Source organism: Apodemus sylvaticus, chromosome 5 (genome assembly GCF_947179515.1).
Source record: "Apodemus sylvaticus chromosome 5, mApoSyl1.1, whole genome shotgun sequence".
Lineage (NCBI taxonomy): Eukaryota > Metazoa > Chordata > Mammalia > Rodentia > Muridae > Apodemus > Apodemus sylvaticus.
This window is the reverse complement of record NC_067476.1, coordinates 158,039,685-158,093,170: the sequence shown is the minus strand read 5'-3', so window position 1 is coordinate 158,093,170 and position 53,486 is coordinate 158,039,685. Positions and strand designations below refer to the sequence as shown.

General features: G+C 48.9%; 1 protein-coding gene across 2 annotated transcripts; it reads right to left on the bottom strand.

Moving 5' to 3' along the window:
* Positions 1-7,125: 7,125 nt before the first annotated feature.
* Cass4 (Cas scaffold protein family member 4) lies at positions 7,126-47,388 on the bottom strand. Of its 2 annotated transcripts, XM_052184427.1 has the most exons (7): positions 47,038-47,388; positions 25,655-26,086; positions 18,225-18,326; positions 17,241-17,315; positions 13,588-14,844; positions 11,341-11,418; positions 7,126-8,733 (listed from the first exon to the last, which is right to left on the bottom strand). In XM_052184427.1, exons 1-7 carry the CDS (start codon positions 47,071-47,073, stop codon positions 8,323-8,325), a joined length of 2,391 nt encoding a protein of 796 aa, XP_052040387.1. In that variant the 5' UTR covers positions 47,074-47,388; the 3' UTR covers positions 7,126-8,322. The 2 variants fall into 2 exon arrangements, with proteins under 2 accessions (XP_052040387.1, XP_052040388.1); XM_052184428.1 differs by lacking the exon at positions 17,241-17,315.
* Between the last annotated feature and the right edge of the window lie 6,098 nt (positions 47,389-53,486).

Below are 53,486 nucleotides of genomic sequence, written 5' to 3'. Positions count from 1 at the left end.
GGGGTTCTGGAAATCCAACCTGTGATCGCTCAAAGAACAGCAGGCACTCTTAGCCACTGAACACATCTCCACCCTGTATCCAGACTTTTTAGGGCAAAAGCTAGGGCTCCCGTGTAGCAGTCCTGGTCTAGGTGTGGTCACATTCATTTCTGTGTACGCACCAGTCTTGCAAGGCAACCAGTCTGAAGCCCCCACTGTTAAAGTGACCAGAGAGTCTCAGAAGACCATCTTTTCTGCGTGCTCACCCACTTAGGGGAGTGCTGTGTCTCCGGGGCTCTGCTGCTCCTGGGATCCTAGGTGGTTGCAGGCCTAGAAAAATGACTTACATCTGTGCCTGCAGCATTATGAGTTATGTTGAGTTCAAGGCTAGGCTGAGCCTACATGGCATGTACTAGAGGGAGCATAGGCAACAGGATGACACCTTGTTTAAAAAAGGGGGGCATGGATATGTTCCAGTGATAAGTCATGTTTTTCTAGCATGTTATAAATGCGCATACTATACATACAGGAAATAAAAAGGAGGATAAACTAAACACCCTCGACTTGGGGATGGTTCTTTCCAAGGGAAAGAGTCACACTTAGGTGTCTTAACACTAGTTATATATCTGATTTTGTGGCTTCTGAAGTTACATAGCTCAAAGGATGCAACTTGCCACAAAATGCAGAGATCAAGCAAAGGTTAAAAATTAAATACAAAATTATGAGCTGGCTCGGTTGGTTTCCCGCCACGGGTGTGCCACCTGGGTTTAGGGGAGACGAGTGTGGTGGTCCAGGGAAACTTAAAGACTCACATGTATTCTGTCCTTAGGGAAACACAGTCTGGTGGCGGTGGTGGTTCGAGGAAAAGTGGAACTCCTTGAGTAGCCAAGGGTGATCTTGAACTTCTGATCCTCCTGCCTCCTCTTCAATGCTGGGATCACAGGTGTGTACCCACTACGCCCAGTTATGCAGTGCAGGGGGTGGCATCCAAGGCTTTGTATGTAAAAGGCAGACACCATCTCCAGTGAGGTAGAGCCCCAGCACATACATTGTTCTAACAGCCCTGGTGTTTTTGTTTGAGAGACAGTCTTACTATGTAGCCTTGGCTGGCCTGGAATTCACTATGTAGACCAGGCTGGCCCTGGAACTCATGGAGATATGGCCGCCTCTACCTCTTGAGTTCTGGGATTTAAGGGATGTACCACCATGCCTGGCTTAATGTAGTTATTTAATGTCTCTCTTTTAAAAGAAATATAGTAGCCGGGCGGTGGTGGCACACACCTGTAATCCCAGCACTCTGGGAGGCTGAGGCAGGTGGGTTTCTGAGTTCAAGGCCAGCCTGGTCTACAGAGTGAGTTCCAGGATAGCCAGGGCTACACAGAGAAACCCTGTCTCAAGAAAACCAAATCCAAAAAAACCAAAAAAAAAAAAATAGTTTCTGGGCAATCATCTTCCTCTTCTTTTTCTTCCTCTTCTTCCTTTTGCTTTTCTTTTTCCTCCTCCTCCTCCTTCCTCCCCTCCTCTGTCTCCTCCTGCTCTTCTTGAGACAGGGCTTACTGTGTATCCCTGACTGGCCTTGAACCCACAGAGAGCTATCTGCAAGCAAAAATCATCTGGTCAGTTATGATGCATTCTCTCTGTGAAAAATTCTAACTAACCCTTGGTAGGAGTTTCCCTGCTTTTTATGTCCCTTAAACATTTCCTTTCTATCTATCCTGTCTCAAAAACTGTATGTTAGAATTTCCAAAAGTCTTTAAAGTTTATTTTTATTTTATGTGTATGAATGGTCTGTCAGCATGTGTGTGTGTAGACTGCAGCTTATGTCTGGGGGTGAGAGAACAGTTTACAGGAGATGGTTCTGTCTTTCCACCATACAGATCCTGTGGATCTGCAAGCACCTTTATCCACTGATCTGTCACCCTCGGGCCCACGAAGTTTTATAAATATTATTTGTTTGGGGAGTGGTACGTGCCTAAAATCCTAGCACATGGGATGATGGTGCTTTTGAAGCTAGCCTGGGCTACACAACAAGACCCTCTCTTTAAAAAAAAAAATGTTTGCGCCAAAACGGGTACACGATACCCAGTGCCTGTCACACTGGAAGCTCACTCAGCGGGTTATCACCGTTTCCATCCTCGGAGTAAACACAATCGAGGCCAGGTTGCTGTCACCACCACCCACCGTTTCCTCTTTCTTCTTGTAGAGGAAATGGTACAGAATGTTGGATATTAGAAAAAAACATATTCAACAAGAAGTCTGCAAAAGCTGAGAAAATGCATTCGATTCTAAAGCCCCGGGGAAATCTTCTGAAACAAGTCTTGGCAGGCTCACTGCCATCTTTGCAAAAGTGGGAAGGAAGCATCTGCAGGCAAGAGCAGTGTTTTTCATGATTTTGTACAGAATGGGTTTGCAATTTGATGACAAGGGGTTTTCTTTGCTTGTTTTGTAGGGTCTCAATCCTGATTGCCCCGCCCCCATCTATGAGGTGCTAAGAGATGGAAGTCAGGGCTTCCTTCATACATGCTAAGCACACACGGTAGCAATTTACCTGAATCTCTTGGGTTGAACACAACTCAAAAGTTTAAAATTATGAAAAGCAGCACCTAGCACAGGTTGCTAGGCTGCGTGTCACTGGGGAAAGGCAGGGTCCAAGTTGATGAGGCATTAGGACAGCGAGGAGCCAAAGAACCAATGTAAATAGATGCTGGTATTGTTGAGTGATAGACTGTGCCCTTTGATCTCCTACGGCAGTCCTGCTTCCAGCGCCATCCCATCTCTGCTTCTAGCTGCCCCTCCAACCTTGCAATAGGTGTCTCCCATTTCTGCATATCCATGGTTCGAGCAGACCATGTGGTATTTTGTTCTGAGTTATCTCCTCAAGGGTGATGCGGCTGACAACCTTAAAAGGTAGTTTCTTCCTCAAGAATGCAGGACAGATTTTATTTTTGCTAAAGAAAAGATTCATCCATCCATCCATCACCTACTGATAGATATCTATTATTTTTTGCCAGAGGATCACTGTATAGCCCTGGGTGGCCTGTAACTTGCTATGCATATCAGGCTGACCTCAAATTCACACATATATCTACAGATAGTTGTGTCTGTAGCTATAGATATCTATGTAACTAGATGTAGGTGTAATCTTTTGGGGGGCTTCAAGAGACCGTTTCTTGGTGTAGTCCTGGCTGTCTTGGAACTTCCTCTTTAGATCAGGCTGGCTTCAAACTCACGAGAGATACACCTGCCTCTGCCTCTAGAGTTCTTCGATTAAAGGCACGTGCTGCCACTGCTTCCACCCAGCAGGTATGTATGTATGCATGTATGCATGCATGCATGCATGTATGTATGTATTATGTATGTATGCATGTATGTATGTATTGTGTATGTATGCACTATGTATGTATGTATGTATACATGCATGCATGTAGGTATGTAGGTATGCATGTATTATGTATGTATATATGTATGTATGTATTATGTATGTATATGTATGTATGTATATGTATGTATATGTATGTATATGTATGTGTATGTATTATGTATGTATTATGTATGTATGCATGTATTATGTATGTATGCATGTATTATGTATATATATGTATATATATATATATATATATATATATATATATATATATATATATATATTTAAAATTGAGACAAAATCTAACTACATAGCCCTGGTTGGCCTCAACTTGCATCAATCCTCCTGCCTCTGCTTCCCAAGTGCCAAGTGCTGAAAATCAGATAGCTAATGGTCAGAGTCTGTTGTAAAAGGAAAGGCATTCATTCCTAAGCTAAGGAATTCCTCTGGCTCTGACACATGAAGGCCTGTGCGCAGCCTTCATGTGAGCCCACCTCTACATCCCGCCTTGGGGCCGAAGTGACATGGACCAATCAATAACGTGGAAGAGAGCATCAGTTGCTTTTGATGCTGCCGACCCTTGTCTCTGGGCGGATGTAGGTCTAAGCAGTGCCCCTGGCTGCCATGCTTAGGAGAGCCAGCTCCAAGGGTGGCTCTTGATCAGCATGTGGGGACTTGAAGTTGGGAAGGCTTGTCACCATTTCCGGAATGGCTGAGCATGGCTCTGTGCACCTAAACTGCACTTGGAGTGGGATTCAGTCTAACCATCTGCATCCCCCGGGATGGTGGCACACACCTTTAATCCCAGCACTCAGGAGGCAGAGGCAGGAGGATCTCTGAGTCCAAGGGCAGCCCTGTCTACACAGTGAGTTCCAGGACAGCCAAGGCTACACAGAGAAACCCTGTCTCAAAACAAAAAAAGAAGAAGAAGAAGAAGAAGAAGAAGAAGAAGAAGAAGAAGAAGAAGAAGAAGAAGAAGAAGAAGAAGAAGAAGAAGAAGAAATGAGTCATAGGTCTTAGTGCGACTGTCCTGGGTCCTGTAAGTCCCCTCCTGACTAATTATGTCACAGGGTTACTTGAGATCTACCCACATGACCTTTGCTCCTAGAACCTCCAATCTTTATTTCTGCACAAAGAATTGGCAGGAGGAATCCTTAGATGCATCACACTGCCACACAGGGCCAGCGGTTAGGGTTATTGGAGTTTGAGTATGTTTCAGTGTGTGGTGTGGTGTGTGTGTGTGTGTGTGTGTGTGTGTGTGTGTGTAAAGCAGTAGAAATGTGTGAATGTGAGAGAAAGAATAGAGTATATGGAGGAGATGTATCTGTGTGTATGTGAGTGAGTTTGTGTGGTTGTATGAATTTGAGTGCCTGTGTATGAGTGTGTGAATAGGTTATTCACACTGTCAGGGCAGGCACCTGATTTAAGGTAGTATAAGCAAAAGAAAGTCCCTCTCCTCTGGTCATAATCCAAGGCAGCCACTTTGCCAGGAATTGACTTGCAAGAGTGTCGACCTGGAAACTGCCCCTTGACACCATTGGAGGCCCTGTGGCCAGTTGACTCCTGGTTGTCTTTTTTTTCTTTTAGGAGATTATATGTAAGTACACCGTAGTTGTCTTCAGTCACACCAGAAGAGGGTTTCAGGTCTCATTATGGATGGTTGCGAGCCACCATGTGGTTGCTGGGATTTGAACTCAGAACCTTCTTGCTCTTAACCGCTGAGCCATCTCTCTAGGCCTCAGGTTGTCTTAAGAGCCAGCATTTTCCTGCCATTGCTGAGACTGAAGAGTCACAGCTTCGGCTCCAGCGGGATCCTAACAGGTAAGATCCTGCCACTGGTCAGAATGTGATGCCCTCCCTCCAACCTAGCTCCCCCCAGGGACTAAGTGCCACAAGGGAACCCTTGTTTTAGGGTCTTGAGATGGCAGCTGTGAGAGGCAATGGCTTCTTGTCTGTTTGCTTGAGACAGAGTCCCCAACTTCTCCCTTTTCCACCCCTTCTCCCCACCGTCCCATTCACTTCCCTCTGTCACCTCTGTTTTGTTTTCTTGAGAGAGGGTCCCATGTAGTCCAGGCTGGCTTTGAACTTCTGATCTTCCTGCTTGCTTTCCAAGTTTGGAATTACAGATGTATACCACTATACTTAGCTCTGCACTCAACATTAATTTTTTTTTATTATTTACGTTCATGTAGCTGGGCAGTGGTGGTGATCCACACGTTTGATCCCAGCACCCAGGTGGCAGAGGCAGGTGGATCTCTGTGAGTGTGAGTTCCAGACAGCCAGGGCTACACAGAGGAACCCTTTCTTGAAAAGAAGCTATATTTATATATAGCCAATATATATATATATATAGTTTTGTGTGTCAACTCGACTCAATCTGAAATTATCACAGAGAAAGGAGCCTCCCTTAAGGAAATGCCTCCATGAGATCCAGCTGTAAGTCATTTTCTCAGTGACCAAGGGAAGAGGCCCCCCTTGTGGGTGGTGCCAACCCTGGGCTGGTGGTCCTGGGTTCTATAAGAAAGCAAGCTGAGCAAGCCAGGGGAAACAAGCCAATAAGTAACATCCCTCCATGGCCTCTGCATCAGCTCCTGCTTCCTGACCTGCTTGAATTCCAGTCCTGACTTCCTTTAGTGATGAATAGCTGTGTGGAAATGTAAGCTGAATAAACCCTTTCCTCCCCAACTTGCTTTTTGGTCATGATGTTTGTACAGGAATAGAAACCTGACTAAGTCTCTCTCTCTCTCCCCCTCTGTCTCTCTCTTCTCTGTCTCTGTCTCTTTCCTCTCCTCTCCCTTCCTCCCTCCTCCCCCCTCCCCCTTTCTCTCTCTCCACACATACATACATACATACATACATACATACATACATACATACATACATTGTGTATGTGTGTGGGGGTGTGTATAGGTGGGTGTGGGTGTACCACACTCATGCAGCATATGTACAGAGCCTAGAGGACATTGGATCTCCTGGAGCTTGGTTGCAAGCAGTTGTGAGCTGTCCTGTGAAGGTGCTAAGATCTGAACTCAGGTCCTCTGAAAGAGCAGCAAGTGCTCTTCAGCCCCTATGTCAACATTTTTAAAAGGATTTCTGTTTATTCCATTTGTACAAGTGTTTGCATGGATGAATATGTATGTATGTATGTATGTATGTATGTGCATATACATGTATGCATGTATTGTGCCCCTTTCATGCTTGTTGTCTAAGGAGCCAGAAGAGATCGAATCCCTTGAAGTAGAGATGCAAATGGTTGAGGTCTTCTGTGAGAGTAACACATCCCCTTAACCACTGAGCTGTCTCTCCAGGCCCGCAGCCAGTATTTTAAAGTGCCCACCACATGCAGATAAGGCAGAAGTTGGACTTGGCACCTCTGCAGGAGACACAACCTGGGGATGCTTTCTTCTTCTGTGAAGGTATCCTGTGCTCAGGAGGGACAGGGACCCTCCCATGCCAGGAATTGTAAGATAACCACAGTAGCGTGAGGAGAAAGGCAGAGCTGCAGGGAGAGAGAAAGGAAGTGACTTGATGAGGGGCTTGGTCACACTTCCACAGCTGTGACCAACTGCGGGTGTCGTCTGCGTGCCACGCCTTCCTGACCCACTCGGGGAACACATCAATGACAGTTTTGTTTTCCAGTTCAGACGGACACATACAAACTTGCACACTCCCTGCCGATGCATTCAAAGTGGAGGTGTCTTTAACAGACACTTCACTTAGGTGCCAGCACTCAGGTGACGTGGCTCAGAGACCCTTTCAAAGAAAGGATGGCGCAAGCCTGCTCACATGTTTTAAGTTTTTAATGACAAGTTTTGTTTTGTTTTGTGCACGAATGTCCGAAGACAGTTATCAGGAGTCACGTCTCCCCTTCCACCAGGATAGAACTCAGGAAATCGGGGCTGGGGCTGGGGGCCACTACCCCCTGAGCTGTCTCTCAGGACCTTGCAAATGTATTTAAACCATGATTATAGATAAAAATATGACAGATTTGAGACTAGTGAAATATAAACCTAATCTAACTGATTAGGGGAACAGATCAATACAGGATTTGTAATACAAAATAAGTTAGTAGGGGACCTAACAGCACATAACCATCACCTTCAGGGTAAAGTAACAGCAAAGGTACATTTAGGGGGATTAGGGGTCAATCTTCTCAGCAGAGTACATGCTTAGCACTTGTGAAACCCTAGATTCAGTTTCTAGCAACACACACAGGCACACGTGTTCATGCATACACAATTTGTATACATCTCACAGTATTAATCTAAAACAACTGATAAAAAAGGCAAACCCATTGCTTTAGGGGAGGCTTTAAAAAAACAGGTTCTCCCTCTACAGCCTTTGGCTCAGAGCTCGCTGTGCACTCGTTTGGTCACATTAAGGTCTGTCTGTCCGCTTCTGCCTCCTGAGTGCTAAACTTGAAGGTGTGTGCCACCAGTCCCCGCACTTCCCTGACAAAAGAATGCAACAGGAATCAATCCTTTGGGGAAAAGTTCTTTTCCCCTCCTCCATTCTCGCTCTCCACCAGCTTCTTTTCTCACTAGTAGCTAGTAAATAGACTGCAGCTAATTCTCTGTCCCTTCGTCTGTCTTCCCAATCAGATGGTACCTCTGTGAGGCCAGAGCCTGGGACACGCTGCTTGTCTCTTCTGCCCCTTGACCTTGACCTTGGGTGCTGCCTGACAAGTGTAGAATGACTGTAAACCGCACACACATTTGACTGACACGGAACACGGCTTCAACAGCGCCACTTCCCCTGTTGATGCTGCACACCTTGGCACAGTGAGTTCAGCATCTCAAGGACCTGACTCGTCACCCGCCTCTCTCTCTTGACCTCCTTGTGGTCAGCCAGTCTCCTGAGGCTTAACCACTTACTAACACCAGCTCCGAGACCCGTGGGCTGCTTCAGCCATTCTGATGGGCTTTTCCAGGAGCAGAGTGGCAGGTGTGAAACTGGCCAGGAGTTGACCTCCATAGGCTTCATTCCAATGTGTCCCTGAATTTCCGAGAGTGGCGCTCTAGCTTCTCCAGCTCTGAGTGGAGGAGGCTCAGGGCACTGGGGCTTGGGTGGTGGATCACTGCACTTTTGGTGGCCAGCGCCAGGTCCTTGAGCAGTCCACACAGGTGACTGCTGCCGCACAGGATCTCATTGCGTTCATCTTTCTCCTGGGTCTCGCTGCACAGCGTGTCCACCAGCTTCTGCCCGACTGTGATGACCAGCTTGCTGTGGGTGATGAAGACCTCGGGGGGCTGGCTGTTGCTGAGGCTGCTGGCGAAGACACCGATGGCCTTGAAGAGTGCTCCGAAATAGAGCCTGCTGTGCTCAGACAGGCAGATCTTCCTCCCTGTGTTGTGCCCACTGGGAGATGGAGAGGAAAGAGCGGTAGGACTCTAGAGAAGAGGAAGGAGAAAATTTGTAAGGACTAGAACCCCCAGCGGGGTGCTGGTCGTCTTTCCTCCCATATCTCGGCTCAATTTGCAAGAACCCGTATAAGAAAAAGCAGACTTGGGCTGGAGAGATGGCTCAGCGGGTAAGAGCACTGACTGCTCTTCCAAAGGTCATGAGTTCAAATCCCAGCATCCACATGGTGGCTCACAACCATCCATAAAGAGATATGACACCCTCTTCTGGCATCTGAAGACAGCTACAGTATACTTACATATAATAAATAAATAAATAGTTAAAAAAAAAAGAAAAAGAAAACGCAGATTTGTTAAGGAAATTCAGAGCTGGCATTTGTGACATTTATCTAACAATCGAATATCAATGTTTGTTTGCTTTCTTGTGTTTTGTTTTGCTTTGATGAGATAGGATTTCTCTGTGTAGCCCTGGCTGTCCTGAAACTTGCAGAGATCTGCCTGCTCTTCCTCTCAGTGCTGGGATTGAAGGCATGTGGCTCAAATGTCAATGTTTTCCAAGCTGTTCCATTTTATTTATTTATTTATTTATTTATTTATTTATTTATTTATTTATTTATTTATTATGTGTGAGTGCACTGTAGCTGTCTTCAGACACCAGAAGAGGGTGTCATATTTCATTACAGATGGTTGTGAGCCACCATGTGGGTACCGGGATTTGAACTCAGGACCTTCTGGAAGAGCAGTCAGTGCTTTTACCCACTGAGCCATCTCACCAGCCCCATTCCAAGCTGTTCCATATGCAACTGTATGTATCCTTGTGTTGTAGATTACAACACAGTTGTAATAATTTTACTCAACTGTAAACATAAGAAACACATTCTAACACATCAATAATGATAAATTTGTAACTTTCAAGTGTTCAAGGAGTGAGAAACCAGGTGTTATCTCCACTCTTTGGAGGTAGAAGGAAGAGTGCCCATTTAAGGCTGGCCTGGCCTATGTGGTGAGTCTCATTTTTCAGGCAGAGGGTAGAACCAGTGAGACAAACAGACAGACAGACAGACAGACATTCTATCACGAGCATCTTGGCTTGAAAATGAAAACTGCACCTGGGTCAGGGCTGGGGAAGGAAGCTGTCGTCTCTTAGTGAGGGACTGCTGTGCACTGTGGGTGGTTAGCACGCAGGGGCCCGGGAAGCCCAACGGTACATCCCACGCGTGGAGCCAGTGAGGAAGCCCTATTAGTATGGAGTAGCACTGTGCAGATGCGCGTCCTGGACCAGCCCCATCAGCATCAACCCAGGGCTTGCTGGGCATGCAGATGCCTGACCTCCGTCCAGACCCAAGAGATCAGAAACAGACTTGTAGAAGTCAAGACACTCCTCACGTGGGACAACACAGTGTGGCCGTCAGCAGGAGAGAGCCAAAGCTGAGTGCTAAGGGCTCAGGGGACAGATCTCTGAGAGACTTGGGCTCCTGCCCAGAATTATCGCTGAGAAGGCAGATAACCTTGTCCAAGCCAGTGAACGTCTGTATCCTGGCTTGCTCTCTCCAGGGTGCCCTGGTTGTCGACCTGGCTTACTGCACCTCGGCAGCGCCGTAACCTTCATCTCTTACCCTCTCAGTGCTGTCCGGGTTACTTGGGTTTTAAACAGAATCACTGCTTATGCTTATATGTGGTGTGTGTGTGTGCGTGTGTGTGTGTGTGTGTGTGTGTGTGTGTGTGTGTGTGTGTGTAGTGTATGGTGCATGTATGTAGGTGTACAGATATTGCTATGCACATATATTCAGAAGCCAAGACACACTGTTAGGTTTCTTCCCCAGTCTTTCCCTGTCTTACTGACTTGAGATAGTGTCTCTCAGAGAACTGGTAGGTTCCCCATTTTGACTTGGCTTGTTGGCCAGTGAGCTCCCAGAATCTGTCTCTCTCCACCTTCCAGTGCTGGGGTTACAGGCACATGGGAGCCATGCCTGGTCTTTTTACATGGGTGCTGTGGATTTGAACTCAGGTCTGCATGCATGCATAGCAAGCACTCTTACTACTGAGCCATATCCCTAGCTCTGGACTCAGTGTTCGTACTTTATTTAATTTAGAGAAAGCATTTAAAGTTGGTAAATGGAAAATTGCCTTCTGCCACAAATAGAAGACAGTCAATAAAGACAAACAGTGATAGCATCTTTGGTTTAAAAAACATTGATCAAGTGTCAAAGATACCATGAAGATACCTAATCCCTGAACCAAAACTGTGCTCATCCTCAGAGACATGAAAGGGGTGACAGGCGGGGGGTTGCCCAGGGGTAGTCTTTGCCCTAGATCCAATTCCAAATACGAAGGAAGTAAAGAGGGAGAGAGATAATTATCACAAGACAGGTGACAATGTCATTAAATGTCATGTTGACACTACTCATGATAATCTCAAACAACACCTGAACCCTCACCCCCACCCCCAATACTCAAGGGCTGATGTCCAAGTTTCCTTCCACTACTAAAGGAAGCCAAAGATAGATGGAGCCCTTGAACATGGAGTAGGATGTAACACTGAATTTTCATAGTCAAAGAAAGCTCTCCAGGGCAAAAACCACCCTCATCAGAGCACTCATCAGAGCACTGGGGAGCATGGGGAGCACTCGGGCTTACCTTGCCATGGGAGTCTTGGTTTCCATCTGAATTTCCTTCCATGGTGGGCTTTCCTTTCTTTTGTAGGTTAGGTGACTTCTGAAAAAGAAAAATTAAGTCTTCAAATTACCAATCTGAATAGCTTTCACATTGTGATGGCTGCTTAAGTTCACTTTTTTTGTTTCGTTTTTTATGGTTTGTGGTTTTTGTGGCCCCCCAAGTCCCCCTCCTAAGATCTTGCTGTGTAGCCTAGATTGGCCTGGAACTCCCCACCTCTTCCTCAGCTTCCTGGGTACAGAGGTTACAGGCGTGACCACCATGCCCCATTTTAAAAGTTTACTCTTAAATGTGAGATTTTGTTCACGATTCTGCCGACCAATGCATTTACTGGCTTTGGTGGCCAAGGGCTGCGTCCTGCCTGCCAGGGTAGCCCAACAGGAAGGAAATGAACAACTGTCAACGTTCTAGAATGTGACAATGGTCATCTAGCAGCAGGGACCTCGGAAGGAGCTGGGATGGTCTCTTGCTGGGCCTCTGCAGTCTGAGAGTGTCTGAACTCAGATGTTTCCTTGTAGAGTCCAAAGGTAGCCAGCTGGAGAAATGCTTCTCGGGGTGCCTGGAGCTGCAGGCTGGTCAGGCTAGCCCCGAGAAGAACATGTGTTCTCCTCTGACTCTGAGAAACTACAACTACAAGCTGGAAATGTGGAGAAATCTGGCAGTCAGCAGCACTGGCCTGCGATTCCAGCATCTTGGGAGGTGTGCTGGCTAGTTTTAGGTCAACTTGATTTGAGTTAGAGTCATTGGAGAGTGTCTTAGTCAGGTCTCTATTCCTGCACAAACATCATGACCAAGAAGCAAGTTGGGGAGGAAAGGGTTTATTCAGCTTATACTTCCACACTGCTGTTCATCGCCAAAGGAAGTCAGGACTGGAACTCAAGCAGGTCAGGAAGCAGGAGCTGATGCAGAGGCCATGGAGGGATGTTCCTTACTGGCTTGCTTCCCCTGGCTTGCTCAACATACTTTCTTATAGAACCCAAGATTACCAGCCCACCCACAAGGGGCCCTCCCCCCTTTGATCACTAATTGAGAAAATGCCCCACAGCTGGATCTCATGGAGGCATTTCCTCAACTGAGCTCCTTTCTCTGTGATAACTCCAGGCTGTATCAAGTTGATACACAAAACCAGCCAGTACAGAGAGGAAGGAGCCTCAACTGAGAAAATGTCCTCATAAGGTTGGGATGTAGGCAAGCCTGTAGGGTGTTTTTTAATTAGTGATTGATGTGGGCCACACCCACTGTGTGTGGGCGCCTCCCCTCCTGGTCCTGGGTTCTATAAGAAAGCAGGCTGAGCAAGCCATGCGGAGCAAGCCAGCAAGCAGCGCTTCTCCATGGCCTCTGCATCCGCTCTGCCTCCAGGGTCCCGCCCTGCTTGAGTTCCTGCCCCTGACTTCCTTCAGTGATAGACTATGATATGCAAGTGCAAGCTGAATAACCCTTTCCTCCACAGTTTGCTTTTGGTCACGGTGCTTCGTCATAGCAACAGAAACTCTAAGTAAGACAGGAGGCTTAGGCAGGACGAGCCCAAGTTCAAAGCTTGCCTGGGAAACTTAGGGAGGTCCTGACTCAAAATGAAGAGTAAGAAGAGAGTGGGGCTAGTCATGGTGGCACATGCATCCAATAACCCAGGCTTCAGGAAGCAGAAGGGGGCGGGGAGAGGGGAGGGGGAGGGGAAGAGAGTCAGAGGCATGAGAGGCAGAAGAAGAGGAGGTAAGAAAGCAGAGGTGGCAGAGGCAGAAACAGGCGTTATCTCTGTGAGTTCTAGGCCAGCCTAGTATATATGGTGAGTTCCAGGACAGGGCCACACAGTGAGACCCTATTTCCCAAACAAGCAAACAAATAAAGCCCAAACAACAACAAGAGATGGGGAGAGACAGAGGCCAACACCCCACACACCACACACATACTCAAAAAGGGTATGCCATGGGAAAGTTCAATCAAGTAAAGTGCTGTGCAAGTGCAAGGACCTAGGCTTAACCATTGGAACCCATGGGAAAAATGTTCTGGTGGTAGCACTGTCTGTCTCTCCAGCACTGAGACCCCTAGGCAGATTCCCTAGGCGCTGCTGTCCAATGCCCAGGCTTGTCCACTGGCTTACACACACATGTGCAAGTGCCCATTACATGCACACAATGCCAGCCTCTCCCTCAGTGACAGCCATTTCAGGTAACAGATGAAGTCCCCGGAGTACTGTTTGTCACTCTGACTTACCTGCCCACAGACGTCCACTCTGTTTTTCTTCGCTAGTTCAAGGGAGCGTTCAGTTGCCGGCTGTCTGCTGAAGGGGCTGCTCTCTTGGTAGGACTCAGTTTCTCTTTGGGGAGGCTGGATGCATCTTTCACACTTCAAGTCCATCTCTCTTCTCTCACAGTTCGGTTTAAAAAGGAGCTTCCCGTTGGCAATGACGATGGAGGTGAACCTCTTGACGTCTTCCGGAACTATTCGCGCAACGGCAACAAACCTCTCTAGGTCATCTGCACCATTTTGGACTTTGTCCTTCACGAGAACTTCTAGGGACCAATTGCAGCGGTCCAGGCTTCCCTTGGCATCTAGCAGTGTCTGGTAGGAGCTAGAGATGGTCTGGAGCTGATCTCTAATTCTAGCCTGAAGGTAGCTGTCTGTGAGGTTGCAGGCGGTCACACCAACCCCTTGGGCAAAATCCAGAAATTCTCTTAGGGATTCCTCTACATGGTCAGCGGCCCTGCGGATTCTGTTGATGTTGGTTTCCAAGGAATCTTTGACCCTCCAAGTCCTGCTCACAAAGAGCAGCAGGCCGGCTGCCGAGCTGGCCACTTTGTGTTGCAGCGACATTGCTGTCTCCTTTGCAAAGTCCACATCCATCCATAGCTCCTTCACGGAGTCCTCTGAGGAGGAGCCAGGGGAGGAGTCCATGGATATGGAGGAGCACGAAGACACCACGCTGGCCCTGCTGTCTGAGCTGGCAACAGATAGTCGGTCCGAGTCAGGAGACAGGAAACTTGTCTGTCTGGAGATCCAAGGGGGATTCTCTGGAGCCTCTCTGCCTCTCTCCAGCTCCTTTCCAGCCAGAGGCACACCCTGCATGGCTTTAGGGGTGTCGTAAATGTTAGGCTTGGTGTTCTGTTGCTCCACTCTGGGAATGAGAAACCTGGAAGGGACCTTGTAGCTGCTGCCTGCATCAGAAGGAAGCGGGTCCCTGGGCGCTGGGAAGGCATAGGAAGGTTCTTCTGGAAGGCTGCTTTTTTCCTGCATAGTGTTGCCAAGCTGTGGGGAGGGGGCCCCGGCTCCAGTGTGGAGAGCAGAGGATCCTGGGAGGGTTCTGGACCCCGATTCTTTGGTGAAGCTGGCCACAGATACATTTCTGACATCGGCCTTTTCTAGCAACACTGGAGTGTCATGAATCCATTCTGATTTCTGAGGGCTGGATAACGGGTTATAGCCACCACCTTGTCTGAAGGCCATTGTTGGTGCCAGTGTGACACCCTGTCCCTGGGGGGGGACACATAAAGTTGCCCTCGGTTAGTAACTATTACACGACAATCTGACAGGCCCTTGACACTGGAGTGCCACTGTTCTTCTCAGGTGCCTTCCATGGCGCCCATGGCTCTTGTCACTCAAGGGCTCTCCCAGTCTGGCTCCGCCCTCCTTTAAACCTCCTTCCTCCTCACTTCCACAGCAGCCCATCTCTGTCTGCACACTCATGGCGGTTTGAACAAGAACAGCCCCAAGAGCTCCTGTGTTTGAATGCTTGGTTTCCAGTTGGCCAGGTGGCCTGGGAGGATTAGATGCGGCCTTGTTGAAGGAGATGGGTCCCAAGGGAAAGCCACTATCCTTTCGGCGCTCTCTGTCCCCTGCCTGTGGTCCAAGATGTAAGTAAGTAAGCTTTCAACTGTTCCTGCGGCCATGCCTTCGTTATGCTATTCCGGGGTCAAACCCTCTGGAGCCACAACCCCAACGGACTGCTGCGTGCTATAAGTTACCTTGGTCATGGTATTTTGTTATAGCAAAGGAACTAATAGAACATTCACTTTCCCAAGTTGTTTTTCTTCCTCTAAGTTCAGAAAACCCACCTGTGCCCCTGGGTTGCCTCTGCTTGTCCATGTGTGGGCCTCTACCCTTTTCTTTTGCATCTAACAAACTTATACACACCACTTATGATATTGTCAAAACCCATCCATATTGGATGATTCCCCTCAATCCCATAGCCGAGGACAGGAGCATGCCTGTGGGACACGTGATAGAAATGCTCACAGGAGCCTCAGGGGATGTCCCTCTATATAAAGGTAAGAGTGACATTTAGTACATGTCTATGTGATCTCTCACAAGAAGGCACTCTATGCCTCACACTGAGCTTTTCCTCTGTGTGTTATACAAATTATCTCACAGAATATTCCGGAATATCTGTAGTAGGAATGCAGGCATGGGGGAGTTAAATGACATAGCCAAACCACCACATACCTTATACTGCTCTCTCTCTCTCTCTCCCCCTCCCACCTTCTCTCTCTCTTTCTGTGTGTGTGTGTGTGTGTGTGTGTATTGGTGCATGTGTGTGCATGTGTTTGGGCATGTGTGTGCATGTATTTGTGTGTGTGTATGTGTGTTGGTGCATGTGTGTGCATGTGTTTGTGCATGTGTGTGCATGTGTTTGTGCATGTGTTGGTGCATGTGTGTGCATGTGTTGGTGCATGTGTGTGCATGTGTTGGTGCATGTGTGTGCATGTATTTGTGCATGTGTATGTGTGTTGGTGCATGTGTGTGCATGTGTGTGCATGTGTTTGTGCATGTGTGCATGTGTGTGCATGTGTTTGTGCATGTGTATGTGTGTTGGTGCATGTGTGTGCATGTGTGTGCATGTGTTTGTGCATGTGTATGTGGAGGCCAGGGATATACATTGGGCATCTTCTTCCTCTCTCACCTCTCACCTTGTTTTTTGAGACAGGGTCTCTCATTGGACCTAAAACTCACTAGACTGGTCTACCAGCTCTAACAATCCCCCTGCCTCCACCTCCACAGCTCTGGAGCTCCTGGCTTATGCCCAGCATTTAAAAATAAGTATTATTTTTATGTATATGGGTGTTTGGCTGCATGTATGTGTACCGTATGTGTGTGTGTGTGTGTGTGTGTGTGTGTGTGTGTTACTGATGGAATCTAGAAGAGAGCGTCAGATGTCCTGGAGTTATGGACAACAGTGAGCAGCCATGTGGATGCTGGGAGCCTGGGACCTCAGGAAGAGCAACAGTGCTCATGCCAACTCTCTAGGTCTACTTTTACAAAAGATGTGAGCACGGGGGATCCCAACACTCATCCTGATGCTTGTAAGACAAACACTGGCCAACAGAGCCGTCCCCTGACCTGCCGCCCGAGTCCAGAATACCAGGCAAGGAGGGATTTTACTCCAGCGCAGTCGAGGTGGTTATGAGGATCCTGCACCTGACTGTTGGTCGAGTGCCACTGTTTAAACTTGGAATGTTCCTCGATATTGTGGGCTTGGTCCCAAGCCTGTGCTGCTGATAGAAGCTAATGAAGCCTTTGGGAGGTAAGGCCCAGTAGAAGGAAGTTGAGCCTTCAGGGCCATCAGCTGGAGAGGATACTGGGACTGCAACCCTCTCTTCTCCTCTCTCTTTGCTCCCTACACTCCACAGAGCTAGCATCTTCTTCCATCCTATGCTCTCTCGGAGATGTACCACTTGGCACCACAGTTTCTGAAGCAACCAGACAATTGATGGTGAACTCTGAAACAGTGAACCTTCCCTCTCCTTAAGTTGTTTACTCGGGTGTTTCGTCACAGCAGCAGAAAGAAGACAGTCCATCTAACTAACAAAGTGTCCCAGAGGGTGCTTACTCGCCTAGACCCCCATCCCTGCCCTGACGGTGCTCACACTTGCCTGGCTGGTGGAGGGGCAGAGTGGACCCTTCTGGGAGCTGGTGGGTATGTCGTACAACTGCTGCTTCTCTGGCCTCTAGGGAAAGACCACAAAGCAGGACAACTTTAACTTCTCTTTCCCAATGGGTTTCCCACACAACGCCCACAAGCTCAGTGTTTTGTCCAATGAAAGACACAAGTCCCTGAACACTTTGGGGCTGGTAGTCATGTTTGTGTGTGTGTGTGTATGTATGTATGTTATGATAGGTGTTTCAACCACCAACTTTTAACTCCCCCCTTTTAGCTAAAATTAACTCTGCCTCTATCTTTTTCTGTCTGTTGCTGAGTCTCTGTCTGTCTGTCTGTCTGCCTGTCTGTCTGTCTCTTTCTCCCTCTCTCTCTCTCTCTCTCTCTCTCTCTCTGTGTGTGTGTGTGTGTGTGTGTGTATGTGTGTGTGTGTGTGTAAGCGAATATGTACCAGGACCCTTGTGTGGAGCTGGGACCACAACCTTCTTCCTTGTCTGAGGCAGGGTCTCTTGTTTGCTTCTTCTGCTCCCTGGCCCTACTGCAGAGTCTCCTGTCTCCACCTCCCATTTCACTGTAGAAGCGCTGGCCTGAGAGCCCCAGGACTGTGTCTGGTTTTGTGTGGGTCCTGGGAATCTACACTCAGGTCTCCACACACCCATAAAACAAGCACTCTACCTATGGTGTCGCTTCTCCAACCCTAAGGTTTTTAACCACCATATAATGACTGTTCATCATAATGAGTTTCATTATGATGATGGACTTTATGCTGTAAAAGGCACCGTCTTAGCTGAAGGTATGGGTGTGGGTGTGGGGTGTGAGCACGGATACATCCCAGCCATCACCCGAGTAAACACTGGCAGCTTATCTTGAGGGAATCAGCCTTCAGAATGAAGGAAGCTACAAAGGCAAGTACCGTGGAGAACCCAGAGACTGGGCAACCAAGCTTCGGGGTGGGGCAGGGATGCAGAGTGGAGCTCACCTCAAGGGTTGTGGAGACGTGCCTCTTGATGGGCACGTCGTACACCTGGGAAGGAAGCGTCGGCAACGAGCCCCTCGTGGGTCTGGGAAGCTCAAAGATGGCCTGGGAGAGGAAAACAACAGTCACGATACCCAAGAAGATCCCAAAGTCACCTTCTGCACAACAAAGATGGCCACAGAGCATTTGTCTGCCCTAGCAGGTGGGTCCAGCCTTGAGGCTGGCAGGCTGAGGAGGGTGTGAATGCAGCCCAGCACACAATCCTAATGTATGTATGATATATGAGCTTGCGTAAGCGTTAAAAGCTTGACTGCACAATTCTCAAGCATGAACTTTATAAATGACAACATCATGTCGCAGTTAGGAGTCCCTGCCAGAGTCTAGGAAGCGTGGACAGACAGCTTAGAGGTAGGGCCTGTGGGGAGAGCATGCCTTCCTTACAAGAAGGGCCACAGTGCCCACATCAGATTCATCCGAGAAGTGGCTTAGGATATGGATTCTTGGTGCGCATGCCTGGTGAATCTGGTGCAGAGGCGGCCCTGGGAACCTGCAGTAGAGACAGACTTGTCTCATGAGTAGAGGCTAGCCTTGAACACCCAGGAAGCCAAGAATGACCTTAAACCCCTCTCTATGTCTCCACATCCCAAGGGCTAGGGTTGCGGGCGTGTACCACACTGCACCCAGCTTTACGGGATCAAACCCAGGGCTAAATCAGGGCTGCGTGTATGCCAGGCGGGCACCCTGCCAACTGAGCAGCACTGCCGGCCCTGTTGTGTTGTGTTGTTGTGTTGTGTGTGTTGTGTGTATGTGTTTTTTAACGGGCTGAAGAATACTTGTTGTCAGGACGTCAGTACAAAGGAAAAAGGGACCAGGACTTGTCACACCAAGGAAGGCCTCAGGCTGAGGAGTGAGGCAAGAGAGGGGAAAGCCAAGTTACTGAGAGCCCCAAGGGGGACGAGCCACCTGGCTTCGGTTCCAAGGAGCCAGGCATTGTGCAGGGCACTTCCCACGTTGGATCACTGAGGTGGGGTTCAGGATTTTAGTATGGAGATAGGGCAGGGGATGCAGCCCAGGTGGAGGAGCAGCTTCTGAGGATCAGGTTTAGGGTCCCTTTATTTATCACTATCCCTAGGACCCAGCCTTGGGATGATTTGGTAAATGAAGGCACACGGCCCAGGACAATGTCCTGCATAAACCTGCTCCTGGACACCCCTCAGCTTCAGGCACAGGCGTGTTAAATGTGGAGCCACACGTACGTGTCTCTCCAAGTACACACTGCAGCCCTTGGGTCAAACCAGCCTGCTCTCTCTATAAGGCAACTGCTATCTTATTCACAAGGGGTGTGGTTCCCAGGGGCCGGACTTCCTAAAGGACTGTCCAGAAAATGAAATACCCACTCTTTTTTTCTATATTCTTTGTTTACATTCCAAATGATTTCCTCTTTCCCAGTTTCCCCCTCCCAATAAGTCCCATAAACCCTCTTCCCTCCTCCTGTTCCCCAATCAACCCCCTCCCCCTTCTCTGTCCTGGTAATCCCCTACATTGCTGCATCAAGCCTTTCCAGGATCAGGGCCCTCTCCTTCCTTCTTCTTGGGAATCATTTGATACGTGCATTGTGTCTTGGGTATTCAGAGCTTCTGGGCTGGGCATATATCCAGAGGATTCCCCAGCATGCAATAAGGACACATGCTCCACTATGTTCATAGCAGCCAGAAGTTGGAAAGAACCCAGATGTTCCTCAATGGAGGAATGGATACAGAAAATGAGGTTTATTTACACAATGGAATACTACTCAGCAATTGAAAACAATGAATTCATGAAATTCTAATACATCCTAAGTGCGGTAACATATTCACGAAAGAACACACATGGATTGCAGCCCCTGATAAGTGGGGCTTACACCCACTCTGACCTGGAAACCGGAGTCTCCCACTTGGAGGAGCACACGTCTCCTCACAAGCTTGGAAAGAAGGTCTAGCCTCACATTCCACCTCTCCACTTTGTGGTTTCCAAGGAGAGACCTTGCAGTCCAAGCTTGTGCTGACCCAATAAATCCCTCCTTTCCTTCAAATCACACATTTGCAACAGCTTGTGTGATGCTTCTAGTACCCTGGGTTCAGCCGTCTTCTGAACTCTGGCTGTGGAGATGGCTCGGTCAGTAAACTATTTGCCTTGCAATCACCTGGTTTCAATCCCCAGCACCTATGTAAAAACAGCTGGGCTCACCAGGTGATGGTGGCAGACATTTTTAATCTCAGTACTTGGGAGGCAGAGGCAGGCGGATCTCTGTGAGTTTGAGGCCAGCCTGGTCTACAGAGTGAGTTCACAGACAGCCAGGGCTGCACAGAGAAACCCTGCCTCAAACAAACAAACAAATTGCTGGTATGGCTGCACCCACCTGTAACCCTAGCAACTGAGGAGGAGTGGGGGGGGAGGGTGTCTCTGAGGAGGTGGGGGGAGGGTGTCTCTGAGGAGGTGGGGGGAGGGTGTCTCTGAGGAGGTGGGGGAGGGTGTCTCTGGCTATCCGGGCAAGTTCCAAGCAAGTGTCACAAAGAACAAGGTAGGGCTGGAAGAAGGCTCACTCCTTGGGTAAGGGCGCTCACTACCAAGCCTAATGATTTGAGCTCAATCCCAGAACTCACACAGTGGAAGGGGAGCGAATCTCCCCTTCCACTGATCCTAGCAAATCAGACTCCAACCTTCACGTACATAGAGGAGGTGGTTTCTGTTTGTGTTCGAGACAGATCTCACTTATCTAGTCCCAGCTGGCCTGAACTTGCTGTGTGGATCAGGCTGCACGGCCTCAAGCCCAGAGATCCACCCACATCTGCCTCTTGAGTGCTGTGATTAATGACACGTCCCACCACGCTCTGCCTTAATGTTGCCTTAAGATAGCAAAACCTAAACAAGGTAGACAACTTAATATTGACCTCTGACCTCTACATGTCTATGCACACATTCCCATCTATGCATACACATGTGTGTACATGCCCATAAACAAGCTTGCGCGTGCACGCGCGTGCACACACACACACACACACACACAAAGAGAGAGACAAACACACATGCCTCTACATATTAGAAAAACCCTGGTTCTGTCCCTGATGTCGTAGGCTGCTTGGTCCAGGACCAAACTCATCGATGGTTAGATGGCATGCTGATTTAATCTGCACCCAGCTTTCCCTGTCCCTCCCTCTGTAAACCTTTCCCAAGTTCCCACTTGCTTAGCACCTCAGGACTTCAGGCCTGTTTTTGTGCAAACGAATAACTTTGTGCGTCACATGGGAACACCTACAGTCCACCCAGGGACTTTCCTGTGTGTGCCACTTTGAAAATGTCCCATGTTTCTTGGGAAAGTGTTAAGTTCCAGACAGCAGTTAAAGAGCAGGCCTGAGTGCTGTGGTCTCCAGAGGCGGAAGGAAGCAATTCCAAGCAAGTATCAGCAAGAAATCTGCCGCCTTGAAACACCAAAGTGTCCCTTCTCAAAACGGGAATGTATTCTGTATGCGGTTTTGCGTGTGTAAGTGAGGTTTCCACATTAAATAAAGGAAGTCAGAACGGAAAGTAAAAGAAAACTCAGAAGAGTGGTTTTCCTGGGGAAGCTATAGGAGGGAGGCTCGGGCTTCTGGGAGCTGGGTTTGCTTCACTCCTGTGGATACCAGTAACTGAGCTGTGCCTCCAGGGTCTGGAGGTGACAAATTGACCAAAAACTCAATAGAAAGAATAGCTTCGGGGCCAGCAAGATGGCTCAGTGGGTAAAGGGACTTGCTGCCAAGTTTGATGACCTGAGTGCAGTTCCTAGGACTCCTTAGGCAAAGCGAGAGAACAAACTTCCCCCGGTTGACCTCTGATCGCCATAAACATAAAATATGATTAAAAATAAAAGAGGGAAAACTTTTCTAGATAACCAAAAATATATGTTTTTTTTTAAAAAGTGTAGCTTCAGCCAGGGTCACATAAAAAAGGCCACAGAGAGCAGAGACACTGAGGATAAAGGTCTGCCTTCGGAGTAAGGTGGACAGGTGGACACAGACTGACTTGAAGGCCTTAGTTCCCACCCTGGTTTCGCACTGGGCTCACCAGGATGGGCAGTTTGACCTCTCGGAGTCAATTTCATCTTGTGTAGAAAGGAGGGCTATTCTAACCCAAAGGCCCCCAAGGCATCTCCTGGGTGGACACTCCTGATTCTCACACAGAGATGAAATTCTCACAACTTGAGAAACGTGGTACATTCCAGCCATCTAGGCCTTCACACTGGGCCACCCTGAACCTCGGGAGCCTGGCACTGGTATCAAAGGAGCCCATGAAATGACCTTCTCCAGCTGTGGCTTGAGCCCGCAAAACTGCAGCGGAAACAGCTCAAAGGGCTGGGTTAGGACTCGCCTAATTCTGCCTATTCCTGATTGGAACTCCGGATCGGAACACATTTTCTGGGCAACCTCGAACTCAGGGATAAATGGCAGATGTCTGAGCAGGGAAGACATCCGCGCCCGTCTCCACTCACAACCACTGCTGCCTGTTCTTTTGGAGCATCCGGTTCTTGTCTTTTTGGGGGAGAGGGAAATATTTAGAATCTAAAGGTACCGACTAGGAGCTGACCTTAGATGTCGTCGGTCCAATACTCTGTCAGCACATGAAGAAAGGGACAGAGGGTGTGTGCTGGAGAGTTCATAATGCCCTGGACTGACAATAGCTGCCTCTGAAGTCAAGGGGGCCAGGACACAAGTCCTTTAAATGAAAGCATGGAGGAGGAGAGGGGGAAGAGGGAAGGAGGACAAGGAGGAGGAGGAGAAGGAGGAGGAGGAGGAGGAGGAGGAGGAGGAGGAGGAGGAGAAGGAACCGAGGAAGAGGAAGAGGAGGAGGAGGAGGAAAAGGAGGAGGAGGAGAAGAAGAAGGAAGAGGAGGAGGAGGAAGAGGAGGAGGGAGCCAGAATGTAGTTAGGATAGACGAGGGAACCTGAAGAGGAAGAGGCAGGGACATTCCCCAGGTGTTTTCTGCGGTCCCTGGGAGAACCTGCTCAGAGACCGAGGACCTGAGTTTCCCTTCAGCCTCTGTGGTTTCTCTTGTTCACCACAGTGCCCCCACCCACCCCCATCCCCGGAAGGATGCCAACTCTGACAGGCTTCAGCAAGGCAGACCTCACTGCTCACAGCGCCCATCCTCCTGGGCTAAGCTGCCATGGGGAACTCAGTGTCCTCTCATACCGTGCCAGTCTCCCGATGGACAGGCTATTGTTGGATTGGGTCACTTCATTCAGCAGTCCAGCCCGGCCCTGTGCTGAGTGCTGAGGGCATCAGTGGGCACCGCATCTGCTTTTGTTTCGAGAGTGAGATGGAACTTTACCTTTTCCCCCATCTTGGTGGTTTTGGAAGACAATTCAAATGAAAACGGTCTGGCGTGATTTCCTCTCTACACTTTCACTTATTTATAGTAAGTGCACACATGGGTGTCACCGTGTACCTGTGGGGTTAGGGGACAACTGTGGAGTCTATCCTCTGCTGACAATGTGGGTTCTGGGCTTCAAACTCAGGCCCTGAGAAGCTCTGTCCCTGCCCCTCATGACTTAGTCTTAAAGAAACACTGCCAAGCCTGTCCTGAGTCAGTGGCTCAGACAGCAGTTGGGGGCTGGGATGACTGTTCCAGGAAAGACAAACAGGGCCCACCTTGCGGCAGTGGCTGGAGTGGAGTTTGCAGTCAGCACCTGTGTGTGACAGCTGTGTGTGCTTGGAAACTGTCTTGGTTTGGAAAATCTGAAGTATTTGAAATTTTTGAAGGGACTGCTTTCCTGTTCCAGGCAGTATCGGAAGCTGTGAGCGGCTCAGGATCCTGTCACACACACATCAGAGGCCACCGTCTTTCTGTGTCCATGGAGTTTCTTAAGATATCAGTTGGCTGCATGGCCAGGGGAGATAGGTCATTTGAGTGTCAGAGTTAGAAGAGGCCATTGTCACCGAACACTGAGGCCAGTGGGGTTTTGTTTGTTTGGTGTTTGTGAGACAGATCTCCATGTAGCAAAAGCTAGCCTCAGACTCACTCTCTAGCTGAGGCTGGTCCTGAACTCCTCATCCTCCTGCCTCTGTCTCCTGAGTGCTGGGATTACAGATGCACCCCACCAAGCCTGGTTTATGCAGCGATTGGGAAAGACCCCAGGACTTCAAGCATACCAGGAAAGCACCCCCCCCACACACACTGAGCCTCAGCTCCTGGTACTGTACTTTTAAAGCCCCGGGACGGCCAGGGGTGTGAGGCGAATGGCTCCGTTTCCCTTAACATTCCTTCCTTCCTTGAGGCCCCGACGGTGTGACTGCACATTTCCCGAGCTCCTCCTTCCCTCTGCTTGTAAAACCCACAGGCATCCGCGTGTCCCATAGGAGACCCAGAAGCTTCCTGGTCTATTTGTTCATGAGATATTTATTGAGGACCTGCCTCACGCAAGGTGCTGGGGACATGGCGTGGAATAAAAGAAAAATCCCTGTTTACTGCCTTATTTAGTTTTCTTCTTTTTCAATTCTACTTCCCAAGGAGAACTATCTGTGTGGATTCCTCTAGGTCCTTCCAGCCCACATGTTAATCAGCATATAAGAACACATACACACACACACACACACGTACACATTATGGTTTTCTTTTTTTTACCCCCTAGTCTTTGATTAAGGGGTTCTGTCTTCCTTTTTAGAACAGCCACATAGGAACATTTCTTATCCCTGTACTCGCCATGATGACAGGGACAAAAGATGTTTTTTCTGGGGCAGCGTTTGGGGGGTGGAGTGGGAATGAATCAGCAGAGAAAAGCTCACGCCACTGTGCCTGTCCCTGGGACCTGCGCATGCAAGGATGGAGTGAACCGACACCTGAGAAGTCTCCTGGTTTGCTCCTGTGTGCAGTGGCCCGGGCACACTCAGCTCCCGAATAAGTAAATGGAGGAAAAAACCTTTCAAAATGTCTGTAACCAACACTCTCCCACGCTGACACTCGGGGACCTGTGGGTTCCCTCAGCACCAGTGTGGCCACCCACAGCCCCCTCCTGATCTCTATTTGACCCTCTTGTATGTTTCTGTAACCATTCTAGAAGTAAATTGTCTAGGGGAGGCAGATGCACACCTCGCCTTGCCCTTGGTACGGTGTGAATTAAGCTGTCCCTTGTTCCTGTCACCCTCAGTGCTCTCTGTGAGGCGGGGCCCTGTGAACAGCCAACAAGTTCCTGCACACACCTTCAACTGACAGCACAGGCTGGCTGGTCTCCACGAGCTGGTCAGTCACGGGGATGCTAACTGTGCAAATGAAATGGGACTGGGTCTTGGGCAGCTCAATAGGGCTCTGAGGTCTGTGAGGTTCTGCACATTTGATCTGACAAATGGCGATGGCTGCAGTGTACTGAAGCCCCTGGGCACCCCTGCACCCTTACCCGTGCTTTCATCGGGAGACACACTCACCTGCTTGGGGAAGCTCAGGGTCTTTTCACAGATGACCCTGGCGCTGGAAGGTGAAGAGTCAGGCAGCATGTAGACTTGGCCAGTAGCTGGCGGCCGTGGCGGCCCCACCACCCAGCTCCTCATTGCTTCGTACACAGGCCCTGGGGGCGGCGGGCAGGACAAGCTGTGCACCTGGTAAGGCGCCTCAGAGCTGGTGAGATCTGCGTCCAGGCCTCTCAGGAGCAGGGGGCAGGGTCTGTCTGCCGGGGTCTCTCTGAGGACTTGGAGGCGGTTGGCGGGGGCCAGGCCTTGCCTCCCATGGAGCACACACTTCCACCAGCCCTCGCTCTCTGGTACGTTTTGTTCCACGATGGTCAGGATATCCCCTCTGGAGAAGGCAAGCTCATCGGAGCAATCAGGATGGTTGTCGTAAAGTGCCCTGGCCAACAGGGTCTGGAAGAGAGAATGTGCTGTTGTAGTTGTTGGCCAAGGCTGTACCATTGCCCGCGGCTGTACCAAGCGGAGAAACTGCACCACAAGCCTCCAACCTGTGTTCTCACCCCTCCCCAGACGCTCTAACCCCGATCTTTTCCTAGTTGACTCTTCCCATCCCCAGGGTTTCTGGTGATGCTACATCCTCTGGGATGCTTTGCCTGCAACCCCAAACCCAAGGTGAGTGACCCTAATAAGCCATTTCTTAAATTTGCAGAGGCTATGGCCCTTGTGGTTACACACGTGTGCACTCTATGACACACATTTCGGCCAAAGTCCTGTGTATTACAGAGGCCACTCCCCTTGGAGTTACATGCTTGCATGATGCGTGATGACACACAGCGTGTCAAAGTCCTGCGTATTCCACCTTTGGATCAAAATTCTTAGCTGTGTGCCCTCAAGCACATTACCTACCCCATCTGAGCCTATTTCCTTATGGATAAAATGAGAAGGATAGTACTACCTATTAATGAGTTTATTACTAGAATTAAATGTGCTTTGCACACATATGTATTTTATACATGTACATATGAAACAAATACATTTTGTTTGTCTATTACTCTATCTCTAGCTTTGGGCATGGGCATATAGAAGAAGCTTAAGGGATGTCTGTTAGCCGGTGGCTCACATCTGTGGTTCCAGCACTTGGAAAGCTGAGGCAGGAGGACTGAGAGTTCAAGATTTCTCTGGACCCCTTAGTGAGCCCTGTGTCGAGAAGCAGTAAGTGGTGGTGTGCTTGCCCCACCTGTGGTAGACACATACTGAGTTCTGTTGGGGGTAGGGGACAATGCGATAGCACCGTGACAAAGTCTGCACCCGGCTCCCCTGTCCCCACCCTGAAAAGCCTGCCTAGGACTCCATTTCTTGATGTGTCTAGGGCATGCTTGTTTTACATGTTTGTAAAAAAACACTTCGTGTGTGTGTGTGTGTGTGTGTGTGTGTGTGTGTGCACATGTGTGTAAGGGTGATCAAAGAGGCCTTGGACAGGTGCAAGCTGTCCAGTGGGTGCTAGGATCTAAACTCAGGTCCTCTGGAAGAGGAAATACTCTCCAAAGTGCCCTGTGAGTGGGCAGCTTCCATTCATCTTAGGGAGTGGGGGTCACCTCCCTGTCCACCCTTCCTCAAGTTTATTCGTCCAGACAGGGGATGAGTCCTGCAGTCATAGCACAGGCTGCAGAGATTTCCCCTGTCCCCCACGGTGAACCACAAACACAGGGACTTTCCAATGCTGAGAACTGCCTTGGCGCTCCTGCAACTCCACTACCCTTTTCATATGTTAACACATCTTCCCCCAGACTTTCAGCAAACATTTACCAAATGCTGCTGTCACGTGGTGCTGACCAGCCCTTGAGAGTTTAGAAACACCTATTTCACTCCTTTCCCCTGTAACCATTTTCAGTGCATAGGTGGTACACTTGGGGTCCAGAACTGTCCAGACCCTTTGGAATTTTCTATCTCCCATACTTCCCCGCCAGCCTTCCATGATCGCTCTGGCTGAGGATTTCAGTCCTGCCCACACACCCTCCCCTCCACCCCTAAATGTCCCAGCAGCTTTTAACCCACTGAAATCCCACGCACACTTCTAGATTCTTCATGAATGTCACTTCCTGAGAAAAAGAATTCTCTGATGTCACCCTGCAAACCAACCTGGTTCTTCTAGCCTGTTTAGGGTCTTCCCATGTCTATGTCCATCCCTAACTCACAGAGGACAACCGTCCCTCTGTCTGTCTCCCGAGAGAGCAGGATGCATACCCTCCTCCCTCCTGGGGCGCCATTAGCCATTGGTTGGTTTCATGGTGGACAGGGAAAAGCCACGTGCTGCTGGGACTGTTGGGTCTCTAGGAGATAAAAAGCCAGAGCATGGACACCTAGTTCTGTCTAGAGCAGGAGACGAGAGGGCTTTCTGTGACACTGTGATGGTCCTTTCAGCAATATTTAGAAGGGATGCTCACAGAGCTGGCACACTGCCCTGGAATGTGGTATCATGGCTTCTCATGGAGGCCTGCAGAAACCAGCAGGGCTGATGTTCTAAAGGATGGAGCTCTAGATGCTTGTTGCCTGTTGACTAAAGGTCAGACTTGATGAAGCCGTGGGATCCATTCTAGAATTTCTGTTTGGGTTTCAAACATTGTTTCTCTGTCCTCCAGGTTGACCTTAAACTCCTGACCCTCCTGACCCTGAGTGCAGGGACAGTGTGTGGGAGCCACCGCACCTAGCAACTTATTTTTATTTCTGTAGGAGAGTCACAATTTTACCTTGTTGAAAGCTACTTATTAGTAATCCTGTCACTCAGGGGTCAGAGACAGAAGAGTCACTGTTAGTTTGAAGCCAACATGGGACACATTGTAAGTTCCAGAAGTAGGCTATGAGGTAAGAAACCCTGTCTCAAGAGAGAGAGAGAGAGAGAGAGAGAGAGAGAGAGAGAATGAATTACAACTTAACCATTTATTTTGGGAAAATGAAAAGCAAAAGCTGGCCTTCACCCTTCACAACTCTTGTGAAATCCACTCAAGGCCTTTGAGGGGAGGCCCCGCCACTGAAGCGTGCAGTATCTATCTGGTTCCCTGTGAGGGTCATGGGGCGGTTGTTGAAAGCTAGTGGGCAACACTGTCCCAACAGCTGGCTTCTTCTGGGTCTGGACCCAGGGAGGAGGGGGAATTTCCAGAGGACAATGGGTCTTCAGGGTCACCCAAGCCAGGAAGCATCTGCCCCACAGGGCACCCACAGCTGTGCTGGATCACCAGCAGCTGCCGCATTCCTGAGATATGGTTTCCTCCAACTGACTGCTTGCTGCCTGGCCACATCTTAAAAAGCAAAAGTGACCTCTAAGTATGTCACAGCACGAGTCCCTTCTGCAGAGTAGGTCTTTATAAATAGCACAGTGTCTTTGGAACTTCAAGCAGGCAATTATTATGATTTCACAATTAAGCAATTAAGTAATCAGTCAATTAATTACAAAGCTGATTTATTGATCAGCTAATTAATATGCCAATTAATTAATAATCTAGCTAATTAATGAGGGAATTAATTAATTGAAGTACCGGAGATGTAACCTAGGGCTTCACATCTGCTAGGCAAGCAACAAAATTCCCCTAGTGTAGGTCACCAAATTTTAATAACAGACAATGACAGTTCGTTACACAAGAAGAACAAATTAGGCGAGGTGGCCCGTGCCTGTGATCCAGACTCTGGGAGGTGGAAGCTGGGAGTTCAAGGTCATCCTGGCCTATAGCAAACCTTGTCTCAAAAGGTCAAACCAAACCAAACACTACAAAACAACACCGGAAGAGATGTGAACCCCACGTGAGAATTCTAGGAACAGAGAGAATCCTATGGAATGAGACTTGGTTTTTTTAATTGAGCGCTCAGACATTTTATATCACAAACTCCCAGAAATTTCAGACATGGGTTGTCTTGTCTGTGTGTACGCGCATGCACACACACAATGCATACACACACATTCAAGTCTGTCTAAAATCTGGAATTGCTCACAACTTCATTAGGATACCAGCTAAGGCCCTAGGGTGGCTTTGAGGCCCCCACAGTTGACCCTCAGGTCTACTGATCCTGCCTTCATTAAGGGTCTTCCAACCATATTGTTGGTTGACTTCCCATAATGCATCCAGCCTGGGACTCATCCCTTTCCATTCCACGCACCCAGAACATTCTTCCACCACATCTCTGCTTGACCAGCTTTCAGCTCAAGGGTCACCTCTTCGGAGGCCGCCTCCCTCTCCGCAGAGCTGGACTCCCATAGGAAGGCCCTATGGGAGGATGTAGTGGGGCAAGTCACGGTGTGTCCTGTGGGGAGAGGAGCCAGCGCAGCAGCACCGGGGTGACAGCAGGCAGTGAGTTATCACTGAGCACCCAGGCTGCGGGCACCGCTGTGCTCAGTGCTTGGAAAAGAACACATGGAAGCAGTTGACAGCCACGGCTATGCAACCTGGCAGCCGACCAGAGGTCATGGAGGAGGGCTCGCAAACTATTCTTTAATAGGGTGTTAATTTGGAAACGTTGGCATGGATACCTAAGGGATAATGCGGGACACACGGCTGTCTCTGTTTCTTATGGGCATGTGGACAGCTAGAGTTCATACACAAAAGGGGAGCTGTTCTTATTTTAAGACTTAGAAATGTTTTGTGTGGACATATGTGTGTGTGTGTGTATGTGTGTGTGTGTGTGTGTTTGCATGTGAACCACAGCATGCATGTAAAGGTCAGAGGACAACTTGCTTGAGTCAGTTCTTTCTACAATATGGTCTCCCAATAGAACTCAGGCCAACAGGCTGCAGAGGAAACCAGAAGAGGACGTCATATCTTCCTTAAACTGGAGTTACAGACAGCCATGAGACTCCATGTGGTTGCTGGGACTTGAACCCCGGGTCCTCTGGGAGAGCAGCCTGTGCTCTTAACCTCTGAGTAATCTCTACAGGTCCTCTGGTTTGGACAGGATCTCACATAGGCACACTGGTCTACATTCCCTAAATAGCTGAACTTCTGATCCTCCTGGCTCTAACTCCTACATTCTGGGGCTACAAATGTGTGTCACCACACCTAATGTGGGAGAAACGTCTGGCCACCCCCCCACTGCTCACTTTCCGGTCCCTCTGACCTCCGCACATCCTCAAGGCCTCCCCTGTGCCTCACACTTGTGCTTTCCTCTGCTGGCAGGCCTCTTCCCCACCCTTCATCTGACCAAGCCCTCACCCTCAGATAGAAGTTTCCATGGCCACTTTTGCACATGCTCATCACAATAAAACAGTCAGGAAAAGGAGGAGAGAGGAATAGGCATCTGGAAGGCAGAAGTGGGAGGAGATAAGGACCGTAAAGACAAAGAAGAGGCATGAGCTTATGGCGGGGGCGGGAGGGGGGGGAACCTTGTGCACCTGCAAGAATCAGTGTGCAAACTGTATTCAGCTGGAGACATCTGGAAAGTCATCCACCACCCATCCATCATTCATCCACTTCTATCCACCCATCTATTCATCCTCCATTTATCACCATCTATCAACCCATCCATTCACCCATTCATCCATCCTTCACTCACCCATCCATCCATCTATCCATCATTCATCCATCCATCGTCCATCCATCCATTATCCATCATCTATCCACCCACCCATCTATTCATCATCTATCCACCCACCCATCCACCCATCCATCTACTCATCCATCCACCCACCCATTCATCCATCCATTCTCTATCCACCTACCTACCCATCATTCATCCACCCATCCATCCACTCATCCATCAACCCATCCATCCATTCATCCATCAACCCATCTATCCATTCACCCATTCATCCATCCATCCACCCATCCATCCATTCATCCATAAACCCATCCATCCACCTATTCATCCATCCTTCACTCAACCATCCATCCATCTATCCATCCATCCATTCACCTATCCATCCATCCTCCATTCACCCACTCACCCACCCATCCATCCATCCACTCATCCATCAACCCATCCATCCATCCACCTATTCATCCATCCTTCATTCAATCACCCATCCATCCATCCACCCATCTATCCATCTATCCATCATCCATCCACTCACCCACCCGCCTACCCACCATCCATTTATCTATCCATCCGCTCACTCACCAGGACATACACAAATATGAATGCACCCCTGCCAGGAGCTCCCTGAAGGCACCATGCTAGCACAACAGTTCCTGATCTACGCAGTGGACTTTCTTTATAAAGAAGACTTGTTTCTACTCAGCCTCCACAGAAGTGAACATCGAGTTCACAGGAGTAGACAAGAGGCTTTTTGAGTGAGATGAAAAAGAAAATATGGGGAAATGTTAAGAAGCCATGCCTGCTGTGGGGAAGCTGTGGTAGGAGGGGGCTTAGGGAAAGTTTCCTGGGACAGTGACTATCTGAGGGCAAGGACTTAGTCAGAGAGAAGGTGTTGAGAGAACCTGCCAGCAGAGGAGAGGTGTGGGAAGCCCAGGCAGGGTGTGAGGGCGGCGAAAGGAGGAGTCACAGGAGCTGGAAACCATGGCCAGACTTCAGGATTCTGAATTCTGCCATGACTCATTGTAGAGGTTTGGTCTTTTGTTGTATATTGTGACGTTAAGTGCAGGAGGGGCCCTAAGACTTCGTGGTCTTAGAGACAGAAGATTTTGTAGTAGACCCAAGTGACCTTACCCTCAAGTTATTTTTGATTTGTAAATAAAGATGCCAGCACCCAGTAGCTGGGTAAAAGAGTCATAGGCGGGGTTTAGGATTTGGGGGCTTGCAGGGTGGGGGTGGGGATGAGGTGGGGCGTGGGGGTAGGATGAGAACCATGGAGGAAGGTGAGGAGGGAAGGAAAAAGTCGCCACGGGTTAGTCATAAAAAACGTGGCCCTGAGCGCTGGCTAAGAGGAGTTAAGAGCGGCCCAGATAAAACATAGTAAGTAATAACTTGGGGTTATGAACAGAGAAGTAAATTTTAATAGCTTAGGGGGTAACAGTTCTTGTGCTGCTTAAGGCTTATTGTAAATAATAAGAGTTGTGTGTCTTTTATCTGAGAATCAAATGATCAAAGGTGGGGTAGAATCCCCGAAATGGGATTTAAAAATTTAAACAACAGCTACTATTTTATACTCTGTGGCTAGGTGGAAAGTGCATCGATGTGTGGGGTTCAAGGCAGAGGGTTACTGGAAGCCAGAAATGGGTGGAACCAGAAATGGGTGGCACCAGAAATGGGTGGAACCAGAAATGGGTGGAGCCAGAAATGGGTGGAGCCGGCTTTCCCATGGCTGCAGGGAAAGGTGCAGATCTGCTGGGTCCACTGGAAGAAGGGTCTCACAGAGGGGCGGGGCAGGGCGGGGAGAGCCGTCTGTCCTGTCCTCACCATCCTACCTCCAGCACAGGAAGCACAGCAGGATCCTGTCCTGGCTCTAAGCAGGACCAGCTGCAGCCACAGCTCCGTCCAGCATCTGCGGTTTCCTAGTGCCTAAGCCCGAATCTCCTCGGCAGGCTGGATGGGCACAGCTCCCGCACAACAGGAGCCTGTTCCTCAGCTGCACCTTTGATTTTAAAATTTTCCAGTTTATGGGAGGGGGAAATGCAGAAAGTCAAGTGTCAGACCTGGCGGAGGGGTCTGGATGTTTGCTTGGTGAGCTTCATTCTAAGAGTTCTGGGGCACTTCTGAGCAGGGGAGCTTAAGGGACTTCTGTGCCAAGGTCACCCATCAGAGACAGTGCCTCGGGGTTCACTGATCTGGGCCCATCACCTTGGGCTGTGACTGTCCCATCTCCGTAGTCTGTTCGTTCCCTCAGTTTAAGTCAAATTTGCTAAATGAGTTCAAATCTCAGACGAGCTGGTTTGAGAATGGCAGAGGCTGGCGTGTGCCTCTTTGGGAGAAGCTGCCTTACACCTGCAAGGCCCTGGGCTGCAGCCTAACACGGAAACACCACTGAAGCACAGAGATGCCAGGCGGGGTCTGGGCAGGAAATCACTCTGTGGGTACAGCAGCTATGACACACGTGGGTGAGGTGTTGGTTGTGGCATGCACAGGCTGGCTTTTCACCTTGCTCTCTGGCTAACTAAGCCTGAGAGAAGGAAAAACTGAGAGAAGTGGCAGACTGTTGAGATGGCCCAGCAGGTAGTGATGCTTGCCGAGCAAGCCTGGTGACCTAAGCTTGATCCCCAGAGCACACACATGGAAGCAGAGAGCTGACACTACAGAACACACACACACACACACACACACACACACACACACACACACATCATATACACCATGCATACATACACATGCATCATATACATCATGTATACACACATCATATACATCATGCATACACGCATCATATATATCATGCATACACCCATCATATACATCATGCACGCACACATCATATATATCATGTATACACACATCATATACATCATGCATACACACATATACATCATGTATATACATATCATATACATCATGTATACACACATATATCACTCGCACACACATATACATCATGCACACACACATCATGTACATCATGTATACACACATATATACATACACACATATCATATACATCATGCATGCACACACCAAAAATCATGTATACACACACCATATATATCATGTATACACACATATACATCATGCACACACAACACACATACATCATGTATACACACATTACATATCATGCACACACCATATATATTATGCATGCACACATCATATACATCATGCACACACACATATACATCATGATCACACACATCATATACATCATGCATACACACATCACATACATCATATATATACACATCATATACATCATGCATACACACATATACATCATGTACACACATCATATATATCATGTATACATACATCATATACATCATGCGTACACACGTCATATACATCATGCATATACACTACATCATACACACATCATATACATCATGGACACACATCCTTTATCATGCATGCATCATATACATCATGAATATACAATCATATACATCATGCATACACACATCATATACATCATGTATACACACTACATCATAACACACATATCATATACATCATGCACACACACATCATATATCATGCATGCATCATATACATCACACATACATGCATCATATACATCACACATACCCATATCATATACATCATGCACACACATATACACACAGTAATAATAATGATAATGATGATGATGATGATGATGACTAAGAAGGAAATAGCACCATGGGGGTCAAGGGTCGCAGTGAGCTGCACCTTGCACCCATGGCTGCGTTTAAAAGGCTGGCCCTGCTTCTCTTGGAAGGTGAAGGTCCACAGTCATTGGGTGTGAGCACCTGTGCCCGAGGCAGGGTCCCAGAAGTCCCTGAGTGCCCAGCTATTTTGGACCCTTCTCCCCTTCTTTCCTTCCTCCTTCCAAATCAGGGGTCAGTCAGCATGGTGCTGTCCAGTCCTGCTTCCTGCTTCCTTTATCATCATAAACTCCCCTGTCCCCAAACTCCACTGCTTCTAAATAAACAAGCTCAGAGCTGGGGACAGAGAAACCCTGCAATGGCTCCCACCGAAGTCAGGGACACAGGAGGTGGCAGTCCCTGCAGGGGAAAGAGCGACACAACAGGGTGGCCACAGGCCTCTCTGAGCTATGGTTTTGGCACTTGGCCATGTCAAACACTGCAGCCTTCCGCCTCACAGTGTCCGTGGCCCATTTTCAAGAATTCTTAGTTTTTAGGGAAGGTGAAAGACTCACTTCCCTTCTGAGGCCCACAGAAGGATAGTTACATAGAAACTGTACTTTAAAAGAAAATACACTACAGGGCTGGAGAGATGGTTCAGCAGCTAAAAGCAATGGCTGCTCTTCCAGAGGACACAGGTTCAATCCCCAGCACCCACATGGTGGCTCACTCACATTGGTAACTCCAGTTCCGGGGGACCCAGTGCCTTCCTCTGACCTCCATGGCCACCAGACACATATGTGGTGCACATACATATACACAGGCAACCCCCCCCACCTCACCCCCACCCCACTCCACACACACACACACACACACACACACACACACAAACACACACGATAAGAAGGCAACACTGGCCAGTGAGACGGCTCAGTGGGTGTCAGTGTGCAAGCCTGAGGGTGCTGGTTTGGGCCGTAAAACCAACATGATGGAGAGAACCCACTCTGCATAGTTGTTGTCTGCCCTCCACACCCACACCATGGCACAAATGTGCCACCCAACACCAAGGACTCACCCTAGCAATAAATAAAAATGTAAAAGAACACATAGACTGTGCATGTGGGAAGCCAGTGGATATATGGGACATGGAGGAGGCCTTCCACAGAGCCCACTATATCTTTTTTTTTTTTTTTTTTTTTTTTTTTTTTTTTTTTTTTTTGTAGCACTGGCAATCCTGGAACTCACTCTGAAGACCAGCTGGCCTCGAACTCAGAAATCCGCCTGCCTCTGCCTCCCAAGTGCTGGGATTACAGGCGTGTGCCACCACTGCCCAGCTCACTATATATCTTTAATTTAAATGTTATTTATATTGGTGTGCTGCCTCCATCTATGTCTGTGGGAGGTCTCGCATACCCTGGAACTGAAATTACAGACAGTTGCAGAGCTGCCACGTGGGTGGTGCAGTTTGAACCTGGGTCCTTTGGAAGAGAACTTGTCAGTGCCTCTCTCTTAACCACTGAACCATCTCTCCAGCCCCAAACTACATAGCTTTAGAACAAAGCAAAGCTTGAGGACAGTCTGTATTGTCCAGATGCTAAGCTCAGCTAGAAATGAGCAAAACCGAACAGATGGTCTTCCTATCCGTCGGACGGTCTTTTAAAACACAACAAGGTACATTATGTTTAGAAAAAAAGAAAGAAAAGTTTCTAAGAGCAAGATAAAACAAAACAAAACAACCCTGGCTGCCTCTAAGCTCTCCCGCCCACACTCTCTGAAAGGGGAAGGAGGGGGAGAGTGTCTGACTGACACTCTCCTGGGGTGCCACTTCTGATGTGAGGTGACACCCAGACAGAGGACAGGGGGGTCAGGTGCTCTGAGGAATTGCTGCACCGAGATCCTGTGAAACTCACCTACACCCTTCCTACGACCACCGGGTGTTATCTAATAGCATTTGCCTGTAATTTACCAAAAAAGGAGGAGAGAAAACCCTCACATGGACGCAGAGGTCAGACACCCACCTCAGAGTCTCCAAAGGCACGCCGCCTTATTTTTTGAGTTAGGGTCTCTCACAGAATCTGGAGCTCACCGAAGCAACTAGACTGGCCAGCCAGCAAGCCCCAAGGATCTTCCTGTCCCTGCCCGACCCCACTCCTTACCCCCTGTGCTGGGAATACAGATACAGGTTGGCATTTTAGTGGATCAGGGAATCTGAACTCAGTTCTCCTGCTGACCTGGCGACCTCATTACCACTGAGCCTCGACCCCTAAGAACCACTGGATTTTTGAGACTGTTTGCTCTCGAAGCCTAAGGACAGGCTCATAGCGAAGGCATAGAGAGAAGACACTGGGCCCTAACCTGCTGAAGCCTCTGCCTCTGCCTCTGTCTCTGCCTCTCTGCCTCTGCCTCTCTGCCTCTGCCTCTGCCTCTGCCTCTGCCTCTCTGCCCCGGCCTCTGCCTCTGCCTCTGCCTCTTGGGCGTGCTGAGATTAAAGGCCTGAGCCTCCGAGGCCCACCAACAAGCCACTTCTTAACTGTCGTTGTTCCCTGAGAATCTTTCCACAGCTGTATTTTCACTAAAGTAAAATTCCATGAGTTTTAGGGAACTGAGAGATTCACTTAAAGTAGCAAAAAGGCTTCCTATTTCATGCCCAGAACTTGCCCTGGGAATCGAACTATGCCCAGCTGTTTCATGTGGTAACGCTGGCCGCCCCACTCCCAATCAGCTTCTCTCCATCCTGAATTCCATCAGCAAGAGGATTTGAGATGCTTAAATGAGGTAGCAATCGAGTGACTCCTCGCAGCATCCTGCTGTAGAGACTGGAAGGACTGCGGACCCTGGAGTGCCCTCGGAAACAGTGCAGAAAAGCAGGAGCTGAAGGAGAACTGCTGAAAATTCCACACAGTCTAGAGTGTGCAGAAAATAGCCTGGGGCCATTTATCTGAAAAGCTGCTACTGTCCCCTCCCTCCCTTCCTCCCTCCCTCCCTCCCTCCCTCCCTCCCTCCCTCCCTGTCTCCCTCCCTCCTTCCCTCCCTCCTTCCTTCCCTCCCTCCCTTCTTCTCTTCCTCCCTGATTGCTTTTTATGCAATATGACATTTAAGTTCTCAAAAAAACTGGGCAATATGTTACCTTTTCTTTTGTCTTTGCCCCGGGCTCTTGTTAGGTAGCCCAGGCTGGCCGGGTACTTGCCATGTAGCCCAGGCAGGCCCTGAGCTTGTAACAATTCTCATTTTTTCAGCCCAAGGTTTCAGATGTTTGCACACTTTCCCAGACACACAGAAAGAAGCTTTAAAAATAAAACATAAAGCCAGGCGGTGGTGGCGCACGCCTTTAACCCCAGCACTTGGGAGGCAGAGGCAGGCGGATTTCTAAGTTCGAGGCCAGCCTGGTCTACAGAGTGAGTTCCAGGACAGCCAGGGCTATACGGAGAAACCCTGTCTCGAAAAAACCAAAAATAAATAAATAAAATAAAATAAAACATAAAATGAAATAGGAAGCCTTTTTGCTACTTTAAGTGACTCTCTCAGTTCCCTAAAACTCGTGGAATTTTACTCTAGTGAAAATACAGCTGTGGAAAGATTCTCAGGGAACAGCGACAGTTAAGAAGTGGCTTGTTGGTGGGCCTCGGAGGCTCAGGCCTTTAATCTCAGCACACCCAAGAGGCAGTGCTTTTGTTGAAAATACTTTTGTTTCCAAACTCGTCTCCCCGAGGTATCATGGAAACTACATTTTTGGAAACTACGACCACCTACTTCCTGGAGGCTCAGGGAAGCAAATAAAATAACCCCAGCATCCTTCACACAGGTCCCTGGCAGTTCGCCGTGAGGAAGGCCATCAGACAAGAGGGCCTTATTCACGTTCACCTTCATCGCGGTCCTCTATGGACACAGAGGCATCAGTCACCCCACAGCCTCCTCATGAGGCAGCACCAGGGGAGATCACTGCTTCAGGCCCTCACTCTCTGCAGTGTCTTAGTGCACAGGAGGTGTGCCTGACGGGGTGCCCCAGCACCTGCTCTGGCCTATCTCTCTGGACAGACACCAAAGCTTTGGAGGGGCCCCGGGCATAGCTTCCCACAGATCTTCCCTGGGTTTCCCGCCAGGTGTCCAGTGACACAGCACCAGGGACCAAGAAGGGAATGAAGCCAGTGGGCATGGTGTTGAGGCTGCATTGATGAGGGAAGGAAAAGCCTAGGAAGTGACGATTCCTTATCTCCTGGGTCCCCTCAAAAAAACGCCCCTCGCTGATGGCATAAGCCCAGGCTTTTAAGCTGACGCCTACATGGTAGGAGGGAATGCTGACCCAACTGGTGGTCATTTCCTCCAGGTGGCTCTAATGGAAAAGCCACGCATTTATAGCGCCTATGGGGAAGAGGCTGCGGTCACAAAAAAATTCCAAAACCACCATCAGAAATGAAACATTTTCTCCCCTAAAGTCTGACCACTGGGTTCCCACAGGGCTGGGTCTTGCCTACTCCCTGGAATAAGCTTCTATTTATCTGGTGTGTGTGTGTGTGTGTAGAAACAGGTATTCAGGGCTCCTGGTGTAAGCTCAGGGTTTGTTGTTGTTTGAATCAGGGTCTTACTGTATAGCCCTGACTGGCCTTCTCTGAAGCACATCCCAACCTTGTGCTCATTCTGGTGGCAATCCTCCTGCCTCAGACTCATACATGTTGTGAGCCACCATACCCAAATGCTTATGTTCAGAATTGAAACGAGGGAACAGTAAAGGCTTCACAGGTCACGGAGTGACATGGAGTGATTCATTCTCTGTGGTGTGGCCTAAGAGAAACTCAGGAGGGATCAGAGGACCCCCCCACACATACACACACACGGCTCCTCCACAGACATTGCCACCCCCACTCTGTGCTTGATGTGTAATGATAACTGGTGGGATCTGGGGGTGGAAGTGGTGATGCACACGTTTAATCCTAGCACTTAGGAGACAGAGGCAGGTGGATCTCTGTCAGTCTCAGACCAGACCAGCCTGGTCTACAGAGTGAGTCCACGGCAGCCAGGGCTTTGTTATACAGAGAAACCTGTCTCAGAAAACCAAAAAACCAAAAAAAAAAAAAAAGATTATATAGATTATATAGATTATAGATTTAATAAGCTAGTTTCCCTCCCTCATGCATATTAATGAAATGTAAATTATATATACTTTACAAATGTATGTCAAGTACTACCTATGTGCCTCACCTAAAAGCCATCTGGTCTACCAGAGATAGGCCCCGTAGGGACGTGACTTTTCTGCTTGAATGACCCAGGAGAGCTCAAAGTCGGCTGAAGTCACTCAACTGCATGGCATCGCAAGGTTCAAGAAGATCCATACTCCCTCACTGGCTTTGAGTTTTAGGGGTACAGAGGAAGGCAAGAACCCTGCTGGGTCAACTTTCCTGCCGGCATAGGCAAGGGACCCTACTGTGGCAGCTCTTCCGCTAGCATGCGCCCACTCACAGTTACTGGGTTCGTTCCAGATCAACTCAGCCCAGGCTAACTGGTGGTTTATGTCACCAGCCTGGTCCTTGCTGGTCATTTTTCAGTGGCTTTTGATCTCTTACCCTGGGAAGCACTCACAGGAAAAGGAAGCCACCCAGAGATATGAGACTTTAGCGACTGGCCTGGGTTTTTACGCCTCTGTCAGCCGAGGTAAGCTTAAATTCTGAACCTGGAGCAAACATTCCACAAAGGACTTTGTTCTTGCTGAGTGGAGGCCCTGTGCTTCCTTCTCCAGTTCTGTTCCCCTGCGAGAAACAGACACGTAGCCTGACTGATAGTAATGTGTGCAAACAACAAACGCCGCTGCTGAGGCAGGGAGAGGGCTCTGTGTGGGAAGACACTTGTCATCAACCTTCAGGACCGGCACGGTGAAAGGCACGAGCCGGTTCCTGAAAGCTATCCTCTGAGCGCCACTCGTGTGGGCCCTGCTGCACAAATGCACACCCCCTTCCAATACAAATGTAACGAAAGTGAAGAGCACAACAGTTTACATTTACCCCCTCTAAGTCCACAGAGCGAGGCTCTCTGAGCACCAGGAGCAGCGTTGGGGTGCGCGCTGTTCCTGTGGGAGGCTGCCCTCACAGCCCGAGGCTTGGAGCCAAGGCTGCTGCCCAGGCACACACCTAGGCCCAACTTGCTGAGCGCAGAGCAAAACCCTGGGCTGAATAAATGGTTCATGAGCAATAAACATTTTGGACACAGTTCCTAAAAAAACCAAAGAAACTGTAGTTCCCATTTTTTGCAACTCATGTTGGAGAGCCGCCTCCTCCTCAGAGGCAGCTTTCTTAGCAGCCTCCACCTTCCTTCTTTTCTGACTGATTTCCCCTCTGGGCCTCTGTCATTTCCTCCCTTACTCATCAACGCTCAAGATGACTGCGCCACATTTCCATGGCTGCTTCCCTATTTTTCCCGACTCTGTCGGCCGTGCTCACTTTCTTTTGAACCTCCCTACAGCTGGCCCTTGTCTCAAGATCCACAACTGTGGTGATAGTCTTTTCCTATTTCTTTCTTAAATAAGATGTCTTCTATAGGAAATAAGATGTGCGGAGGATAAAGGTCATTATTAAACGAGAGAACAGACGGTGAGTGTGCGGTTGATTTTATAAGTGAATGAGAAGAACTGTCGATGAAATAATGAGAGAGCTGGTTTGGGGGCACACACCTCTAACCCCAGCACTCACGAGGCAGGTGCTGGCTGGTCTCTTAGTTCAAGCTCTGCTTGGTCTACACAGCGAGTTTCAGGCCAGCCAGGAGCCATAGGGACACCCTGCCTCTGAATAAATAAATGTATATGTACTGAGAAGGAGTGGGCATTTGTTCCTGTGTGGCATTTAGAATAGTGCCTTCCATACAATAGGCACTGTGTGCATAGAATGGAGGTCACCCTCGGGATGCATAGAATGAACACTCAGTATGTATGGAATCAATGAAGGGCCACACTCTGTACGCATAGAATGAATGAAGGGCCACTTGTCTTCTGCTCATGCCCACAACAGTAGCTCCTCCCCCTGCCCACTAAGTTCAGAGAAAACGAACCAACTCCTCTCTAGGACAATGGGCACCGGATGCTTTTATCCAGAATGGAAGCAAAAGCCCTGGGCCTTGAGTTTTCTAGCTCATCTCCAGGCTTCTGTCCTTCCTCACTGTTTCTGTCGCATAGCAACCCAAGTAATGTTTTCAAACATCTGTCAGAGGGTGTCATCCGCTCGATGTAGGCGAGTAGTTTCCTTTCCTGCTTTGAAGTCCTGACACAGCAGATGAGGCTCCGTCACTCCACTGACTCCACCCCCACCCCACCCCACCCCCGTCTCTTTTCCAGACTCAGTCTCCTCAAAGGGCCTTTGCACATGCTCCATCCTTTGCCTGCCATGTTTTCTCGGGCACTGCATCTCCACGGCGGCTCTGCGTCCATCACCTGCCAGGCCACCTTGCTACACCTGAAGTCACTGTGTCCCTGTACTGTCTGTTACTCTGATCCAACCACAGTAACAGTCCACTTCACAGGTCAGAACTCCTACACCGCAAAGCCTCCGCTTGGGCGAAAGGTTAGCAATGAAGACATGTGCTGTGCATTCTCATCGGGTCCTGTGCTTGTACTATTTCACCCCATGATGTGATAAGCTCAGAGGGAAGGAGTTGTGACCCTGACTTTAAACCTAACAACTCAAATTTAAATGTGGTGGGAGGAGGGGCCACTTCTCAAGAATCCAGGTCAAGTGGTGTTCAGGCTAGAGAGCCCAGAGTGCAGGGTGACCTGTTTCCAGATACCTGACAACTAGGAACTAGGAAGTGCTGCTCCCGTCTTTGCGGTGGGGCTGTGTTGCAAGGGCTGTGTCCACTTCTCTGTAACTGCCTGTTCACACATGACAAGGGGGCATTTACTCAGTACCTGTTGTATACACACACTGATGGAAGTGCCTTTAGCACTATAAGCAAGTCAAGCATTGTGCATTGTCTTGTGTCATATCCTTCACACCCCCTCAGTGTCTTTCCAGAGAGAAACACACCAACCATGAACCAAGCAGGCCCAGACAATGTCTAGTCCTGCTGTGTAAAGACAAGATGCTCGAGAAAATGACAGGCGCGTGTGGGATCATGGGGGAGCCAGGGCGTGGTCAGATAGAGGCTCAGAGAGGCAACTAGATCCTAGGTGGGGCTGATGGGAGGAGCCATGTGATAGGTTGCAGGGTCGGAGAAGAGAGAGGAGCCTCAAAGGCTTGGTTTTCATACCAAGTCTTTGCTCAGACTTTGAGAATGGAGAGAGGAGGACTGCTGCCTCTGAGACGGAACCCCTCTCCTGATCCTCGTGTCTCTCCCTCCCTAGACCCGAGGTCACAGGCTGTGCCATGTGCTGCCCAGACAATAAGGCAGCTTGAAAGACATCAAGAAGTTAAAATAAGAACTCATATAAGGAACCGCTGATTTCCCCTTTCTTCCTCCTTTGAAACAGGCTTTCCTCCGAGGCAGATGCTGGTCTCAAACAGAAGATGCTCCCTCCTCTAACGCCCAAGTGCACAACGGCAGCTCCTTTTGTCCTTTAGAACAAGTTTCGAGGGCTTCTTTAAACAGCTTATCATTTGTCCAGCCATCTCTCTGTCCGTCCGTCTGTCCGTCTCTCTCTCTCTCTCTCTCTCTCTGTATCTATTGTATGTGTGTGTGCACATGCATGGGCATGCACCACAGCACACATGTGGAGCTCAGAGAACAGCTCACAGGAGTAAGTTCTCTCCTTTTGTCCTGTACATCCTGGGATCTAACTCTGGTCGCCAGGCTTGGTGGCAAGCCCCTTCTACCTGCTGAGCCATTTTTTGCACTTGTTCAGCTGAGGTCAGCCAGCAGAGCCAGCCAGCAGAGGCGATGACAGGCTCGTTGCATGGCTGTGCACATGACTTCCCTCTGCCGGATCTGCAAATGCGGAGGTCACCAGGGTTTCCTATTGCTAATGTCACATGTAATTGTAAGTGTTCCCCCTTGTTTTATAAAACAACCAGGCAGCTACAGCATTGGCAAATGAGCAGCTTGTTTAACCTCAGAGGATACATTTGAACTTGGCATCTAGGTGGGTAAGTGGCCTTGGGTGGTACTGAGGGGCTTTAAGTTAAAGCCAGTGCACCAAGGAAGAGGACTGCTTCCCAGTAGAGCCCGCTAAGCACGGTTCTTCTGATGAGGACGCAGATGAGGGCCAGCGAGATGCCTCAGAGATGAAAGGCTCCCACTACCAAGGCTCATGTCCCCGAGTTCAATCTCTGGGACCCACAGGGTGGAAGGCGAGAACTGTTTCCTGCAACTTGTCCCCTTTGACTACACACATCCATGACATTCACCTCCATCCCCCAGACATGGACACACAAACAAAATTAATAAAATGTCATTTAAAAAACAAAACAGTGAGACAAATTAACAAATTAACACAGGCAGGTCAACTGGCAGATCAATTGTATCGGTGCGATGGAATGCATAGTGTTGACTCTGTTACACTACATGCTGACTGTATCAGATAGGACGTGCTGACTATTTTATATAATGATTGTGTTCTCTTACATGCTGATTATATTGTAAAACAGTAACAAGCCTGGAAGTCCCCATTTCTGCGAGAAAAGGATGGAAAATGGAGGGTGGTGTGCATGCCTTCTGTTCCAACATTGTAGAGGCAGATAGATCTCTAGGGTTTGAGGTCAGCCTGGGCTAACTACTGAGACCCAGGAAGGGGAGGGGAGAAATGCTTGGGCCGGTGTTCATCTACACAGACACCCAAGAAATGAAGTAAATAGTTAGCTGGAGGCTCCTCTGGCCTAGGAGATGAAGACTGGGCCCCACTCAGGGGTCCCCACTCAGCCCCCCACCTCAGGCACCACCTTACTGGAAAGGGGTGTTCTTTCATGAGTTGGGATTATAGCTCCAAACCTGATGGCCTATCTGTGAGTTAAGAAGAGTCCATATTTTAAAGAGTCTTAAAAATAGGGCACTGAGCAACTCCATGACAGGCATGACACTACATGGGCCATGCAAGGTGAGAAACATCGCGTGGCTTTTTGTTTCCTTAGGCAGGGTCTATGTGGCTCAGGCTGGCCTTGAAGTGGCAGCAACACCCCTTCCCAACCCCTGCCTCCCCAGAGCTGAGAGTCCAGGCCACAGTCCTCTTCCCCACAGCACCAGCTGGCTCTTTGTAGACTGACCCCATGTCTGAGGTGAGACCACAGGGAGGCGGGCGGGGAGCTGGATGTAGTCTGCCCGACTCTGACTTGGCGGGACCGCTGATTGCCCATGGGGGGGTTGGGCGGTTTCCTCCTATGCAAGATGAGGCTGAGAGTAACACCTGTCTCATGGGACGGCTGCCAGGAGAGTCCGCACACTGAGGAGTGAGGGCTGGTAGGGTGCTTCAGGGAGCACCTAGGGCACACACAGTGAGTGATGGTTAGTTATTGGGACCTGCATCAAACAGACAGCAGGCTGCACATCAATGCCCGGATGTACATACATGTGTGCTTACAGATTGTACCGTGGCATACAAAACATGCCGAATGGCACGGGGCATAAGGTGAACCAAGTTTCAGATCTTAAAAACATCTTAGCGGTTCAGAATACAAAACAAAACAGAACAGAACCAACGAAGCCATGGAAGAATAGGAAATGGATTATTCCGGATTAAGGACAAGACCGGGCAGAGAGCACGGGATGAAGCCTGGACTTGGCACACAGACCCATGCATCACAGCCAAGAAGGTGTTTTTGGAGATTGTTCTGGAGTTCAAATGGGCTCATAAACTCAATGTAAAGGTAAGGATACAAGGTCAAATGCACAGGGGCGAAGCATGTCCTGTTGTTTTGAGTCAGGGTCTCATAAACCTGGGACGGCTCTGCCTGAGGATGACCTTGAATCCCACATCATCCTGTCTTCAAGTAATGGGGTTACAGGCCTGTGTCGCCCATGCTGGGACAAACCCCGGGGCCTTTGTGCCTGTGAGACAAGTGCTCTATCAATGGAATGACATCCCCAGCCCAGGAGGGAGGGGTGCAGGGTTGGCGATTTGTTTTCAAGCAGCTGAACAGCAAGAGTTGTGGCAAGAGCTGTTTATCTACAGACAGACCCATGTGCGGGAGAAACTGCTCGGAACTGCCCGGAACTAATGCCTTTGGGTGAAAGATTTGCTGGGGCTCCATCAACCACTCATTTCCACGCTTTGCGGGGCAAGATCCCCCGCTCAGATATTTACAAGTCATCTTAACCAGGAGTCCCCACAGATCCCAGCGCTGGATCCCACACCTGACACTTGTTACTATCACAATGACAAGCAACATTTAATTCCCGCAAGCAGCCTCCCATTTAGCAACTGTTTCATTGCTCTATTGTATCTATTGCACTTTGAAAGAATAGGACCGGACAGAAAAGCGTAGACCGTGAGCTTCGCTTTCCTTGAGGTCTCTCCACCTTCTTCACTGCCCCACCTACAGTATGGATATATGAAAGTCAGAGGTTGATGTCACAACGTCCTTCTCCATCACCCACCCACTTTATTTTTTTGTGTCTGAAGCTGGAGTCGCTTGTCTTAGGGAGGCTGGCCAGAGAACTCCAGGGATCACCTTGCCATCTCTGGGGTTACAGGCTCATGCCTCCATGCCTAGTTTTTGTTTTTGTTTATTTTTTTTTTTTTATTTTTTTTTTTTTTTTGGTTTTTTGTGGGTACTGGGTACTGAATTCCGGTCCTTATGCCTGTATAGCAAGTACTATAGTCACTGACTCATATCTCAAGCTCTAGTGCCCTTCTTGGGTTAGCAGTGTACCATGCTATATACACATGCTATAGGAACATCTCTTGGTTCGTGACCCACACTTTCAATTTGTACCAGAGTTCCAGTCCCCAGCACCCAAGGCAGCATGAAGGTAGTCCACGGGCAGCCTTACCGGACTCAGCAAGAGTAGAGCAAGGTCTTAGCTCTCTCTGTCAGTTCAAGAGAGAGACAGTCAGAGCCCGAGAGCCACACTAGGCACCTTTGGGACACACACACAGAGAGAGAGAATGTTTAAGAAGTTTGCTGGGTGGTAAAGAGGCACACAGTGGGCGCTCAGGCCGTCTGCCTCCTGCTGACTTCGCCCCATCCTTTCCTCACCTTGAAGCTAACTGGCAAAGAGCAAAGCTCTCTCATTCCAAACCTGCCTGCCACTAAAAACTTACTCTTCGCGTTCGTTAGAGACCCAAAGATAAAACCACTTGAGTCAACTGCTGCTCCCGTGCGCACAGCCCCACCAGTCACTCACCTTGGGCGCACCCTCTCTGATGCCCGTGCCCCTCATGACAGCGATGTGAACAGGCTCTTCTGAGGTCTGCAGCTGATGTGTCTGGTTCCAGGGTCCAATGATGCAAAGTCACTGCATGCTGCTCGCTGATTCCCAGGAGCTGGATTCTACACAACTGTTCGCCAACACATGGAAACAGTCGAGAAGATCCTTTCAAGTAATGAGAGTCAAATGAAAGGGACGGAGGAGGTGGGGCTAGAGCTTCAGGCCACACCCACGCCTCCATGCCTGACGTCTCACTGTCTCACTTCATCGGTAAGAGGAGGCTGGCACTCACTACTGTGTGAAACCACAAAAGAAGAAGGAAGGAAAAAAAAAAAAAACCCACTCTTCTGCTTTACAAGGTGAAGTTCCTACTCTGAGCAGCCCGGCGTAGGATCGCACCGCATTCTTGTCCCTTGAAGACTATGGAACAATTCCTACCCAGTGAGCCAACGTATTTCCATGGTGAAGGAAAGTGGCTGGACTTCCGCTTGGGGTCAGCATGTCTTCCTTCCTGTCCCTATCCCCTGCTCTGTGACAGCTGGGATAACAGGAGTAAAGTGCTTGCTGAGGAAGATAGAGGCTCTGCTCTGAACCCCACGCTTTCTCTCAGCCTTCATCTCCACTCCAGGCCTCAGTGGTTCTGTCTTAGCAGGCGCTGCAGAGAGCCTCAGTCCCACACTTGGCTGTCTATATGATCGAGCAAGTGCTCTGCGCTCAGGAAGTGGAGTCCTCACGACTTCCCAAGTTTAAAGTTTTCCTCAACTCAGACCCAATATCCAGAAAGGAGCCACCCTGCCACGGAGTGCAAGACAACTAGCTTGGGCTCATTTCTTCTTAGCACAAGGGTCCGCCCAGCTAGCCTGGGACTCTATCTGTAGACCAGGCTGTCCTGGAACTCACCAAGACCCACCTATTTTTGCCTCCCAGGTGTGGGATTTAAAAGGTGTGTCATAGCCGGATGGTGGTTGCACTCTCCTTTGATACCAGCACTCCCAGTAGGGAGAGGCTGCTTGCTCTCTGTGAGTTCAAAGATAGCCTGACTCACAAAGCAAGTTCTGGACCAACCAGGGCTACATAATGAAACCCTGTCTCAAAAAAAAAAAAAAAAGTAAATTTAAAAATAATTGAAGATGTGAGATGGTTCAGTGTGTGTGAAGCCGTTGGCTGCCATGCTGGCTTGTTGGAATTCATGGAATTCTGTGGTGGGAGAAGAGAAGTCCTGCAAACTGTCTTCTGACCTCCCTTCCCAGATAAAACAAATGTAATCCAAACAAGTAAACAGATAAAGTGCTATCTGTGTTCGGTATGTTCTTCAAGGGACCAGGGATCAGGAATCTGCAGGTAATGGCAGCTAACAGGGAAGGGACAATGACTAGACAGGATGGACAGGCCCATTCCTAAACAAACGTGTAGAACTGGGCATGCTCCCATCCCCGCATCTACAGTGCTGAGACAGGAGAATAGCTGCGACTTTAAGGCTGTTCTGGGCCACCTCGGCGTTCTAGACCAGTCTACACTACGGTGTGAGTCTGTCTTAACAAGCAAATTGAAGTAGCTGTCAGCCACATGCTCCTTTCCAAAGCCCACAGGGAAGGAGTAGTAATTTCCAGAAGGCTTTTCACCAGAGAGACAAGTTCTGAAAAGGGTGGGGCGTGTCGGAACAGGGGCCTGAGCTCCTTCATAGGAAATCCTGCAGATGCAAAGAGCTGTGAATCACAAGGGCCAGGGCCTTGGTGACAGCGAGAGCTTCAGCCCACCGCTCTGCTCTTGGGGACAGATCAGAAGGCGTACTCTTGCTCACAGAGCCGGAGATTCCTGGTAGCAGGTGATTCTCCCGTCAGTTATCCAGTTTTTTAAATGTGTGTGACATTTTGCCCATGTGTATGTAAATGTGCAGGCCGAGTCCACAGATGCCTGAGGAGGGTGTCAGATCAGCTTTTGACTTTAGGTCCAGATATTTACTGACGTGAGCCCTCTTGTGCCTGCTTCCTTCCTTCCTTCCTTTCTCCCTCCCTCCCTCCCTCCCTCCCTTCCTTCCTTCCTTCCTCCCTTCCTTTACTTTTTTTTTTTTTTTTTTTTGAGACAGGGTCTCCATGTGTAAAAGCCCTGGCTGCCCTGAACTCACTTTGTAGACCAGGCTAGCCTCCCTTGCAGAGATCCTCCGGCATGCCGGGACTAAAGGTGTGCCAATATTGCCACTCCCAGGAGCCCTTCCTTTGCTTTGAAATAGAGTCTCACATAGCCCAGGCTGGCCTCACATTTTCAATGTAGCTAAGGATGGCCTTGAACTTCTGGTCCTTCTGCCCTCACCTCCCAAGGTTGAGCTTACAGGTGCCACACCCAGCGTATGTGGTGCCTGGAGCATGGTAAGCAAGCACTCTATCAGCTGAGCTATAGCCCAAGCCCCTATGCAGATGCTGTAAATAGGGCTGAGCTCAACTGAAAAGCATTGGTTGCTTATACTGATTTCTATTTTTTTTTTTTTGAGACAGGGTTTCTCTGTATAGCCCTGGCTGTCCTGGAACTCACTTTGTAGACCAGGTTGGCCTCGAACTCAGAAATCTGCCTGCCTCTGCCTCCTAGAGTGCTGGGATTAAAGGTGTGCGCCACCACCGCCCGGCACTAATTTCTAAAGCAAGAATGAATGTGGGGACCTGAGAAAAACCCAGAGAGTAAATAACAACCCTAGCAAACACATGTCCATAAAACCACCAAAACCCAAGACCCATGCCCAAACTTACTAGGGAAGCAGGAGGAAGAGCCCAGAGGCGAGTGCTTGGTCGGATGTCAGCCAAGTGAAAGCGAGAGTGGCCGGGCACGTGGCCTCTCAGCCACATACAGGCTCCACAGCACTCACCCAAAGTTGCTTCATCAAACCTGTTCTGTGGGGCTGGGGAGACGGCTCAGTGGTTAAGAGCACCGACTGCTCTTCCAAAGGTCCTGAGTTCAAATCCCAGCAACCACTTGGTGGCTCACCACCATTCGCCATGGGATCTGATGCCTTCTTCTCGTACCTGAAGAGGGCTACAGTATACTCACATATCATAAATAAAATAATCATTAAACCTGTTCTGCATGTGAGCCTGTAAGGCACTGAGGCTTTCCCTGGCATGCAAAACACATAGTTCTCTCAAATCATTTTAAAAAAGAGTTTATATTTATATGTGTGTGTATGGGGGCATGTGTTCAAAATACATCATGTGAATATGCATGAAACTGTCGAAGACTAAGACTTCAGTATCAGTAGTCCAGCTCTCTTCAGTATCAGTAGCATCAACAATGCTCTCTCTAGCCTCAGAACTCTTGATTTTGCTCCTTCAGTCCCCCTCCCCCCGCTTTCTTGTAGTGCTGTTCATTTTAACACCTGGAGAAGCTGTGAACCCAGGACGGAGGGGAGTTTGCGGGTAGCTGGTGAACTCATCCCCCAGGTCCCTCCATGGGGTCACAGTGATGGGGAGCCAGTCCCCCCTGCCAGGGTCACCTGTCTTGGAGATCCTGGGAAGAAGGGTCTCCCATGCTCTCTGCAAGGCTCAGCATCCTGTTAGTGGTGGATAGTGGTGGCAGGCTGCATCCTGTTGGTTGACATTTGTACCATGTGACCCCACACACTGAAGGGTGGGGCAGAGAGGAAGCACTCCAGAGCACTAAGGTTTGGTTAGGCCCACAGGGCCATCTCTAGGCTTACCAGTCACCTGGGACTGGTCCAGCCTTCAGGCTTGGTGTGCCATGTGACAGCTGTTCCCTCACGCACTGAGAGCAGTCTCAAGTGTAGCTGGACTGTGATTAAGTGCTTTACCTATGAGGAGCAGAATTCTTCTGGTGAAAGAGTGAGACAAGGGTCACCTAGAGCTTCTGTTGGGACACATCTGTGTGGAAGTGTGAACACTGGCTGGATGTGACAACCTTGCAACGTGACGTCACGTTTTCAAGTGTAATGATGCTGACTGATGGTGCTTCTGAAAGACCCTGTCTTTCTGATATATTCTGATGTATCTATATCTATGTAAATAGATATATAGATTATCAGATATAAACACATATCTATCTATACCAATCTATGTATCTATGTATCTATCTGAATGCATCTGAGATCTTGCTTCAGTCATTCAGGAAACATGTGACTGTTTGAGTACATTGATTGGTCATTGACTGGACTTGGGATGTGACTGATGGCTAGAGTGTGTGCCTAGTTTGTGCAAGATCCTGGGTTTGATTCCCTGGGACCACAGAAAAGATCACATGTCCTGATGACGAGTCTGCCTGGTAGATATGTTAGGCCTCGTTGCAGAACAGACATAAGTTTCCTTAGTGTGTGTGACACAGTCCTATGTCATCTTGATACACAAACTAGTTATTTAAAAGAGAACCTTAACTGAGAAAGATCTGGTTGTAAGACACTTTCTTGTTAAAAAAAACCTCTAACAATGTACATTATTTATCCTTATTTTAAGTACATTGGTGCTCTGCCTGCTTGTCTGTGTGAGGGTATCAGATCCCCTGGAACTGAAGCTAGATAAAGTTATGAGCTGCCGTGTGGATGTTGGAAATTGAACCTGGGTCCTTCGGAAGAATATCTAGTGTTCTTAACCACTAAGCCATTTCTCTAGCCCCATAAAGCGTGTTCTTAATTAGTGACTGATGAAGGAGGTCTCAGCCCATTGTGGGTGGTTCCACCCCTGGGCTGGTGGTGCTGGGTTCTATAAGGAAGCAGGATGAGCAAGCCATGAGGAGCAGGCCAGTAAGCAGCATCCTTCCGTGGCCTCTGCATTATCTCTTGCTTCCAGGTTCCTGACCTGCATGAGTTCCAGTCCTGACTTCCTTTAGTGATGAACAGGAATATGGAAGTGTAAGCTGAATAAACCCTTTACTCCCCAAATTGCTTTTTGGTCATGGTGTTTTGTTGCGGCACCATGGTGTGTGTGTGTGTGTGTGTGCGCGCGTGCGCGCGCGTGTGTGTGTGTGCGCACGTGTGTGTCTGTGTGTGTGTGTGTGGTAACAACTTGCCACAGATGCGGTAGCATGCATGGGAAGGTCAGGACAACATGTAGGAGCTGTTTCTCTCAGGTGCTCAGGCTTGTTGGCAAGAGCCTGCATCCACTGAGCCACCTCACTGGCCCTGGAGACTTCTTACATTTATATATATTTTTTTATTTTACATGTTTGAGTGCTTTGTCTTCATGTATGTATATGTATCACATGTGAGCCCCATAACCATGGCAGTCATGAAGAGGGTGTCAGGTCCCTCGGGACGTGAATTACAGCTGGCTATGAGCCACCACGTGGGCTCTAAGGAACCAAACCTGGGTCCCCTGAAAGAACAGTAAGCTTGGTAACTGCTGAGCCATCGCCCTAGCCCTGGACTTTTTTCTTTTCTTTAATAAATAAAGAAACCAAGTCAGATATGGTGGTTCACAGCTGTAATGCAAACACTCCGGGATCTGAAGCAGGATTGCTGTGGTTTGAGGTCAGCTTGAACACATCGTGACTTCAGGCTTGTCTGGGCTACAGAATCAGACCCTGTCTCCAACCTCCCTCCTGCCCTCCCATCCAACCACCCTCCCTTTCACCCACCCACCCTCTCTTCCACCCACTCATCTCTCTTTAGATTTAATTCAAGTACCATGAAATTCACCTTTAAGATTTTAATTTAATTTTTTGTGTGTGTGTGTATGTTTTTGTCTATCCATTATGTATACGCAGTGCCTAGAAACACCAGAAGAGGGCGTTGGATCCTCTGGAACTGCAGTTACAGCCATGTGGGTGCTGGGAAGCAAACCCAGGTCCTGTGGAAGAAGAGCCAGCCTGGAACCATCTCTCTAGGCCCCAAATTTACTTTTTTAGGGTGCAAACCCAAGATTTTAAAAGTATATTTAGAGGTGTAAAACCATCACCCTTAAACTAATTCCATCTCCCCGGAGAAACACCACCCCCAACGGCTGTCTTTCCTCACTTCGCCCAGACCCTGGCAACCACACCTTTATTACACTGTTGACTTCAGTATACACTTGAGATTCCCTATAATAAAATCCAGGAAGCTGGGGCTAGAGAGATGACTCAGCAGTTAAGAGCACTGACTGCTCTTCCAGGGGTCCTGAGTTCAAATCCCAGAAACCACATGGTGGCTCACAACCATCTGTAATGAGATCTGATGCCCTCTTCTGGTGTGTCTGAAGACAGTTACAGTGTACTTACATATAATACATAAATAAATCTTAAAAAAAGAAAAAAATCCAGGAGCCTGGGTATGGTGGCACCTGTCTCTAATCCGAGCACTGGAGAGGTTGAGGGTTGGGACCCTGTCACCTCAGCCTACAGAAAGGGACCAGAGATAGGTGTGGGGACATATGACAGCACTCAGAAGACAAAGACAGGCAAGCCTCAAAAGACACACACATGCACACAATTAGAGAAAAACATATGTGCCA

Excerpts from the sequence above, each read along its gene's own strand:
- Cass4 (XM_052184427.1), bottom strand. The coding sequence starts at position 47,073 with ATGAGGGGCACGGGCATCAGAGAGGGTGCGCCCAAG. Across the intron at positions 18,327-25,654 it reads CCCTGAGCTTCCCCAAGCAG|GCCATCTTTGAGCTTCCCAG; the intron begins GTGAGTGTGTCT and ends TTCCTCTCCCAG. Across the intron at positions 11,419-13,587 it reads GAGTGGACGTCTGTGGGCAG|AAGTCACCTAACCTACAAAA; the intron begins GTAAGTCAGAGT and ends TTTCTTTTTCAG.